General features: G+C 48.3%; 3 protein-coding genes across 5 annotated transcripts; 2 read left to right on the forward strand and 1 right to left on the reverse strand.

Annotated features, from left to right (window-relative positions):
- Positions 1–20,959: 20,959 nt before the first annotated feature.
- On the forward strand, positions 20,960–24,120 carry LOC127325903 (protein PIN-LIKES 7). 2 transcript variants are annotated; one of them, XM_051352732.2, is made up of 10 exons: positions 20,996–21,109; positions 21,314–21,402; positions 21,680–21,932; positions 22,046–22,125; positions 22,342–22,466; positions 22,560–22,684; positions 22,778–22,996; positions 23,086–23,202; positions 23,308–23,408; positions 23,540–24,120. In XM_051352732.2, exons 3-10 carry the CDS (start codon positions 21,798–21,800, stop codon positions 23,901–23,903), a joined length of 1,266 nt encoding a protein of 421 aa, XP_051208692.1. In that variant the 5' UTR covers positions 20,996–21,109; positions 21,314–21,402; positions 21,680–21,797; the 3' UTR covers positions 23,904–24,120. The 2 variants fall into 2 exon arrangements, with proteins under 2 accessions (XP_051208691.1, XP_051208692.1); XM_051352731.2 differs by lacking the exon at positions 21,314–21,402 and having other exon boundaries at positions 20,960–21,109.
- A 1,323-nt stretch (positions 24,121–25,443) lies between these two features.
- LOC127325902 (uncharacterized) lies at positions 25,444–28,255 on the forward strand. The gene has a single exon (XM_051352730.2). It carries the CDS (start codon positions 25,589–25,591, stop codon positions 27,833–27,835), a length of 2,247 nt encoding a protein of 748 aa, XP_051208690.2. The 5' UTR covers positions 25,444–25,588; the 3' UTR covers positions 27,836–28,255.
- A 7,275-nt stretch (positions 28,256–35,530) lies between these two features.
- LOC127325916 (mediator of RNA polymerase II transcription subunit 13) lies at positions 35,531–50,608 on the reverse strand. Of its 2 annotated transcripts, none has more exons than XM_051352746.2 (23): positions 50,326–50,608; positions 50,059–50,158; positions 49,157–49,230; positions 48,913–49,052; positions 48,726–48,812; positions 48,548–48,635; positions 48,368–48,451; positions 47,635–47,712; positions 47,462–47,541; positions 46,378–46,456; positions 45,852–46,160; positions 45,698–45,784; positions 44,214–44,451; positions 43,201–43,407; positions 41,193–42,491; positions 40,851–41,100; positions 40,642–40,726; positions 40,468–40,555; positions 40,122–40,200; positions 38,754–39,049; positions 37,141–38,185; positions 36,678–37,046; positions 35,531–36,429 (listed from the first exon to the last, which is right to left on the reverse strand). In XM_051352746.2, the coding sequence occupies exons 2-23, from the start codon at positions 50,080–50,082 to the stop codon at positions 35,819–35,821; spliced, it is 5,697 nt and encodes a 1,898-aa protein (XP_051208706.1). In that variant the 5' UTR covers positions 50,083–50,158; positions 50,326–50,608; the 3' UTR covers positions 35,531–35,818. The 2 variants fall into 2 exon arrangements, with proteins under 2 accessions (XP_051208706.1, XP_051208705.1); XM_051352745.2 differs by having other exon boundaries at positions 50,059–50,161.
- Between the last annotated feature and the right edge of the window lie 20,675 nt (positions 50,609–71,283).

Below are 71,283 nucleotides of genomic sequence, written 5' to 3' on the forward strand. Positions count from 1 at the left end.
TACATGCGGCATAGAGGTACCCCTTTGTGACACTTGGTTAAAACATATGCATTGCGATGATAATCCAGGTAATCCGAGCTAATTAGGACAAGGTGCGGGCACTATTAGTATACTATGCATGAGGCTTGCAACTTGTAGGATATAATTTACATGACACATATGCTTTATTACTACCATTGACAAAATTGTTTCTTGTTTTCAAAATCAAAGCTCTAGCACAAATATAGCAATCGATGCTTTCCTCTTTGAAGGACCTTTCTTTTACTTTTATGTTGAGTCAGTTCACCTATCTCTCTCCATCTCAAGAAGCAAACACTTGCGTGAACTTTGCATTGATTCCTACATACTTGTATATTGCACTTGTTATATTACTCTATGTTGACAATATCCATGAGATATACATGTTATAAGTTGAAAGCAACCGCTGAAACTTAATCTTCCTTTGTGTTGCTTCAATGCCTCTACTATGAATTATTGATTTATGAGTTAACTCTTATGCAAGACTTATTGATGCTTATCTTGAAGTACTATTCATGAAAAGTCTTTGCTTTATGATTCATTTGTTTACTCATGTCATTTACATTGTTTTGATCGCTGCATTCATTACATATGCTTACAGTAGTATGATCAAGGTTATGATGGCATGTAACTCCAGAAATTATCTTTGTTATCGTTTACCTGCTCGGGACGAGCAGAAACTAAGCTTGGGGATGCTGATACGTCTCCGACGTATCGATAATTTCTTATGTTCCATGCCACATTATTGATGATATCTACATGTTTTATGCATACTTTATGTCATATTTATGCATTTTCCGGCACTAACCTATTAACGAGATGCCAAAGAGCCGATTCTTTGTTTTTTGTTTTTAGTTTTAGAAATCCTAGTAAGGAAATATTCTCGGAATTGGACGAAATCAACGCCCAGGGGCCTATTTTCACACGAAGCTTCCAGAAGACCGAAGAGAAGACGAGGTGGGGCCACGAGGCGGCGCCACAGTAGGGCGGCGCGGCCCAAGCCCTGGCCGCGCCACCCTAGCGTGTGGGCCCTCGTGGCTCTCCCGACTCTGCCCTTCCGCCTACAAATAGCCTTCGTCGCGAAACCCCCAGTACCGAGAGCCACGATACGGAAAACCTTCCAGAGACGCCGCCGCCGCCAATCCCATCTCGGGGGATTCAGGAGATCGCCTCCGGCACCCTGCCGGAGAGGGGATTCATCTCCCGGAGGACTCTTCACCGCCATGGTCACTTCCGGAGTGATGAGTGAGTAGTTCACCCCTGGACTATGGGTCCATAGCAGTAGCTAGATGGTTGTCTTCTCCTTATGTGCTTCATTGTCGGATCTTGTGAGCTGCTTAACATGATCAAGATCATCTATCTGTAATGCTATATGTTGTGTTTGTTGGGATCTGATGAATAGTGAATACTATGTTATGTTGATTATCAATCTATGTGTTGTTTATGATCTTGCATGCTCTCCGTTACTAGTAGATGCTTTGGCCAAGTTGATGCTTGTAACTCCAAGAGGGAGTATTTATGCTCGATAGTGGGTTCATGTCTCCGTGAATCTGGGGGAGTGAGAGAAACCTCTAAGGTTATGGATGTGCTGTTGCCACTAGGGATAAAACATTGATGCTATGTTCGAGGATGTAGTTATTGATTACATTACGCACCATACTTAATGCAATTGTCTGTTGTTTGCAACTTAATACCGGAAGGGGTTCGGATGATAACCTGAAGGTGGACTTTTTAGGCATAGATGCATGCTGGATAGCGGTCTATGTACTTTGTCGTAATGCCCAATTAAATCTCACAATACTCATCATATCATGTATGTGCATGGTCATGCCCTCTCTATTTGTCAATTGCCCAACTGTAATTTGTTCACCCAACATGCTATTTATCTTATGGGAGAGACACCACTAGTGAACTGTGGACCCTGATCCATTCTTTTAATCGAATACAATCTACTGCAATACTTGTTCTACTGTTCTCTGCAAACAATCATCATCCACATTATACATCTAATCCTTTGTTACAGCAAGCCGGTGAGATTGACAACCTCGCTGTTTCGTTGGGGCAAAGTACTTTGGTTGTGTTGTGCAGGTTCCACGTTGGCGCCGGAATCCCTGGTGTTGCGCCGCACTACATCTCGTCGCCATCAACCTTCAACGTGTTTCTTGGCTCCTACTGGTTCGATAAACCTTGGTTTCTTACTGAGGGAAAACTTGCCGCTGTACGCATCACACCTTCCTCTTGGGGTTCCCAACGGATGCGTGCTGTACGCGTATCAGGACGCTGTCTCTAACAACGACTCTGCATTGGTTGATGAACTTGGTGTACGCCTCTTCGGGCTCCAGCGGCTTGCCTTTTGGACTGATAACATCAATGGTATATATTACTCCTTGTTTCAGCGTCTTGGTTTTGCCACACTTTGTCTTCACCGATTTTTTTGACGATCCGCTGGCTGAGGGCTAAAATAAGAAAGAGAGTCGAGTTAATACACATATTTATTGAAATCGGTAAATTTGTATCACCAGAGGCTCAATGTATATATATATGTTATCACCAGATTTTGGCCAAATCAGGAAGTGGGCCGTAAGAGAGATGGGCTTGGAAGATCACACGTGGAAGATCTCTGAAGCGGTCTTGCACGAAGAGTTTGGGCTAGATTGCCCGTGTATCTTTAATTATGGTAGATTGTATCTTAGATTAAAAGTTAGAGTCTGTATCGTGCACGGTGGGGATTATTCCCACGTTAGAAAGTCCCCTGGACTATAAATATGTATCTAGGGTTTATGGAATAAACAACAACCAACGTTCAACCAACAAATCAATCTCGGCGCATCGCCAACTCCTTCGTCTCGAGGGTTTCTACCGGTAAGCAACATGCTGCCTAGATCGCATCTTGCGATCTAGGCAGCACAAGCTCCACGTTGTTCATGCGTTGCTCGTACTGAAGCCTTGTTGATGGCGAGCAACGTAGTTATCATAGATGTGTTAGGGTTAGCATAGTTCTTCGCGTAACATGCTATCGTAGTGCAACCCTTGCATGTCTAGCCGCCCTCACACCTATCTTAGGTGTGGGGGCGGCACCCCGCTTGATCATTATTTAGTAGATCTGATCCGTTACGGTTGCTCCTTGTTCATCAAGGATTAGTTTAATATCTGCAATAGTTAGGCCTTACAAGGGGCTGGAGGATCCAGCGGCATGTAGGGTGTCGTTTGCTAGTCCTAGACAGGATGTTCCGGGGATCAACCTCGTGTTGGTTTTTAGGCCTTGTCTAGGATCGGCTTACGATCACCGTGCGTGGCCGCGAGGCCCAATCCTGAGTAGGATGATCCGATTATGCGGTGAAAACCCTAAATCGTCGTAGATCTCATTAGCTTTATCTTGATCAAGCAGGACCACCATATATTCGTGCACCCCGTACGAATCATGGGTGGATCGGCTCCTTGAGCCGATTCACAGGATAACTCGAGAGCCGATCGAGGCTCGTATTTAATGTTTACGTGTATGCCATGCAGGAAACTAAGCGAGGCATCTCCATCACCTTCACGACCAGGTATAGGTCAGGTGGCACGCCCTTGCAATCAGCATCGGACGTGTGACCGTAAGGCTTTGCGCGCCGTCGCTCGGAGGGACCTAGGCCAGCCGCAGCCCTAGGTTGTTCGCGGCACTACGGTCTTGACCGTCGCTGCCCGCCGGTGGGTTTCGGACGTCAACACATTCTGGCACGCCCGGTGGGACAAGCTTCTACATCAACCACATCGCCATCTACATCTGAGATGGCGGACGGCACGCCAGTCACGTACGAGGATCTGACCGACGAGCTCAAGAAGAAGTATGACGAGATCAAAGTCATCCTCGAAGCCGACCTCATCGGCTCTTTCCACAGAACCCGTTCACATGGCATCAGGTGGAAGGGGTTCTCGCCTAATGGTGCACTAGATGGGATAGACCTCTCTGCCCCGTCGGAAGAACGCACCAGGTCCCTGCGGCAGGAGATCAACTACTTGGTGGCTCACTCGCTACACCGCCACTCTGAGAACCTGGTCAACACGTTGGAGCGTGTCGCTCTTCGCGTGATCCGAGGAGATCATGAGGCACCGATACTCGCCGTCGGGACCAGCTCTCGGGACGCATCAAGGAGAGTTGCCACTCCAGTCCCGTCCACCGCTGCCATTTGCGTTGGCAGCACCAGAGGTGCCGGCTTCACCGGCATTCGTCGTCTACAAGATAGGTGGTGACCCTAGTGACTACCAGTTCTTGCCGGAGGCGCCTAAGGAGATCCCTCACGGGTACACGTGCACATATGTGCCAGATTGCGTGGCGGGCGCTCACAAACCAGGCCACAACATCGGGGACTTCTGGGAAAGCGGGAGGGACGTCGGCAACAGATCTTGAGAAGCGTACGTGGCTAACTAAGTACGCCACCCCGACGAACCTCCGGAGCTCAGCTCCTGCAGTTGGCTCGAGCTGGAAAAGCAAACATGGCTGGCTAAGTACGCCACCCCGGCGAATCTTCGAGTTCAACTCCTGCAGCCGGCACGGCGGATCAGATCAGTACCATGCGAGAGATCAGTTCGGCATGGTGCCGAAAAGGAGGGCAATCGGCTATTCCAAGCCGTACCCCGACGACTACGAGATGATCCCGCTACCACCTAAATATCGGCTCCCTGATTTCTCCAAATTCAGTGGATCAGATGGTTCCAGCTCCATCGAGCACGTAGGCCGATATTTGGCGCAACTAGGACCGGCCTCAGTGTCGGATCAACTACGCGTGAGGCTCTTCTCACAGTCCCTCACGGGATCGGCTTTCGGGTGGTACACTTCGTTGCCACCAGACTCGATCCGGACGTGGAAGCAGTTGGAAGAACAGTTCCATATGCAGTACCATTCAGAAGCTTCCGAGTCCGGCATTGCCGATCTAGCACAATTACGTCAGAAGCGTGGAGAAACTGTGACAGAATACATCCAGCGCTTCAGGAATCTTAGGAACCGATGTTATTCGGTTCGTATAACTGAAAAGGAAACAGTCGAGTTGGCAGTAGCGGGCCTCGCCACACCGCTCAAGGACATGGCCTCCCAAGCAGACTATCCCTCACTGGCGCACATGGTTCAGAAACTGTCGGCATATGAACAGCGCCACCCGGACCTGTACCAGGACAAATTCAAGCGTGCAGTAGTCCTGGTCGATGCAGAGGAAGACGAAGTTTCTGCGGGAGATCAAGAGGTAGCAGTGGCTGAATGGACTCGGGGAGGAAACCCCGTGTCCTGCAAATGGGTAAAGCCACCAGGCCCGCCCCGGGGGTTTGATTTTGACGTGACCAAAACTGAGCAAATCTTCGACCTCCTGCTCAAGGAGAAGCAGTTGACGATTCCCGAAGGTCTCAAATTCCCCACGGTGCAAGAGCTGAATGGAAAGCCATACTGCAAATGGCATAACTCGCTCTCCCATGCCACCAACGACTGCATGGTATGGCGTCAGCACATCCAAGCGGCGATAGAAAAAGGGCGTCTGATTTTCAACCAGTACGCCATGAAGGTCGACACCCAGCCCTTCCCCGCCGTTAACATGGTGGAATGCACTTACCCTGAAGGTTGCCAGCCAGGATCCTCATTCAGCATCAACATGGTAGGACCTGGGCACCACTCTGGCAAAGATGGAGACGAGGGCAGCTGCTCTCGTAGCAAGGACACGGAGGAGGCCGCTCCACGCGATCGGCTCCGTCATGATGGCAAGCGCTACGTCACAGAGGGAGAAGTAAAGAACATGAGATATCAGCGACCCCTCTCTGATCACCTCCTCAACAAATATGTGGGTCAGTATGACCAACGCCGACGATCCAGCGATGATGATGAAAGAGATCGTCTGGCTAGGGAAGCCAGAAGATATCGTCGGCATGATCGCGATGAGGAGGAGCACGAGCGCCGTGCCAAAGAAAAATCAAGGGAGCAAGATGACAACGACAGACACTGGGACTACCCCTTCTTCAGACACTGCTGGGATTCAGGAATGAGCCGATTGCCCACAATCGGCAATAGCCCAGAATGCAACCAGAAGAAGAAGGAGGTAGCCAATGTGTCCGTGTTCAAGCGCTTAGGGCCTCTCCCGCCACAAAGCAAACGCGCTGAGTCCCCTCGGTGGGCAGATCTCGAGGATTCAGAAGACGAGGGACAAGACGAAGAAGACAGGTACCACCGGCCAAGGTGGTTCCCTGATGGACTCAGCCGTTCACAAAAGCGCAGGGTTCAGCGTTTGCGCGGTCTGGAGGAAGCCGAAAGGGTATACTTGCATACGCTAAGGAAGGCACGACCTGATCTGGCTGCGAAAGTTCAGCGAACCCTGGACGAAGAGGGTCGTCCACGGAAAATGGAGTGGCGTCCCAAGCAAAGGAAAGCTGATGATGAAACATCGGCTGGTACAAACATGGTGCTCGTCCTTCCGACGGAGCTTAGTGCTCCACGATTATGCGATGCACTCAAGGTGGACGACAGCAAGCGCATCAACATGATAAAGTCAGAGGTTGGGTTGGTTCTGTCCAGCCTGATCGAGTAGCAAGAACAAACCAATGAGCAAACGTGGCGAGGCTGATCCTTGTGATCGGCCCCAAAAAAATTAGGAAGGGACATTACAGAACCTTCAGTCAGCGCTTCAATCGATATGGAGGCCGATTCCAGCAATCGGCCAAAATTATCTTCGCCACATGTTTTGCTTATGTTCAACATCGATCTACTGGGCAGCGGTCACGTCGGCGGATGAAAGTCAACACGAATCCTCGCGGAGCCGACGTGCAAGTACAGTGCCCTGACTAACCACAAAGCCGATATCTGCAGTCACCTGGCAGATTCGGCTCGGGGGGCATATAGTCAGATGAACATGTGCAGATAAACATGTGTAAGCATGTGTGTAGTGAAACATTGGGGGCCGATGGGAAAAATCGGCCAGTAAAAAAAAATATATATATACACTCGCAGTGGGTATACAGCTGTTATGAGCAGAAGTCTGGTGGAACAGTTGTTGAGTTACAAGAAGATTTCTTACTGGATAAATTCCTTCTCAAGACTCCCAACTCCTTCTGCAAGTCTCCAAGTTCGGCAGTACCAGTCAAGCATGGACCAAGGAGGCGGCTGTGATGTTTAGCCTAGCATGGACCAAGTTTGCCAGAGATGATGAGCCGATCTGATCAGCAAGGCGCGAGTAAGGAGTTGAGAAGCCATTGTGTTTGAGGCTTCTTAGTTTGAGGAACAGATTTGCTGATCTGTCCAAGGCTTTTCAGTGCGACTGTTTTTCCGAAAATCAAAGGCTCGGGGGGCAGCTCGCCCTGAAATATCTTTGCTCTAGAGAGCCGATTTTGTTGGAATCGGCTGTTTCTGCATTATAACTTGGAAACCAATGGCGACGCATTTGGCTCGCTTTGGATGAGGCTCGGAGGGCAACTCGCCCGAGAGGTTCTTGGCTTTGGGAGCCGATTTTGTTGGAATCAGCTGGCTCTGCATTGCAACTGTTCTGAAGAATGATGCTTTGTTACAGAGTTATCAGTTTCAGCATCCAAGCTGATTCAGCAACAGTTCTGGGGCTCTCTTGGGAACGTCCGCTCAAAATCAAAGGAAGCCGGTCTGCTGCGATCGGCTGCACCCAGTGCTATCGTCATCGGCAGAGCTAGTTAACTTGGAAGGATGACTGAATTGGCCTGTCTCGCGGATTATCGTGAGAGACCAAGGCGTGGCCCCATCTGGTCATTGAGCATTGGTTAGGCTAACAATCGGCAAAGTCAGATGAGGAAAAATCGGCTAAATCAGCATGAAGAGCATCGGCAAAATCAAAAGAAATTTTTCATTGATAATAAGATTTCTTACAAAGAGGAGCCGATTGTTCAGCAAAAGGGACAGGTTGCTGCTGCTAATCCTATACTAGTAGGTCCCTATTCTAAGGGCTGTTGCCGTCTTCGCCGTCGCTGGGGTAGCTGCCTTCATTGCTGCTGTCGACGAATCCCTCTGTGCTGCTACTGTGACCTTCAGCAGAGGCTTCTTCCTCGTCATCATCATCGTCCTCGTCTGACCAAGCCCAGCCCCGGATGCGCTTTGGCGGTGGTTCGTCGGAGGAGGTGTCGTCCTCCTGTTCTTTCTTCAGGTCGGAGGAGACATCTTCTTCTTCGTCTTCCTCTTCTTCTTTGGTGACGGAGGTGAATTTGCCCCGGAAGAGAGGGTCGTCGTCATCACTCTCCACCTCCAGTGCTCCGTCAACCAGGTACCGGAGGTCATCTTCCCCGTCGGTTAGGGGCATGGCCCCATCTGACCAGACGAGGTCTTCACCCTCCGGCACGAAGTCGAAGTCCCACTCCTGCTTGTCCCAATGTTTGGGAGCCCGGCGGTTGTACGCCTCCATCTTGTCGTGCTCTGGGATCAACTCGCTTGAGGAAGAGGATTGGAGGGAGACGGAAGAGGAGGAAGAAGACGACATCGCTACAGAGGAAGAGGGTTTTTTGGTGCTGATGGCTGGAACAGAGGAAGGGGATGAAGAGGGCTAATCAATCGGCACGGTTAAATAATGAGAAGCCTGGTGAGATTTAATGCCGTTGCAGTTTCCGAGGGGATGGAGCCAGAATTGTCAAATCATACAGAGAAGCTGAAAAGACAGGGCATCATGATGAAGTATACTGCGACAGGTCTGCTCTGCCACGACATGACCCTTCGAAGGAAAAACAGAGTGGTTTTGAAATTATCATTGCCAAAACCAGGGGGGCATGTGTTATCACCAGATTTTGGCCAAATCAGGAAGTGGGCCGTAAGAGAGATGGGCTTGGAAGATCACACGTGGAAGATCTCTGAAGCGGCCTTGCACGAAGAGTTTGGGCTAGATTGCCCGTGTATCTTTAATTATGGTAGATTGTATCTTAGATTAAAAGTTAGAGTCTGTATCGTGCACGGTGGGGATTATTCCCACGTTAGAAAGTCCCCTGGACTATAAATATGTATCTAGGGTTTATGGAATAAACAACAACCAACGTTCAACCAACAAATCAATCTCGGCGTATCGCCAACTCCTTCGTCTCGAGGGTTTCTACCGGTAAGCAACATGCTGCCTAGATCGCATCTTGCGATCTAGGCAGCACAAGCTCCACGTTGTTCATGCGTTGCTCGTACTGAAGCCTTGTTGATGGCGAGCAACGTAGTTATCATAGATGTGTTAGGGTTAGCATAGTTCTTCGCGTAACATGCTATCGTAGTGCAACCCTTGCATGTCTAGCCGCCCTCACACCTATCTTAGGTGTGGGGGCGGCACCCCGCTTGATCATTATTTAGTAGATCTGATCCGTTACGGTTGCTCCTTGTTCATCAAGGATTAGTTTAATATCTGCAATAGTTAGGCCTTACAAGGGGCTGGAGGATCCAGCGGCATGTAGGGTGTCGTTTGCTAGTCCTAGACAGGATGTTCCGGGGATCAACCTCGTGTTGGTTTTTAGGCCTTGTCTAGGATCGGCTTACGATCACCGTGCATGGCCGCGAGGCCCAATCCTGAGTAGGATGATCCGATTATGCGGTGAAAACCCTAAATCGTCGTAGATCTCATTAGCTTTATCTTGATCAAGCAGGACCACCATATATTCGTGCACCCCGTACGAATCATGGGTGGATCGGCTCCTTGAGCCGATTCACAGGATAACCTGAGAGCCGATCGAGGCTCGTATTTAATGTTTACGTGTATGCCATGCAGGAAACTAAGCGAGGCATCTCCATCACCTTCCTGACCAGGTATAGGTCAGGTGGCACGCCCTTGCAATCAGCATCGGACGTGTGACCAGAAGGCTTTGCGGGCCGTCGCTCGGAGGGACCTCGGCCAGCCGCAGCCCTAGGTTGTTCCCGGCTCTACGGTGTTGCCCGTCGCTGCCCGCCGGTGGGTTTCGGACGTCAACAATATACCTCGCCGGAGGTGGTGATTGCTAATTGCTTATCAACATCGCCTGAGGTGTTTGTTGATGGTTGACCTCCATCAACAGTGCCCGTTCCTTCGTCATCCCCTCGCTGACGACCTTCATCTTCACCGCCAAGGTTCAGATAAGAAGAGATATCCTCTTCTTCATCTTCTTGGGGCGGCACATAAATAATGTCGCCGTTTATGATGCCGAAAAGATGTGCCTCGGCTTCCGGATTATAGTTATCCCTAATCGGGTCGGCTCTATCGTCCGCCATATGTGTCACTCCTGAAAACATGTAGTAAAAACTAATTAATTGTGTATATGCCAGCATTATCACATCTCTTCTACATATAAAGAGAGAGGGCGACGAGGGAGGCGAGAGGGGGGACGCGTATTAGATGTGTATAAGCGGACGATCGACCTCGCCTCGCAGTGACCGCGTGACCGAGAGACCGGTGGCGGTGGCGAAAGGGCAGTGGCGAAAGGGCAGTGGTGGTGCCGAGGACAACACACATAACCCTCACCGCCCCCTCTCGATCCCAAAAAAAAACACCGCGCGTATACGGAGGGGGCGACGAGGGGCTCGCTGCCCCCTCCGTATACGCGCGGTGGTTAAGTCAAATTTTGGTTAAGTCAAATTTGAGTTCTTTATTAAGTGAAATTTTAGTTCATTTTTTAGACAAACTTTTAAGTGAAATTTTAGTTTTTTTTACAGAATCTTTTTAAGTCAAATTGTAGTTCTTTTTGAGACAAAATTTTTAAGTCAATTTTTAGTTTTTTTAAGTCAAATTTTAGATTTTTTTTACACAATCTTTTTTAAGTCAAATTGTAGTTCTTTTTGAGACAAAATTTTTAAGTCAATTATTTGTTTTTTTAAGTCAAATTGTAGTTCTTTTTTTACACAAACTTTTAACTCAAATTTTAGTTATTTTTTGTTTTAAAATTAACAAGAACAAAAACTAAAAAAGAAAGAAAAAAATAGGCCGGGGCAGTCTCGGGGGCTGCTCCTCTCCCTCTCTCTCTCTCTCACCGCGCGGCCACACGGCGGCCGCCGGCCTCTCTCCTCTCTCTCTCTCAGGCGAGCAGAGCGGCGCCGGCGAGCAGCGGCGCGCGCGGCCACGGCGCTGCGCTCTCTCCCTCTCCTCTCTCTCACCGCTAGCGGCGGAAGCGCCGGCGGCGACGAGGGGCGTACGGGACGGGCGCGCGCGCGCTGCACACGATGTGGGCGGGGCGGTGACGTACGGGACGGGCGCGCCGAAAGGGCGGAGGCGACGGCGAGTGCGGCGACGGCGACGGCGAGGCGCGGCAGCCTGACGGCGAGGTCTGCGGCGATCGGCAACGGAGCGAGCGAGGGGAGAAGAAGAACTGATGCGCCCGCGGGGCGGCGCGGGAATTTATAGGGAGGGGCTTTAGTCGCGATTGGTGTGGCCAACCGCGACTAAAGCCTTTTTTTCGCCCGTTTTTGCGGTTCCCGCGGAAATGACCTTTAGTCGCGGTTGGCCAGGCCAACCGCGACTCAAGGCCTTTTTCGAAATTCTTTCCATTTACAAAATAATATATCATTTCAATATGTGAAAAATAAAACTAATTCATTTCTAAATGTGAAAAATACAAATAATATATCAAAAAATTCAGAAAAATAAAACTAATTCATTTCAAAATCTTAAAAATACAAATTATATATCAAAAAAATCATAAAAATAAAACTAAATCATTTCAATATGTGAAAAATACAAATAATATATCAAAAAATGAAGAAAAATAAAACTAATTCATTTCAATATGTTAAAAATACAAATAATATATCAAAAAATTCAGAAAAATAGAACTAATTCATTTCAAAATCTTAAAATACAAATAATATATCAAAAAATTAAGAAAAATAAAACTAATTCATTTCAATATGTTAAAAATATAAATAATATATCAAAAAATTCAGAAAAATAGAACTAATTCATTTCACAATCTTAAAAATATAAATAATATATCAAAAAATTCAGAGAAGTTCTTCCCGGCCGCCTCTGTCTTCCCACAAGTTATTCCCGGCCCGTCTTCCCGCCTATGTCTTCCCGCCATTTCTTCATGCCTCTATCTTCCCGCGTATCGATGCTCGTTTTATAGGCACGACGCCGCTTCTGCTTTGTCTTGTTCATCCGACAGGGCGTCGTGAGCTACCCACGCGTCCTTATCCTGCCGACAGCTTTAGTTACGGTTTCACCCTCCAGCCGGGACTAAAGCTTACCCAAACGTCCTTATCCCACCGACAGTTTTGTTAGATGACACAAAAACCACATTTAGTCCCGGTTGCACCCACCAGCGGGACTATAGGTTAGATGACCAGCTCTGGATTCCTCCTCTTCTTCCCGCCATTTCTTCCCTGTCTCCCCGCCACTTTCTTCCCGCCTCCTGTCTTCCCGCTCCCATTTTTCCGCCATTTCTCACTACATATATGTAGCCCGGCTTGGCCAGCATTATCACATCTTTACAATCTCTCATCACTCTCTCATGGCTTCCACCGCACCCACTCTAACCTACCAGCAGGTGGAGGAGCTTTGCGCCTCGAACTACCCTTGCCCACCAGGCTACCGCGTCCCCGCCGGCTGGAGCCTAAGCGCCGGAGGCGTGCCGGTCCCTCCCGTCCCTCAGGGTACTGCGCGTCGGGCGGCCATCACGAACCACTACTACCTCGATCTCACGCCGGAACAGCGGATGAATCCCCGCTGGCATCCCGATAACCAGCATACTTGGGACGCCTTCTTCATCAATCGGCGTGACAGGGCGCTCGCCAGGTATGAGGAGGACGGTCTGCCTCCTGGGGAACTTCCACGAGGCCGACCGTCGGCTATGGTGGTACGGCCGGACTCTACAGATCGTCATGGACTACATCACGGCCGGCGATATCCCCCGCCTGCGCTACCCTCAGTTCGAGCCACGAGCGCCGCCCGACGACAGCGACGACGACAGCAGCGACGACAACGGTGGCAACTTAGAAGGCGACGACTACCAGTACAACGGCGGCGACTATGAAGACTCCGAGTATGCATATTATACGCCTAGGCAAGAGTATGACTAAGTCACTCCAAATTTCATGTATCATCAGTGGTATTTATGGCATGGCCAATCAATTTTGGCAATGCTAGATCCACCAAATCCCATGCAATTACGGCTCCTCTAGTCCTTTTCCCATTATACGCCTAGGCAGGAGTATGACTTAGTCACTCCAAATTTCATGTATCATCAGTGGTATCTTGAATCAATCGAATCATTCGAAAATGGACACCAAACACATCACAGATAATATAATTCACATGATCCATTCAACAAAGTTTGGTACAATAAATTATTACACATCATTTCTTCCCTTGTGTCCCTGCTTGCTTACGATTGGGCCGTATCCATGGAGCATCCTCATCATTTAACTTAATGCTTGGGTCGGTGTTCACTTTGAAGGGCGGAATTTCACCAAACATATTATAATCTTCTGACATGTCTGTCTTGCCCTCCACTCCCACGATGTTTCTTTTCCCTGAAAGAACAATGTGGCGTTTTGGATCATCGCATGATGTACTGATCGTTTTCTTATCTTTCCGTTTCCTCGGTTTGCTACTCATGTCCTTCACATAGAAAACCTGAGCGACATCTTTCGCTAGGACGAATGGTTCATCAAGGTAACCAAGATTGATGAAATCCACCATTGTCATTCCATATTGCTGGTCCACCTTTACCCCACCTCCTGTTAGCTTGAACCATTTGCACCGGAACAAAGGGACCTTAAAGGAGGGTCCATAGTCAAGTTCCCATATCTCCTCTATGTAACCATAATATGTGACCTTTTACCCATTCTCGGTTAATGCATCAAAGCGGACACCACTGTTTTTGTTGGTGCTCTTTTTATCTTGGGCGATCGTGTAAAATGTATTCCCATTTATCTCGTACCCTTGGAATGTCGTTAGCTGATCTACAACATGATCATCATTCATTAAATGTTTTCTCAACCAACTGCCGAAAGTCTCCATGTGGGCCTTCGTAATCCAGGATTCAGGCTTCCCCGGGTTGTCCTCGCGTAAAATATTCTTGTGTTTCTCAAAGTACGGAGCCACCAAGCTGGAATTGGTCAGAACTGTGTGGTGTGCTTCAGTCATAGAATGGCCGTCCATACATATCGTTGATTTCCTGCCAATCGTGCCTTTTCCACTTAGTCTCCCCTCGTGCCGCGATCGAGGAAGACCAATCGGCTTATGGTCAGGAACAAAGTCAACACAGAACTCAATTACCTCCTCATTTCCATAGCCCTTGGCAATGCTTCCTTCTGGCCTAGCACGGTTACGAACATATTTCTTTAATACTCCCATGAACCTCTCAAAGGGGAACATATTGTGTAGAAATACCGGACCGAGGATGGAAATCTCTTCGACTAGGTGAACCAGGAGGTGCGTCATAATATTGAAGAAGGATGGCGGGAACACCAACTCGAAACTGACAAGACATTGGACCACATCGTTCTGTAGCCGTGGTAGATCTTCTGGATTGATTACCTTCTGAGAGATTGCATTGAGGAATGCACATAGCTTCACAATGGCTACTCGAACATTTTCCGGTAGGAGCCCCCTCAAAGCAATCGGAAGCAATTACGTCATAATCACGTGGCAGTCGTGAGACTTCAGGTTTTGGAACTTTTTGTCCGCCATGTTTATTATTCCCTTTATATTCGACGAGAATCCAGATGGGACCTTCATACTGCTCAGGCATTCAAAAAAGATGACCTTCTCTTCTTTGGTCAGAGCGTAGCTGGCACGACCTTGAAACCATTCCGGATGCTGGTCATTAGGGTCTTTCAAACGTTGTTGGTCCTGCCGTGCTTCCTTTGTATCATTTGTCTTCCTATACACGCCCAAGAAGCTTAGGAGGTTCACGCAAATATTCTTCGTAACATGCATCACGTCGATTGCAGAGCGGACATCTAGGACTTTCCAATATTCTAGCTCCCAGAATATAGATTTCTTCTTCCACATGGGTGCGTGCCCGTCAGCTCCCTGCGGAACTGATTGTCCGCCAGGACCCTTTCCAAAGATGACTTTCAAATCCTTGACCATATCAAATACCTCAGTACCAGTACGTTCCGCAGGCTTCGGCCAGTGATCTGCCTTGCCGTTGTAATGCTTGCCTTTCTTTCTTACTGGATGAATTTTCGGAAGAAATCGACGATGCCCAAGGTACACGTTCTTCTTACAATTTGGCAAATATACACAGTCTCATGTAAGCAGTGCGTGCATGCATTGTATCCCTTATTTGACAGTCCGGAAAGGTTACTAAGAGCAGGCCAATCGTTGATGGTTACGAAAAGCAACGCTCGTAGGTCAAATTCCTCTTCTTTGTGCTCATCCCACACACGTACACCAGGTCTGCCCCACAACTGTAAAAGTTCATCAACTAATGGCCTTAGGTACACATCGATGTCGTTGCCGGGTTGCTTCGGACCTTGGATGAGCACTGGCATCATAATGAACTTCCGCTTCATGCACAACCAAGGAGGAAGGTTGTAGATGCATAGAGTCACGGGCCAGGTGCTATGGCTGGAGCTCTGCTCGCCAAAAGGATTCATGTCATCTGTACTTAGACCAAATCTTATGTTCCTTGCGTCAGCTGCAAAATCTTTGAACTCTCTGTCGATCTTTTTCCATTGCGTGCCATCTGCGGGGTGTCTCAACTGCCCGTCCGAGTTACGGTCCTCTTTGTGCCATCGCAACAACTTGGCATGCTCTTTGTTCCTGAACAGACGTTTCAACCGTGGTATTATAGGAGCATACCACATCACCTTGGCGGGAACCCTCTTCCTGGTTTCTGGCCCTCAACATCGTCACCAGGGTCATCGCCTCTGATCTTATAACGCAATGCAGTGCATACCGGGCATTCATTCAAATTCTCGTATTCACCGCGGTAGAGGATGCAGTCGTTGATGCATGCATGTATCTTCAGAACCTCTAAACCTAGAGGGAAAATAACCTTCTTTGCTTCGTACGTACTGGCGAGCAACTCGTTATTCTTTGGAAACATATTCTTCAACATTTTCAGCAAGTTTTCAAATCCTGAGTCAGCTACACCTTCATGTGCCTTCCATTTCAGCAAATCCAGTGTGCAGCCCAACTTTTTCAGACCATTATCGCATCCGGGGTACATCGACTTTTTGTGATCCTCTAACATGCGATCCAAATTCTCCCTCTCCTTTTCAGTTTCGCAGCTTCTTCGTGCATCAGCAATGGTGCGACCAAGATCATCAACGGGCTCATCACGTGCCTCTTCTTCACCTTCCCCTTTACCTTCCCCTTCACCTTCCCCACCTTCAGCACCCTCCATGAAAGTATCACCGAAATGATCAAGATAGTTGTCATCGATGAAATCATCCCCTTCTTCATCTTCTTCCATTATAACCCCTCTTTCTCCATGCTTGGTCCAACAATTATAGCTTGGCATGAAACCCTGCCGAAGCAGGTGCATGTGAACATCTCTTGAGGAAGAGTAACCCTTTTGATTCTTACAGGCAACACATGGACAGATAACAAAACCCCCCTGCTTGTTCGCATTAGCCACTACGAGGAAATCTTTCAAACCCGTAGTGAACTCGCCGGAGAGTCGGTTACCGTACATCCATTGCCGATTCATCTGCATTATTATAATATAAAATATATAATTAACCATCATGCATTTGTTAAACTAACTAGCTACAAATAATAGAAATTAAACAATGAACTACACACATGCATATTTTATCAATGACACATGAAAGGTTCAAGTTGCTAACCGCGATCGAGGAGGAAAAAATAAATGAGGAAGCTCAAGTGTGGCTCCGACACTTCATATCATGTTTGTTTCATGCTCTTGGGGCATTTCATCAAACACCTTGTGTGCATAAGAGGAACCAAAAGCAAACCTAACACCCACTTGTGAAGTTTGTGAAGAGAATGGCTCCAAATGGCTAAGTGTTGGCTGCTGGATGAGTATATATAGGGTAGGGGCTTTAGTCGCGGTTGGCCTGGCCAACCGCGACTAAAGCCCCTCACGTGCACCAGCTGGCCAGCGAGCGCCCTGGGCCCAGGCCTTTGGTCGCGGTTCGCCTCCCGAACCGCGACTAAAGGTCCCATTAGTCACGGTTCAAAATATTTCGGGACTAATGAGGCTGGATGGAAGACCCTTTTTCCACCAGTGATAACACCTGAGATCTATCATGGGACCACTGCATGTAGGTGTATATGGCATCTGTATAACCGGCAGTGTAGAGGTCGTATTTACCGTGACTTGTGCGGGTCCTGGCTATTAAAGATCCGTCCGCCCAACTATAACCGGCAGTGTAGAGGCTAACTATAACCTGAGATCTATCAGGAGACTCACTTCTCAACGGTCTGGCCTAGGCCAATTTCATCTGCGTGATTTTCATCTGGCTAAAGGCCTATATGGTCCAAAAATTCGTTGGTCTATTCATAATCTTCAACACCAATACATGGAATCACAAAACTAATAAAAATTATAATTAAGTCTTTGGACCACCTAGCGACTAAGAGAACTTGAACGAGCCGAAGGCAAGCCGCTGTCCTCGCCCCTCCCTCATTTGAGTCAGGCAAAGCTTGTCGTAGTACATCTCACTGTAGCAAACAGATAGAAAGTCGTCATGCTAAGGTTCCAAAGAACCAGCGCAGGAGATCAGCAACCATCGCCGATATAGAGAAAACGTAGATCAGAAGTAACACCGTCCAAATCCGGCAATATCTGTTGTGAACAAACCTCCACACGCGAAACAACAATGCTAGAAGCGCCACCAGGATGGAGGCTAGGCGGCAAGAACTTTATTCCATCTTCAGAGAGTCACTCAAAGATGTAATTAACCCTGACGAGGCTCAGCAATACCATCTCTTGGAAATTCTACCAACATCCAATACCTGCAACATTGAGTGCTAGACCACCAAACGTGCAGAAACCAAAATGAGGTGCTTGTCATAGACGTCATCAACGATTATTATTTGTTTGTGTAGTGATCATCTAATAAAGTACTCATATCCATGTTACAAGTGTTGAACTATGTAGTCTTCTATGCTGTGCATGTGAGCTATATTGAAATTTAGATTGTTGATGAACAATATGTTAAGTCCTCTATATGTGAACTATGCTAAGATTTTTGAATTGCATTTTGTTGTCAATTTCAATGATAGCATCTTTTTTTTTAATTTCAGATAATTATGTTAGCGGCGTGGCTTACTACCGCACACACCACTAGACCATATGACACCATGTCCCTAGCATGCCACAAGTATGTAAAATACCAGTGGCGTGGCTAAGACACGTCATATATATTAAATACCATTGACACGACACCACTGGAGTGTCCAATCCACGCCACTAAAGATGATTTTGGCCACACCACTCCTAGGGTTTTCTGCAATTGTGTAATATGCTCCCTAGCATATTACACAACTATATAAGTGTGATAACTATGGTAGTAGGTGCGTTACAACATCTAACTTCCACGAGACCTGATATTTCGTGTACGGTTAATAAGGTCCATCAACATTTTCATGCTCATGCCACTACACGTTGTACTGGTACAAAACGTATTGCCAGACATACATACGCTGAGCATTGGATCGATATTTGCGAAGCCCAGCTCTACGCTAGTCAGCGCCTTTTCAGAAGCACACTTCTTCGAATTAGGCTTTCGCCCCGCTTTATAAATAAAGCCACACACGGCCAAACCGATACAAGGTAGAGGGGGAGACCTCTTTACAAAGCAGATCAAAGATAAAAAACAGAGAATAGAAAGGAGATGTCACACCCTCCAAGGTACAACCGACACTCCTAACTAAAGATGCACCCCGCCTCCTTGTGAAACCACCGGACAACGTCATCTCGTACCCACCAAGTTATTTGCCGGGAAGGGCCGCCTGCCCTCCCGCTCCGGGCCGTGGAGCGCCGATCCTGCCCGCAGACAACAAGTACCAGGAACCAAGACCCCAATGTCACGTGTAAAAGATAGGAAGCCGCCAAGTCCACCCTTCGCCGGGATCGAAGCACCGAGAGAGGATCTAAGCATGCCCGCCGATGACAACGAGAACCGCCCACGGGAATCCAAGCTCCACGACGATGCCCCCAAGAGGGTGACGACACAAGGTGCCGCCGTCGCCGAGACCAAGAACGGTCAAAGGTTTTCACCCGGAGCTCAAGCACAGGGGAGCAACCACAACGGTGCCCCCAAGAGGGACACGACACCCGCGGGCGCCGTCACCGTTGGCGCCAAAGCGCTGGGCTTTCGCCCGAAATCGACTCCCACCGCACGACGGACCGATGTGCAGCCCGCCGTCATCAAACAGAGCCTCCGAGACCAGATCTGGGAGCCGCCACTGCCGAAGCACCACCGACGCCAGGAATCCCCGCTGCCCACTCCACGCCATCCCCATGTCCCAGGAGATAAGCCACCACCACCGCAACGTCGCTCGCCGTAGAGCCAAACGTGCGGCTTCCGGGCCGCCGCCCGCATCCACGCCCAACCCATCGGCGGCCGCCACCACCATACGGACCGGCGGCGGGGGCAAGGGGCGTGAGAGGTCGAGCCGAGGAATGAGCGGACACCGATCTAGCACGCGGTGGCTGCCAACCGAAGGCCCGCCTGGCCCCGGACTGGTCGCGGCCAACGTGCGCAGAGGCCCGCCGAGCCCGGATCGGGCCCGGATCGGGCCCGCCCGGCCCGGATCGGGCCCAGATCTCGCGCCGGCGCCGCCACCCGCGCGCCGCGCCGCCCACCGTGCCGCCAATGGTTGCCGCCGTCGTCCCCCGCCCGGACCCTCGCGCCTCGGCCGCCGCCGTTGAACCGCAGCCCCCGCCGCCGGAGATGGAGTCGAGCCCGCGCCGCCGAGACCGGCCGCCGCCGCCAGCGCGGCGAAGACGCCGCCCGAGCACGCCGACACCACCACGAGGTCACCACGCCGCCGGAGGACCGACCGCGCCGCCGCACCCTCGCCAAGTACGTGCCCTCGACGGCCGCCACGGCCCGCGCCGTTTCTCCGTGCGAGGGGGAAGGAGGGCCCCGCCGCCGCCAGCGCCCAGGCTTTGCCCGGCGACGCCGTCCGGCGGCGGCGAGGAGGGGGAGGAGGAGAGGTAGGGGCGGGAAGGAGGCGGCTAGGGTTCCCTCCCTGTCGCCCACGGGAGCGACGAGAGAGGGCACGGACTTTCACCAGAGGTGAATGCTCACGAGGACTGAACCGAACCTTTCAGAAGCACACTTGCTGGTAGTGTACGTAAATGACCGTACACTAGATCTCTCATGAAGTGGTAAGAAGCAAGCTACCGCTTCCGGATTCTAGCACCAAAGCAGAATACAAATTTCGTGGCCAACGTAAAGAGGAGAGGTAATTGGTTACAGTCTTTGTTGGAAGAACTATGAGTCAACTTGACTCAAACGCCGTGTTTATGGTGAGATAATCTATGAGCGGCATATTTATCGGCCAATCCAATGCGAAATCCAAATATAATTTGATGGAATTTCACTTGGCCGATCTTTTTTTTTTTTTTCCCGTCACGCGCGCACGTACTTAGGCGGTCGAGACGTAGTGAAATGATTCATGTCCTGGCACGCTCCAGACACCATACTCCAGATGGGGTTGGGCTATCATCTATCGCAATCACCGGTGAACAGCAGCTAGCAAGTTGCAGAGCACGATCCTGAGTTGGATTGCAACTCACCCTATTCCAGGAGAGCAGGAGGAGAGGAGGAGGAGGCCAGCTAGTTGGAGCTCTTGGCTGGTGGAGTGCAAGAATTTCATTTGGCTTGCGCGCGTGAGTAATGGTCAAAGCGATCAAGACGGCAGCGGCAGATTGCCATGTGTTTATTCAACTCCACGCGCGGCTGCCAAGGGATGATTAGCAGCAGCTGGGAGGAAGGAAGGAAGGAGCGAAACTGGCTTGTGGCGAGATGGCAGCGACAGGTAGAGGGAGGGATTGGATGGCGGCTGTGCTTGCTGGCTGCCGTCGCTGTTGTCGCGGGCGGGTGGACGCGGTGCAGGCGCCATCTCCCCCTATTTAAACCGCTATCTCCGCCGGGCTCGCCGACGCCTCCCTCATCCTACCCAGCATCTCATTTCGGCCACAATTCTTTCCGGCGTGCCGCCGCCCTACTGCGCTTGCCTGCACATTCCTCATTCAGGTAACCAGGCAGACTCTCCTGCTATCGAATATCCGAATTTTCTGTTTTGATCCCCTTCTACATGCCGTTCTCGGGAACGCCCTGCCATTTGTGTTTACGGCTAATCTCGAGAAACGAACGTGATCACTGATCGCCTTCTTTTGTTTTTACCCATTCAAATAATTCCTCCCTCGGGTTTATCCTGTCCAACTGCGAAATTACCAGTCATCCCGGGAGCTTTGGAGAATTTGTTGCCAGGCCGTTTGCATCACCACTACTTGGACTTGTCTTCTCCTACATAGCCGCTAAGCTAGGTAGGTGCTTTATTACGCCTTCACCACGTGTATGCTGACTAATTGCCTGCTGAAGCTACCCTACCCAGCGAGGAACCAGCTGCTGTCTCTTTCAGACAACACCAACAACACGGCAATCCAGCTGCCAAAGATTTCAAACAACTAGACCAATGCCATCCATCGAGCTAATTAATAATACTACAATTGTTCCATAAATCATTCAGACAACAAGAGTGAAATATTTTCATGTCAAATTAACCCTACTCTCTACTAACTATTTCTCTCTCTTCTCTGTCAGGTTCCTCTAATTTGCCAGGATAGATATCTGAACATCATCATCATCCTGCACACCATACAGATATTAAGCGGATCAACAGGGAACTAAGTCTTGATCGGTCCTACATCGGTGATCAAAGATGGGGTTCTTGTCGATGCTCCTGGTGGCTTCCATGCCCATCATCCAGGTGCTGCTCATCGGCGTCATCGGGGCGTTCCTCGCCTCCGGCTACAGCAAAGTCCTCACGGCCAGCGCCCGCAGGGACATGAACAAGGTGTGAGCTTGCTTCTATTTCAACACTAGTACATTTCTGTCTAAACCTTGGCTAAATACTTCCGTCGCAACTGCATAATTAACCACACGTGTTCTTCATTTTTGTGAGGACAGGTTGTCTTCACGGTCTTCACCCCTTCTCTGATTTTCGCGAGCCTCGCCAAGACAGTCACGCTGTCGGACGTCATCTCTTGGTGAGCACCATCATCGGATTTCTGAGTTTACAACGAACTCACAAGTTCAGATATCGTTGCTCCAATTCGGCGCAAATGTGAACGAAATGCCACAGTTTCAATCAAGGAACTCGCTCAATGTTTAGGAAACACAACATTCAGTAAAGATGCTTGCAGAGGATCCTGTGCAAATGTTCAGTTCAACTGGGCTGACACAAGCTTTGTATTGTCATACAGGTGGTTCATGCCAGTGAACATAGCAATCACATTCCTCCTCGGCAGCGCTTTGGGATGGATAGCGTGCAAGATCCTGAAGCCGCCGCCGCATTTGCGAGGCCTGATCATCGCCTTCTGTTCATCAGGTAGAGTAGTTTCAGGCTTCCAGTTACCACATACTGCTTATGCTGATAATGTACTAACAGTGTCCGGCCACCGGCCTCGACCAAAAATTGCAGGAAATCTCGGGAACCTGCTGCTGATCGTTGTCCCGGCCGTCTGCGACGAAGATGGCAACCCGTTTGGGAACGATCGTAGCCAGTGCCGCTCCCGTGGGCTTTCCTACTCCTCACTATCCATGGCTGTAAGCAGAATCTGCTACCATTTTCCCCAACGATCAAGCTAGCTAGTGCTAGTTACCTGTTCTCTGAACTTGGTTGGTTGTGTCTATCCGCAGCTTGGTGGGCTCTTCATATGGACGTACACCTACAGCCTGATGCAGAAGTCCGGCAAGCTGTACCACAAGATGCAGTCCAAGAGCATCCAGTGCCCGGCCGACAGCGACGAGGAGCACCTGGAGCAATTCAAGGAGCATGCTGAGTCCGCCCACAACGACGAGGAAGCGGCTCTCCCGGCGTCAGCTGGACCTGACGAGCACGATGACGGGAACCATATGGTGAGTGTTCATGATCGTCCATGTTGGTTGGGTGGGTGGGTGTTGTTCATCCTCAGAGTTCAGAAAAACTGACTTGGCTAGGAATGCAGGAGGCTCCGCTTCTGTCGTGTGAGAGCGAGGTCACCGACAAGGGCTTCTGGACGAAGCTCAAGGAGGCCGTGCACCAGCTCGCCGAGGAGCTCATGGCGCCGCCGACCATATCTGCGGTACGCGCCTGCTTTTCTAACAATTCACCATTTGAGGAGAACATTAATGTGTTAAAACTGTCACGATCTTTTTCTTACTGAATTTGGTGTCTCGCATCGTGCCAGATAATCGGATTCGTCGTTGGCCTAGTTCCATGGCTGAAATCGCTGCTCATCGGCGACGGTGCCCCTCTCAGAGTCGTCCAGGATTCTCTCGAATTGATGGGGTACGTTAAGCTATGGGTGAATAGATGATGCCTGCCGACCACAACTTTTGGTGTCTCTGTCCTGGAGAAATTCAACTTCAGTGTTGATGTAGCCTCGCTCAAACTCAATGCCTGCTTATTTCTCTTTGCAGCAACGGGACCATACCTTGCATCACCCTCATCCTCGGCGGAAACCTGACGCAAGGGCTGCGGAAGTCGGTGCTGAAGCGCTCGGTGATCGTGGCGATCGTGTGCATACGCTACGTGGCGCTGCCGGTGATCGGAATCGCCGTTGTCCACGCCGCGCGCGGCGTCGGGTTCCTGCCCCACGACCCGCTGTACCGGTACGTGCTGATGATGCAGTTCGCGCTGCCCCCCGCCATGAACATCGGGACCATGGCGCAGCTCTTCGACGTGGGGCAGGAGGAGTGCTCCGTGATCTTCCTCTGGACGTACCTCGTCGCCGCCGTCGCGCTCACCACCTGGTCCACCGTCTTCTTGTCCATCCTCTCCTGATTACCCAAGGCTGCAGGCGACGCGAGGCCGGCTGAGGCCTGAGGGTGAGACATGTGAGCGCGAGCAAGGGTTTTTCGTGTGTACTGCAGCCTGCAGGCCGTGTCCGGGACAGTTTTGCAAACATGGCACACGTCTGTACAAAGGAAAGGATCATACGAGTATGTAGAGGAGATACGTATGCCCATTCTTTATGAAGGAACATGAAATTCTTTGTCAATTTGGCTTGAACTGTTTTTGGAGGAGATTGCCGTCGCTAGGTAGATCAAAGACCTATTCCTAAACAAACGAAATTATATCCTCAATCATTAAGTAAATTTAGTTCAACCTCAAGTTGAATAACACTATCGGATGCTCATCATGAAAACCTAACACAAATACACGCACCAATTAAGTGTCGAGACATCCAAACACCTTGAATCCATTGTTATAAGAAATCATGAAGAGTTAAAGGATCTTAATAATACAAAAAATACTACTATATTTTGTCAACAAATACTTATTCTTGAATTTATTTTTGCGAATAGAACATTGGCATTAAAAGAAACATCGAACAGTACAAATCAGCTCAAGAAAAACGAAAATTACAACGAGATCCTTAAGAAACCCTTCATCTTCAACCTCTAGACCGTGTCGACGGTGCGCTGCCGCTGCTGCTCCTCCCTGAGTCGGCCTAACGTTGTTGGTTGCGGACCGGAAGTCACCTAACGGGTCGAAAAGACCACATCCGTCCCGAAGACGAAGAAATAGGATGAACTACCGGTGAAGCTCCTTGACAATCCGAAGATCCCCACAACCAGAAAAAAGTTCTCGAAGACCACACCACACCCACAAGCTTCTCGACGTCGCTGTCGAGATGGGGTTGAAGTCGGGGAAACATTATTGCACGAGGCGTCGCCACCACCACCTGAGCGCCGCCCCTACAAACAAAAACCCTAAAGATGGGGAACGAAACACCCAAAACTGGGAAGCGGAGCCCTCCCGTCAACGAGAGCCGCGATCCGCCGCACCTTCATGGCCCGAAGGCCACACCACCGTCGAACCAGTCATGTGCGGGTGTTGCCGCCAGCGCGAGACTCGTGCCCGCGCCGAGTCGCAGTCGAGGAAGTCCGCCGTCGCGCCACTGGCGCAGCACCACCGCGCGGGGCTAGGATTGCGAGGGGTTATGTATGGTCACAGATGTAGATAGAAAATAAGTTCCTCCATGATATACACACCTCATCCAGTCATCCTTATCACCACTCTATGTGCAATGCTCTTCTTCACATGCACATATTCCTATGTGTGGAAGCGATGCTCTCGATACAGTCTCACTGCCACGCGGGCCCGATGGAGAAGCAAGTGGTCACTTAGGGCATCCGTGCAGTGTCCGCCGCGACGCATTTCAGGCGCAAATATGCGTCGGGTTTGCGTCGCTGCAGACAGCCCGGTCACGATGCGTCGCCCCACTGGAGGTGGTACCAGACACATTTTCGGTCCGGCCACTTTGCGTCGCCCCGTTAGAGATACCCTCACAATCACATATTCCTAGGGTATGTCCATGCCCCTGTGGAGTGCAAGTGGAAACCCAACTGGACTGGGCCTTGTGTGTCAACCAACCTGAACAAATAAAGGGTTCGATAGACAGTTTTGAGAGCAGCGGTTGGCCGCACCGCAGGCGAAGCACATCGCCGAAGCAAAATTTCCCCATGGCGATGGCGCACGGCGAACCAGCGCAAGCCCTCCTCCACCACCTCCGGCGCTCCTCCTCCACCTCGCTGCTCACACACCGGCCTCCCCACGTCGCCCTTGCCGCCGCCACGGCGCGCGTCCGCTCCGGGACGCTCAACCCTGAGGACGCGCACAACCTGTTCGACGAATTGCTGCTGCAGGCCACTCCAGTCCCCGAGTGCTCCCTCAACGGCTTTCTCGCCGCTCTCGTCCGCGCGCCGGCCTCCGCCGCCTGCAGCGACGGCCTCTCGCTCGCCGTCGCCCTCTTCAGCGGCATGTCCCGAGGCCATGGCCCGCCTGTGCTGTCGCCCACAGTCCACACCTACGGCATCTTGCTCGACTGCTGCTGCCGCGCGCAGCAGCCACACTTAGCGCTCGCCTTCTTCGGCCGCTTCCTCAGGGCGGGCCTCAAGCCAAATAACATTATCGTCAACACCCTCCTCAAGGTCCTCTGCCAGGCAAAGCGGACAGATGAGGCTGCGGACGTGCTGCTTCACAGGATGCCGCATCTGGGCTGCGTGCCTAATGCCATCTCATACAACATGGTTTTCAAGGGTTTATGCGATGATAGCAGGAGCCAGCATGCACTCGACCTGCTCCGGATGATGGCAAAACAAGAAGCTGGCTGCTCCCCTAACGTGGTGTCATATACCACGGTTATCCATGGATTCTTAAAGGAGGGTAAATTCAGCACAGCAAGCAACCTATTCCGTGAAATGGTGCAGCAGGGCGTTTTTCCTAATGTCGTGACATATAACTCGATGATTGATGCGTTGTGCAAGCGTGGAAGAAGCAGAGAAGCTAGACAAATTCTGGATTGTGGGATTCTCAAGGGCCTCAAACCTAATATCGTGACATACTCTACAATGCTTCATGGGTACGCTAAAGAAGGACGCCTTGTTGATATGAATAACCTCTACAACTTGATGATAGGACAAGGTATTGTACCTAACCAATATGTGTTCAGCATATTGATCAGTGCACATGCTAAGTGTGGATTGGTGGATGAGGCCTTTCTTATCTTTCAAGACATGCAGAAACAGGGAGTGAAACCGAATGTTGTAACCTACTCAGCCATGATAGATGCGTTTTGCAGAAAGGGTAGGATGAATGATGCTATTGAACAATTCAACCAGATGATTGATATGGGGGTACGGCCAGATGTACAGACTTATGGGTGCCTGATTCAGGGTTATTGTACACATGGTGATTTAGTGAGAGCTAAAGAATTGGTTCATGAAATGAAGGAAAAAGGCATCCGTTATCCTGCCATTATGTTCTTTAACTCAATTATAAACAGCCTATGCAAAGAAGGAAGGGTGACAGATGCACAAGATATCTTTGACTTTATGAAACATATAGGTGAGAAGCCTGATGTTATCACATTCAGTTCACTGATTGATGGATACTGCTTGGTTGGCGAGATGCAGAAAGCACGCAGGGTACATGATGATATGGTATCAGTTGCCATTCAGCCGGATGCAATTACGTACAATACACTTATTTATGGATACTTTAAAGCTGGAATGGTGGATGCAGCGTTGACTCTATTCCAAGAAATGTCAGGTATGGCAGCTAAACCGGATACTCTTACTCATGACATCGTATTGGATGGGTTGTTTAAGGTTGGTAGAACTGTTGCTGCAAAGGAAATGTTCCATGAGATGATCAAAAATGAAGTGAGATTTTCCATTGGTACATACAATGTAATTCTTGGCGGGCTTTGCAAAAATGGTTGTGCAGATGAAGCAATCATGCTGTTCGACAAGTTGCGAGCAATGAACCTTAAGTTTGATATTAGAACTCTCACCATTATAATTGATGCAATGTTTAAAGTTGGAAGAATAGAGCAAGCTCAGAATTTGTTTGCTGCAATACCAGCCAAGGGATTGGTACCTACTGTTATAACGTACACTACGATGATGTCAAACCTTATAGAAAAAGGATTGGTAGAAGAAGCTGACAATATATTTTCATCAATGGAGAGGAGTGGTTGTGCTCCCAACTCTCGTATGCTAAATATTATTATCAGAAAGTTATTGAAAAAAGGTAAAATAGTCAGGGCCATCAATTATATGTCCCGAGTTGATGGGAAAAGCATGTCGCTTGAAGCTTCAACTATTTCTCTGTTGATATCTCTCTTTTCAAGGAAAGGGATATACCATAAACACAAAGATTTGCTCCCAGAAAGGTATCAATTTTTGGAAGGAGACATCCGCAGTTGACATGATACATTCTATCTGAACTTAAACCCTCAAAAGGCACACTTTGAGATTTTCCTTGCAATGAGGCATTTCTGCTGGTACAAGAAATGCCTGTGAACCTCTTCAGAGCCGAGCTCTCGGTGCCCGTGGCGCTGCAAGAGTGGCACCTGGTTTCACGGGCAAGTCAGCCTGGTTACCTGAGTATCTCGTACAGTATCCATGTTAGACTTACGCTTATTTACTCAGAGTGGCTCACAGAATTCAGAAGACTGGGGATGAGGTAACCACCCTACTTATGTACATGCAGAAGTGATGTCTTAAATGTAAAGCTTGCAAATCTGCAAGTCCTACTGTTTCTACTCCATGTAAGACATCACTTCGATAGCCTGGCATGATAGAAACAGTTTACATCACAGTGAATTTGCAGTTTCCTTTTGTTTTTCTTTCCTTTTCTGTTTTTCTGAGATTCAGACTATTCAGTGGACTTGCAGATTTGCAAGCTTTACTTTTTTTTTATGCGCATGTGCAAGAGGTGTGAGGCATTGAAAATAATTAGAAGCAAATAACAAGTGGTGCCTAAGTGAATCCACCTTTTATAGCCCACACATATAGTGTCACAAACTAATTGAAATTATGTTGCAGAAATTGATCAGTAGGCAGAACAGAACTATAAATTAGGTTTAGTACAATACGCATTCCTAATAGGAAGAAAAATATGCAGAAATAGACAGGTGGACTTTGTGATGAGTCATAGTGTACCAGTCAATGACCAGTTGATGATACAAAATAAATTATATACGAGTAACATATTATTCTAAATATCATTTTTATAAACCTCGATTTTACATTGTTCATGTAAAGCAGCTTAGGTTTCAGGTTCTAAACTAGCTCCCACTGCAGTAAGACTGCAGGAGATTATAACTATGCATACTGAAAGACTATATTAGAGGATTTAAAATGTCAGAATCATAGATAGCTGTCAAAGTTAACAAGAAACTCCGAGCTCCCTACATGGTCTGTGCTCATCATGGAAATGATAGTGCGGATAACCAAGTTGAAGAGAGCAAAACGTGAATGACAAAAGTCAGTAGAGAGGGCATGTAAGGAGACAAGTGTATTTAAAATCATAAGCAAGTTTTGAGATGGACTGAGTTGATGAGAACACACGGACCAATAAGTGCATTTAGCTGATCGGATAATATTATAGTTGGAGCAAGAAAAGTATGCCGCCATAACTGTGTGCCAGTCAGCGCTAACCAAAACCTACATAACCCTCTACAGTATCAATCAAAATGTGCCACAGAATTGTAATGGTACCTAGCAAAGACACAATCGAGCGGTGTGTTTTGGCAAACGTCAGAAAATAACGGTGTCCTGTAGCAAATTTTCCCCAATCAAAATGATCAGCTGTCAATCATTGTACCAGTTTTCTTACAAATTATACCCTACATAATTGCTAAACAGTTTGGCACCTCTATTAGAGATTGGAGCACTGTAGATCGATAATTTTTACGTATCCTTTCTTGCCATCTGTCCCTCGTAGAACTCATGGACAGAAACTACAATATGTAAATGTTGGCTAACGGGGGACGGATCCTTCCCTTGGCTATATACATCATTAGATGGATGAAATCTCTCCAGTGATTTTTTTTCACGCGGATAGCACCCCATTTAGTCCGAGCGCTTCACCTGCAACTTGAGTCCAGGTGGGTTGACTCACATCCTAAGCTCTAGCCACCAAGCCAGCGTTTGGCTCTCGAAACTACAATATGTTGTTGGTTGCATGCTCAAGAAGTTCAGTACAGGTTTTGTTTGGTGCCTACAGGAGTACAGAGCCATGCAGGAAGGTATAACTAACGTAAACTAGTTGAATTGGGAAACGCAACTTGAAAAATCAGAAAGTCATTCTGTGCATTTAGCGCTGACTATTTTGTTGGACCTGATATAAGAGCATCTCCACTCGTCTCCCCACAGAGCCCCCCACGGCCACTTTTTTTCATCCGGACGGCGAAAAACGGCCCAGTCAGGCCCCCGGTTCCTCGTTTTGATCTGGATTTGAGCCTATTTTCGTCCGGACTCCCCATGCCATCCCCGGCCCCCCGGGGAGCGCTCGGGGACTCCGGATGAAGCTAAACCAACCGCCCACGCCCACGTGTCTCCTCTTTCGTCCGGATTCCCCGAGCCGTCCTCTTTTTCCCCGAGAAACGCCGCTTGGGGAGCACACGACTGGAAATATACTGCCCCTCACGCCAAATCTTCCTCCAATCCGAACAAAAATTTCGCCGGATTTGGGCGTGGGGAGCGCCAACGAGTGGGGATGCTCTAAGTGAATAATTGTTGTTCCCACTTGATATATGGAACAAATCTTCATAGTGGTCATGTGCCAACCTTCCATAGCCTTTTGGAAGGACATATTCTATGCATGGATCAAACTATGTCCTTTAAGGGAACACAAGAGGGAACATGTTTCAGAGGATGTTACATTTCACATGTTTTTAGATAAGGTGTGTAAGGTCAAAATAAAGTAACTGGTCCCTGCGTGATTTGGAGAATATATACCTGACATGGTCAGGATAAGATTCGAAAGGAAAATGCGCTGATGTGCCATCACGATAACTATGAATGGCGTTGGTTTTATGATTTTTTTGTGGTTATATATTTTTGCTTGTGCCATATCTATTTCTTCAGTAAACATAATCTCATGTGTCAGTCCAGACTCCAGAGGACTGGACGAAATCTCGCATGGTGCAAGGCCTCTTTGCTGGCCAAGGACGACTTGCCCATTTCATATTCAAAGCAGAAAACCGTACCTTGTCCTTACAATGAGAAGTCTATCATAATAGCTTTCAAAAAAAAAAGTCTATCATAATAGGCAGCTTCGAGGCTGTAACACTGGCCCATTTGCTGCGAATATATGGGCACAACCACTGCAACGGGCGAGGTGGATATCACGCCCATCCATGGCTGCGCTACGATTAGCATCTAATATAGCAATTAGTTTATACCTACTTTCCTTTGATTAGATACACATGATTATACATGGAAGGCAATGAATGCGTTTGCATGTATACTGGTTCATTGTCTTTAATATTTGTTGCTGAAAGCTTCAGTCTGTGAAACAATCAGGTTCGTACTCTGCAAACACGCATAATAATTAGCACGATAGGAACGGATATTTTTGCATCGGAAGAACTCTAAGAACAAAATTGTCCCATTGCTTACTCCATTTGGAAGCAATTTAGATTTTTAAGATTAAATTTTAACTCATAGAATATTAATCCAAAATGGACATTATTTTGCGTTGTAAAAAAAAATTGAAACATTATTTTGAAAATACGGAAAAATCCATTTGTATTTCTCCCAATTAATAATTGATGAAAATAGTCAAAATCAACAAAATTGTCACATCTCCATTTGGAAGCAATTTGGATTTGTAAGATTAAATTTTAACTCATAGAATATTAATCCAAAATGGACATTATTTTGCGTTGTAAAAAATATTTTTGAAACATTATTTTTAAAATATGGAAAAATCCATTTGTAGTTCTCCTGATTAATCATTGATAAAAAATAGTCAAAATATACAAATTGGGGATGCAGATTTGGAAAGATTCGTCGTGGAACACAAAATTTTAAACACATTCGCCATGGTGGTGGTGGGTCTTGTTGGCGGAGCAGTTCTACCAGTCGGTCGTGAGGGAGCTTACGCACGGGCAGGTGCTGACGGGGCAGCTCCAGGCGGAGGCGCTGTGGGCGCTGCGTGGGCAGGGCGGCTAGGCCAAGGCCGCCACCGTGTTCATTCTGCAGGAGGTGCCAGCATGGGCGGCTCTGCCCCGACCGCCGTCTGGCCGTCCCACGTGACTATTGCCGCCGTCGGGGGCGGGCGCCGGTGTAGGGATGATGCCGCGCCAAGAAGGTGTCCTCTCGGCGGACAAAGACGGAGCCCCACCGCGGCCAAGCGCCGCCTCGACTCGGCAAGTGCGCCCAGCCGGAGCCCTTCGCCCGAGCTAGCCCGCAGGGCCGCACTACCGCTGTGGTGGGCATCACCGGGGCCCCCCCCCCCCCCCCCCCCAATGCTCCCTGGTACTCCTGAGGTGAGGAGGACGTTGGTGACCTCAGGCCCTGCAGAGAACGGGATCTGGTGGGGGCTCCCTTGCCTGCGCAAGGATGGCGACTGCTTCCCGAGGGCCAGCGAGGAGGATGCCGGCGACCACGGGTTCCCAAGCGTTGAGGAAGGCGGAGGAGGTCGCTGCCGGCAGGAAGCTATCTAGGCAGCTCGGCCATGACTGAAATGGTGAGTACTAGTTGTGGACTTGGGGGAGACGAAGATGATAAAGAGACCTGCTGCCTCAGTGCCTTCTGGAAGTTAATGCGGACGGTGAAGGTGAATACGCTTCATTACTTGTTGGAAGTTAATGCGGATAGTTGTTGCTCGCTCCTCGCGTCGCTCCCCAGGCGACGCCGGGAGCCAAACCTAGCCGCGCCGCCAGCAGCCAGACTGCACCGCCCCCTGCCGCCGCTGCCGCCGGCCCTTGCCGCGGTGGCGGCGGGCCTCATCTCCAAAGGGGTGAGGGGTCCCGTGCTCCTTCGTCGGAGAGGCCGGCCCGTGTGGGGCGTCGCCGGGCTGGGAGAGGAAGCCGTGGCGGCGGCCCTGGAGCTTCGTCGGCTGCCGCGGGCGGAGAGAGATGGATGGGCACCGCGGGCCGCGGCGGCGCGGTCGTGGGCGGCTGCGGGGTGGCAGGGGGCGGGCGGGCCGACCCGGGCCCGATCTGGGCCGCGGCGGGCGTCGCACGTGCTGTGTTGCGGCGGAGGATGGGTGCTGTGCCCAGCGGGGCGTGGCCTAGCGAGGAGCTGCTGGGTTGCTGCGGAGGTGCTCTCCTCCTCCCTGGGCGTGCGTGGTTGCCAGGGAGGGCGAGGAGCGGCGCGGAGGTGATGGGAGACGGGTTTGCTAGTCCGGGGAGCACCTCCTCCTCCGGCCGGCGTGCCTCTGGTGCGGAGTGGATGCCGGGGCGGCGGCCCCGGGGTGGCGGCTGCCAGCTGCGTCTTGGGCGCGGCCTGGCATGGCGTTTGCTGGGGCATGAGGTGCTGCGGTGGATGTGTCGTGTGGTGAAGCTCGGTGGGCGGCAACATGGGCTGGCTGCCTCCTTGCGGCAGCGGCGGAGTGTTGGTTGGTGAGGTGGTCGTCGACGATGGTATGCGGGCTGGCCTATGGCTGCCCTGCTGGTGTAGGAGGCCTCGACGGGAGGGGGCTTGCTCCGGGTGAATGCTCAGCCCGAAATGTTCGGTGCCGGCGATGGCGACGCCCCGAGGCGCCGTTCCCCTTCTTGAAGGCATCGTCGTGGAGCTTCAACCTCTCCTAGCTTCAAGGCTTCGTGCTCTCCGGGTGAAAACCCAAGCTCTTGCCTCGACTGGAGCGGGCGACGGCGGCGATCTCGCCGCTTCCCTTCTTGGAGGCGTCGTCTTTGGAGGGCATGACCTTCACTCGGCGAGGGTGGCTTGGTTGTCGGGCTGCGTTGCCTTGTTGTCTGCTTTGGAGGATGCCGAGGCGGCGGCCTCGGGTAGGTGGGTGTGAGCCGGGGCGGCGGCCCCGGAAGGCGGTGCAACAACATCTCTATGGTGCGGGGATGTGGCTTGCCACGGCTTGGGTGGCGACACTGGCCGTGTGGGCGGCAGGGTGGTCGGCTCGGTCGGACGCGTCCTGGTGGGGACGGTCGGATGTTATGTCGGGACGGCGGCCCCGGATGAGTTGGTGTGATGTCCGTGGTCTGCGGTCGTTTGCCCTGTGCAGGTTGGGTTGCGGGTGGACGGTTCGTGCGGCGTTGCAGCTCGAGAGCGAGCGGTGGTACGTCGGGGCGGCGGCCTCGGAAGGTGGTGGTCTTGGTGGACGCGTAGGGCACGACGGAGCAGCGGTATGTCGGAGCGGCGGCTCCGAATGTTCGTCATCTTGACAGTGTTGAGGACATCGACTTTGTGTCGCGAGGGCGACAAGGTCGTTTTGGCGCAGTTCTCTGAGAGGTTCGACTTCTTCAGCTATGTTAGAGGATCCCGTGTCTGCTCCTCCCATAGTAGGCACGGCGTCTTCTCTCCGGCTTGGTTGGATGGCAAGCTGTTCTTGGCGAGTGTGTCGTCTGCTTGTATCAGCGGTGGGTTTGAGTGGGTTTCTCTTTGTGGCGTGGCGAGTGTGGGCTTGGCCCCATTGTGTCTTGTTGTATGGTTTTCGCGCAGTTTTCTCCTAAAAACGGTGCACTTTCTACTTAATTAATGGATGAGGCAAAGCTTTTGCCTCCGTTTCAAAAAAAAAAATTACTTGTTGGACAATGTCAGATACCTTACAAATACTACATAACGTATACATCCACGTGTTCCTCTCTCATTGGCCGCGTTTTCATCCTCGCGCGTTGCCAGGTTCCGATCGACATTTTCGCACAACCACTTCTCTTGCTACATTGACATGGAAACCTGGTTTCGCCTGAAAACTGTTGAACTAACTATTACCTTACACTAGGGAAGGAATATTGACAGTGTACATTGCAGCAATAGCTCTGATCACTGGTAAGCTTTTTTTTTTTTTTTTGAAACGGAAACTGGTAAGCTTGTTAAGTTTGCCTTCCCAGCCCAGATGATAAATTGGCCAGACCTGTATTCTAGAAAAAGTAAATTGGCCGGACCACCAAGTAATCCAGCCCTTTCCGCAGCTACTCTTTTTTTTTTTTTTTGAGACCCCTCGATCTGTGTTACAGTTGTAGTATCTGAACTTATGCACTAACTCAACACCACACTCACACCACACACACGCACACCACTAGTGCACAAGTTAGACCCTAGAACTATACACACAGCACACATAATTTGAGTGTCCCTAGGAGCTAGTAGTTGTGGCACATATGTGTGGAGGGGATTTTATTCTGGAGCAAAGCCCCGGTGAGACACCTGAAAATCGTCCCCTGCGGGGATCGATCCCAGGCGGGCTGGCTGGCCACTGCCAAGCCAAGCCACTGCGCTGACATGTGCTCAAGATTACACACCAGACATGTGCTCAAAGCAAACAAGACTGTACACCAGACATGTGCTCGCCCGAATCCATGAGAACCACTGCATCATCCACGTATACTCGGATTGAACAAAGTTGATGATTCTTTCAGGCTCTGGAAAGTATCCACCTGTTTGCCCCCCTTGAACTGAGGACATGTTCCACTGAACAAATTTAGAATCAGACTTCTTAGGTATCATTGTGATGCAGGATGTGGAATGCTGGTTGTAATTTCTGAGATATTTCCATCTGCGATTGCCTTCATCCTTCATCTCATCTTCATGTCTTGTACTCTCCGGCAGCTGTAACAGTATCTGAACTTGGCGTCTCACATTTGAAGAAAACATTCAAAATCTAATGCATGAAAACAAACGTTTCGATTTCCTTATGGGGTGATGACATGCTGTCTTGTCTTTTCAGTCCAGAGCAAAAGTTTGCCAAATAGCCCATACCAAAAGGGTGGCATATAAAGGGTATAAAACTCCAAAACAAAGTCACCAGCGGCTCAAACAAAAAAAAAATGTACATTCTGCCTGAGTAGACAATTGTTATAAGAAAATATCAGGAAAAAAAAGACTAGTATTCCTGTGCACGATGCATACCAAAATTTCTGAACACCCATGGAACCTGACTAGCCACTTACAAGCAGAAGAAACACGGCTGTTTTGATATGTGCTAGTTCCTGGTAAACAGAAGGCATAGCATCTGATTGAAAAAACAGTTCTACAATGTTATTACAACTAACACAGGGAGAGGCATCGGTGCACGCTTACTTACAACCTCAACCCCAAGTTGCTAAAATCGGGCTAGAGAGCTCAACAACATGCCCTCCACCTACCTATCTACCTACATACATACACACGGTCAGGCACGGAGGTTCAAGCTGTTACATCGATCTACCCTTGTTTTTTCTCTTCCTGTGTAAAAACAGCTAAAATCTTATCATGTGAAGAATTAGTTCATTCCTCTCTAAGCTACGTCTCTCCTTTTACTGTTGGTTGAGAGAGATGTCGGTCGGCGTAATGGAGGAGCCTCCTCAGCCTCAGGACCATGTCACAGTGGAAGGGCAAGGCGCTGCGCCGTTCCGCATACACCGGGCTCACCGTCATCCATGAAAGCGCATGGAGCTCAGCCGCTACGGATTCCAGCACGTTATGCATATCCGTCTCATAATCACGGGCTGACATCTCATGAGCCATGTTCCTCGCTTGCTTGCTGCCTCTGCTCATCTTGTCTTGAACAGTGGCAGTGCTGCCTCCATAATAGTCCACGATGCTGACAGAGAGAACAGAGTGTTTGTCCTCTTTGGTGAGTTGCGCAGAGTTCTTTCTAACTGGCGGGATGGCTTTGGAGACGACGTAACCCATTGCCAAGGGAGTCGCTGTCCCTTTGCTGTGCAATAGGTGGGCGAGTGGTGGGGACTCTGATGTGAGGCACGTTGGAAGCTGTAATGTCGTAGGAGAAAGGTATCGCATGCTTGGTGATGGAACCAGAAGATACGATGCAGACATTGACCCGATGGACTTGACTGGAGAGAACCCTTCCAAGTAACTAGAAGGCTGATTGCTGCTTTGAATTCCGTCACCTGTAAGGGATGGGAAAAGGACAACATTAGTGCTTATGATTCTGATGCTCAACTACCGATTTCCTTACAAGCAAGATCCTTTACTTGATTGGTACACTTAAGACAATCCAGATTTTAAGCAAACAACCGTATGATGTATCCGTATATGATGGAAGTAACAAACTGATTGTTTGCATTTTCATAGAGTAATAAAGACTCACACTGTAGATGCATATATAATAATAACAATATATTAAGATTGTATTTACCAGTAGCAGGTCTGGCCAACAGATCCGCTTGGCAGGCAAGATGCAATGAATTATCTTGGGAAACTGCAACTAAACTAATGCTACGAACCAAGTGCAATGACCCCCTTGAATTATCCATTCCAGTTTGCTCCACTAGGATCTGTTTTTTGCTGCCTGGTTGCCCTTTCGTGAAGCTAGATTTTGAATGAGGGTTGTACAACGTATTTGGTGAGGAAGGCATGTTTCTGTCCTGGATTAAGCCCATATCTTGTTGCTGGAGTGTTGGTCCATTAGAATTCGATGGAATGCCATCAGGTATAGATCGCCGTAGATGAACAGGCCACTTTTTGACCTCATTGCCACCAAAAGAGTATATTGCTTTTTGCCATTCTGCATAAACAATGTACATAAATTACAAAAACATAAACCAAAACACATTATGCTCTATCAAACAAAAAGTAAGTCAATGACAGGTGATTAGTACCCTGGATTTCAAGTTCGAGGAAACCTCCAATACGGGTTATTGTTACATCTCTTGGTCTCGTATTGCTTGCCTCTGGTGAAGACGACATTATTTGACAAGCTTGCTGCAGAATTTGAATGAAAAGGCTTTGGAGAACTTTAGTGTCTTGGCGGCTACTAATACCACCAAAAGGAAATATTAAGCTGTCTAATAACTCTCCTCTAGAATCTGTCCAGATGCATACTAACCATCGCCAGTCCTCGGTCCAACCATAACAGCAATGAAGACTTGTAGCACCGTCATTCTCAGACCCTTCAGGTAGCGGGCTAGCTCCACTATCAGTGCCACCTGAAATGGAGCTGTAAACCCTGTTGCTACTTGCATCAACTCCAGACCTTGAAGATTCCATATCGTTACAATCAACAGACCCAGGCTCTGCCAGAATGAAAAGCGGCTCAAAGGCATACTTCCTGTCATCCTGAGCACATAGATCTGGGATTTTGCTTGGGTCCGGCAATCCTACAGCAGCACGACCAGGTTGCCATGAGTTATCCCAAGACACTGACCTCATGGATGCATCAAACTCTGCTTCCCTAGAGAGAGTTGGTGCAGACATCCGAGGAGGAACCAAACATTCTTTCCAAAGGGTACGACCGGGAGATGTAGTGTGCATCATTGTGGACTGAGGCCTACCCATATAAGTAGGTGACTGAAACATGTCATTTGTGGAAACAAACCGTGGAATTCGTCGAGCCTTATTGTACACAGTGAATGCTATGTCCTTGAAAGCAGTAAGCTCATTTGGTTTATGGAGTCTCAATAAAGTTTCAACAGTAACAATCTGCAAGACAAGCTTTGGCATACTGAATCCAGAGAGCATTACAACATTGGATGCTGATGCTTCATCCGCAGAAGCATTGCAGTTTAGGGCTTTGGCAACCTCAGCATATAAGAATGATTTCCTTTCTCTATCTGGCGATAAAATAGACCCAAGGGCAACAGAACATTCTACCAGTGTCTGTAGGACTGCAGATGGTTCAGGAAATGGGCAGACCACATAGACTACCTGCATGCATAATGAGCCATGGGTGTTAAAAAAGATTCACCATTGTGATTATTGGGGGAACACCATCTTAAAGTGTTCTTTTGTGGCACATCACTTTTCCAGGCAAAGCATGCATGCTTAGAAGTCCGAGCATGGGATTTTTCTTTTTGTAAAAATAAGTGACTAGAAACCAACAGTTGAGTCATTTCTGTGTGCAAAAAACCTTGATAACTAGGTTAAGATATATCTTTAAAAAAATGGTAATTCTATCAAGTGTACTGCAATTATGGCATTTATTAGTAACAAATGCACAAACCTAGTGGCATCCTAAAAGTCAGCATAGGAGGAAACAAATCATGACAAGGGCCTTTGTTGCATCAAGATAACAAGAAAGCCCCATCTGTGATTAAATTATCATATAGACATGTCTAACAGAAAGACATGTCTAAAGTAACAAATCATACAACATAACAACGATGGTACATAAATTATCATATGTGATTAAATAAACACGACAAGCGAGACATGCAGCTATTGTTTTGTGAAGTCCCTTGGATCAAACCAGTGGAAAAGGAAGAAAAGGCCTTACCGTGCAAGGTATGTTACTGCTCTCTTTTTGGTTCGTTGAAAAGCTTGATGTAAGCTGTATATCTTTGATTATCCTTGCCAGAGATGTTACAAAGCTTTTCACGCTCCAACTTTTCGAAAGAGCTTGAAGGTATTCAGTTACTGAGCTGACAGAAATTGTGTGGCTGCCACTAGTCTTCACTTCATCAGGACACTCAACTAGAACAAGTCCTGAAGGCAGATATTTTCCAGGAGATTGTTCCATTTGCCCCCCATTGTGTTGTGGCGAATGAGTACCCAGTTTGCAAACTTCATAAACTATAACAGTGCAAAATAGATGAAGTAAGGAACAGTTTGCAAATGAATTAGAATAATTATATGGAGATTACGGGACTTATACTGTGACAAGCCGCTTCACTACCAACAAAAGATTGTTACACTTTTTATTTCTTAATCTATTACTACGTATTATATTGTCAAAGAGAACAGACACAATAATGCTACATATTAATAGAATAATGAGTCATAGGCCTCAAACTTCACCTGGAGGCTGGAGCTAGTTAGAACTAGTGTATTTTCGTTATGCAAGATGTGATAGCACGACAAGTGGAATCAAACTGTAGGAATATCTCTTGCAATGCTTAATGGCAATACTAAGATTTGCTTGCCGAATCAGCTTGTGGAACATCAGTTGATTGAGCCTTGATACTGCCTCGTTAGTGTTTATGATAATTTTGTGGGTTAATCATTAGCAACAATTAGCCATTATTAACTAGCTAGCACTGGCCATTGTTAATTGGTGACAACTAGTGATGATTTAATTGTTCAACAATAATCAAGGAAATATGATAGAACACACAAACACAAGAAAATGCCATTACACTTTCAACTTTGCCCCAAATAGAAGTTTTAAAATTTAATTTAGGGGTTTAACTGCATTTGGATCTCAAAACAGCAATCTGGGGCTTTGACCATCTTGAGTCACCCTTCCTCTCCTGAGCCATGCTTGGGCTCAATCCTCAACTTTGGCAGGGCGAAAAGTTGAGAGTTCAGAAACCCTACTTGGTCAAGAGTATTGGACACTCCCCTCCAATTTATCCGAAACAGCTGGTTATTTTCCAGCCTTCTTTTATAGTTTCCCTATATTTCTTCGATTGTATATGTTTTGATATTTTCTCAGCGCTGGGCTATAATTCACAGCCAAATGAAGGAATACAACTATTGCCACAAAAACAGAACAACTCAGAAGCTGTTGGGAAATATCTGATTAACACAACAAATCCTAAGTCTTTGTAACATAATAATAATAATAATAATAATAATTGTACGAGTAGGATCAAAGCTTATATAGCCAAAGAAAGACTGAAGAAGCAACGTTATAGACACTTACTTGTTCCAAGCTGCATGAAAAAATCAGTGGCTGCAGAAGTAAGCATATCAATATCTGGGCAGAGTGCATAGTAAGTGACCTGAAAGAGCAAAGAAATGAGAAATTTATGAATCCCCAAGCTGTAGAGCTCTTTCCCGAGCAACCAACGCAAAACAGTACTAATTTATAATGGCTTGTGCTGCGCTATGGTATGTGATGAAAACATTTACCTATTCTATTAATAGTTGCTATATCAAAAGGTAATAATAAAAATATTAAGAAGATACTTTCAAGTAGTTGCTATATCAAAAGGTCGTGATAATTTATTACGGGCTATAATCCATGACAGTGCCAAACTATGCCTTACAGGCTTGGGCGAAGCGTACGGTTCCAAAGGAGCTTTTTCCCACAATTTGAGGCAATTAGGAGAGGTTTTTAACCAATCATCCTGGTAACTGCAAATTCAATGCATATATCAGTAACTCATGCAGAATAAATTTAGTGGAGGCTATAAGTATTTCATGGAAAACAAGCATGTTACCCAACAAGAAGAGATGGCGAAGGGAGGACAGCGATGGTTGGTCTAACGCGGTGATATCCCTTATGATGCTCCAAGTCTGAAGTGCCTGCATTGACATTCAATCTCCTCTAAGATGAATCATGACTTGCTCATTCTGGCAATGTTATATATGTAGCATGAAATGAAGAACCTGAGGACAAGTCATGATATATATATGGCAACAGGAGTACCTCGGTCACTGCTAGATTGGGCTGGGCTCGTTGCATCTCCACCAATGGGTATAGAACTTGAACTCTCTCGAGTATCACCAGGTGTGTACTGGAAAGTGTACGCATCTCCCATGGCAGCAGATTCGGCTATATTACTTCGACCCCTGCACCAATCAATCACTGATAATGGGCCATCCATGTTTGCAAAGGCAGTTTTAAGGGCTACTTTTATATCCGACTGCAACAACCCAATCATAGATGATTCTGAAACCTGCATCACAAGAAGACATTTAGCATTGGAATAAGGAGAGATGATGTGATGGATAAGTAGAAGTGGCAGTAAAATCAGAGCACCAGATTTACCTCTGCAGAAAGTGGATCAACTAAATCAACACCGGCACAATCCTTTGAATGACATGTTCCCAATAGTCCACCACAGCCAGCATGAACCATAGAAGGATCACAAGAGAATCCACGTCTCCTCTGCTCATCCAAGGAAAGCCAGAAAAAAGAGCCATCCCCATCATCCATATCAAGTGCAATATCAACAAATGAAGTAGATTGCTGAACTAGCAGAGCCATGGCACTGAGAAGATCCACAATAGGCTGTCTTTGTCCAGACGAACTTGGGCTTGCACCAGTAAATGTTTTAGCAGATAAAGACTCAAGAGCTTTTGCCCCTTTAGGTGCCACAGGCCTCCAAACTCCCACGTTTTCTATTACGGACCTATCATACATTTCATGGTCAGCATCACCAGATAGCCTAGCTGGTATATTTTCTTTCCTTTTCATCTCATATTTGGGGACGAGATCCAACTTACTGCTGCTCTCTGTTTGCGTAACACTGGACAAGGCACCTTTTAACTCAGCAGATGCTTTGGTTCTTAGAGACAGTAGTGTGTGCCTTATTCTGCACATGGCAGCCTGGAATGTGATGCATTCCATTTCAGTTGCAAGGGCAGTCTTCATAGATAGTAGGAAAAAACCAACATTAATCATGCTGTCACTCTTCTTTTGAGAAGTCAGAGAAGAACTAAATGAAGTCTCACTAGAAACAGGTACTGATGTCTCTCCCTTGCATGATTGTTCCTCCATATTGTTTAGTCTCTTCTCACTCACTTTTTTACTACCTTGGACAAGTGTGTATAAGTTTGATAGACCAACATCCCGTGAAAGATTAGCTGGTGCTACTTTACCGGACTTGTCTCCTGCAGGCTCAGTTTGAGAACTTTGTGCAACATTATATGAATAAACTCTTGAGCTAAAACCACAACTCCCTCGTTTTTTTGACCCAGGTAAGTAGGGATTTGTGAACAGAGTTGTAGTCATCTCGCCACCAGAAACGTCAACGGCTGCATATTCTGGTGCAAATGTGAGCGTCGCCTCAGCTCGGGTGAGATAATCAAATTTACCAGATGATAGTACTAAGGACTGGGACCCTGCAGGTGATGCAATTTCTTTCAGAGGCTCTTGAACTTTAGAAGCAACATCCTGAATAGGTGACATCGTTGGGTGGTTAAATGCCTCCAGAGATGTGAAACCAACTGGAGAAAGTCTTTGTTCGGGTATATCCATAGCTGTGGATGGACTATCTGTGAATGTCACATCTCCATAGTCCGAAGCAGGGGTTACTAAAGCATGTGATTCAGCGGTACCTGGAGGCTGTATAAAATGGAACATTAGGGTTATAAATTAACATTGAAGAAGGGTGCCGTTGTACTCGTTGTTTAGAAACAACAAGACAAGAATTCCAAGTTATTTCATGACTACTAGACAAAGTACAAGGCAAAAAGGACAACATTACACGGTATAAAAGACATGATCCTAAAACACAGCAATATAATCGATTAATCGTCACAGTTCTCTACTTCCCATTAGGAAATGTAATGTTACCCTTCAAAGAAGGGTTCTACCCTACGTTCTGCTCGGTGTTTAGATCCAACAAGCAGAGAACTCCCAAGAGTCATTTCATGACTACCAGATGAAGTACAAGCCAAAGTACGCAATAGGAGAAAATCCTTTCACAAGCTTCTGGTGGTACCATGAGCAACATGTTTCAAGTCATGAAATATGTGAGGAATTCAGTATATTGTCTCTAACTACAATCTGGAAACTCGACAAAGCAGCAGTAAAAGTCATTGCTACAATCTAGAAACATAAACAAGCAGTGGTGACAGTAGCAACCTTAGTTTAAAAAATATTAAGTGTTGCATACTGCAGGAACACTGAATGCAACTGAAAGAGTCAATCCAATATAGTATACTTATCCGAAACTTCTCCTACCTTACTTTCACTGACCAAGCACAATCACTATCTAAATATTGTATTCCTTGTTTGATCTGTAAATATGAGAAGATTATAGGGTGCCTACCTCACCAAAATCTAACTCGTCCTCTTGAAAGAAGTCGCTAAAATCTCCAAACTCCGAGAGAAGTATATTAATGTCCATCACAACCCCCTCTTCATCCCAGCCCCAAGAACGCCCCCCCTGACCGTTTGAGCCCTGAATGTTTTCTGCAACTTCTTTCCCAGTATGAGAAGAAACTTCTGTTATTTCTGACCGAGACCGCTTGGATACCTGATTGAACGAACACAAAACATCAAGAATTCTTCAGTTGAACGTTCATGTAGGTACAACAATAGTGTAATCTGTAGTGTCACTTTCAAGAATCAATATTGCCAACAGCATAACATATATAATGGAGTTTATTCACCAGAACGGAACTGCATGCACAGGTTAATGTGGCCAGAAATGTTTGGTGTTGTGGAAGTTTTAGCATCGATGACTTGACATTTGCTCGCAAATTGAACACAACTACCGCAACTAAGCACAAGAAGGTAGGAATGAATGAAATAGCATGTCTTCTGCCATTTACTGAAATTTCTGCCACTATGCAATCATCTGTTTCTATCCAGATTTTTGTTCCATTTTATTCATCAAATCAAAATGTATATCATTTGTACATAGTGTTATACATTTCTTAAACAAAATTATTCACATATTTATCGAGTAAGTCGCATTTATCTAGCCTTTATTTAACATATAAGCATCGATGAAAATGACAAAATATTTCTGTGCACCAGCACATACTTAGTTTTCTATATAGGAAAAGGAATACAGCTACTCATTGTCACAGATGTCCATTGTTTTGCTTAAAGCATCACACGTGTAGCTATTTAGAGATGAGTCGATAAACATTGATTCTCTATTGATCACAAAATGATGTAGCAAAGCATGGTATGGTACTATCACTTTACGTTAGTTATTGACAAGAGGAAATAAGTGTTCTACTAACAGAACATGGAATCAAATGTAATTCTTGCAATAAAAATAGTTCGATGTGGCACAAGTATTGCATATTAACAAGGAATTCAGGACAGTACCATCTTGCTACCAGCAACATCATTGTTCAATGGCAGATCAGAATGATGGCGTGCTGTAGAGTCAGCATCTGCTAAAAGATCACCGCCTTTAGCAACAATAGCATGCCCACTTCCATTGGAAGTGCTACTGACACTACTGATACTACTAGCCATGCCATCGCTATTGCTATTCCGTTTTCTTCTTAGTCTTAGAAAATTAGAGTTCACACCAAGGCCACGTGAAGATCCAAGGAAAGAGCTGAAAACATATCACAACAATTAATGCGAGAGAAGTCGTAGACAAAACAAGTTTGCAAATTGCAATCATGACATAGTCAAAGAGGTACAGGAAAAACATTAAGTATTATACGTATCCTTTAGTTGCACCCAAAGATTATGATCCATGGGCACAGTTGAATATATGTTATTCTTGCATGTAGATTTTGCATATAATGAACATGGGACAAAACACAAGTTATACTGCATAGATATTCCATATGTGCTTTGTGGATAGTTTTCCTTGCACAAAAGAGTTATCCATAGTAACACATATGAAATGAAGCGGTGGATAGCCTTGATTACAAAACTAACGCCAAAGTTTGCAACAATGTGCCACATTTTTCTTCACCAAATTAGACAAATGACTCATAGCCACAGCTTAGGCATGCCAAAAAATAGTGATATGCATGGGAGGCCCTAATGCTAATCTAGGGTGTCAAGCAAGCCCTAATTTTACAGAAATGCACATCTAGGAACTGAAAGGCAGTAAGTGATTTCACTGAGGGTCCTATCCAGCCCAGCTCACCTCTGACACACTTGCCTCTATCCTTCTCACGTGGCATTTAGACTACAACCATGTCACTCTAGTGGCAGCAGAATTTCAGCCATTGGTTGTTGGGGATTTTTGCAAGGAGGCCCTTCATAAAAGGTTTGCCTCTGCCTCCCGCGCGGCGATCTCCTCTTCTACTCCCCTCTGACACCACTCCACGATGTCTGATGTTCGCTAGCTCATCGGTTGCAAAGCGGGGCAAGAAGGGACCACCATCACTGGCACAGCCTAAACTAAAGAAATCTCAAACATGGCGGTGGTCAACACGCCATGCGAGCCGGTAAGAGGTGAGCTGGGCTAGGAGCCACAGTGAATCATTTTAAAGCATTTTTGGGACCCAGATGTGCACTTCTGTAAAATTAGGACTAGCTTCATATCCCCTAAATAGTATCAGGACCTCCCATGCATTTCACTCCAAAAATATCAGCTAGGTCCCATACATAACACATGGAGCTGTGAAATGGTAGGCTAGGTTGTGGCTCCATTTTTCTTGGCCACATGTTAGCCAAAGTTAGGCAAAAATATTTGGCATCCTAGGAAACTCTTACGCATCAACTAAAAAGGCCCTTAGTGTCCTTGTTCCTAATATAAGAGAAGTTTGGGTCTTAAAATGAGAGCGAGACGGAAAGTAGTAACTGTAAGGAACATGGGTTGAGAAAAAACATCCAATACTAACCTGTTTCGAAAGTAAGAAGATGGAGAAAAGTTCCAGAATGGCCATGCCTCCCATGATGAACTTCCCATCCAGCTCTGTGACCACATTCTGCGGATAACATAATTAAACCATGCCCTCTCCAAATACAACATGATAATCAGTGTGAAACTATTACCTTTTACTAGAAAAGCGAACAAATGCCTGATGGATCATAGGTACCATAACAGCCTCGGGTGGGAAAATAAATGTCTTTTCAAGAACTGGAAGGCTATCAGCAGATTCTAGCCTTTGCTGCCCATCCACGCCCAAATGAGGATCCTTAACTGAATCTAATTCTTTTTTAATCTGATTATTTTCCGGTTCAGAAATCTTGTCAGTTGAGGTTGCTGGAAAGCCAAGGGCAACTTCAACATAGTAACTTTGACCTCTCAGCTGGCAGATGGTGGGTTGAGTAAAACCTGGTAAATTCGGAGCCGATAATTTGCTGAAATTTGGCAGAAAGTTAACATGAGAACTGAGTATAAAAATGGAACTGCTCTGCATATGGATATCCTTAGAAGAATACACAAGTGTTCACTGACAAGTTAGCTAACACCCAACAGGTGCAAGCAGGTCTAACTCATCAGTAGGAGATCGTATCAACATGAATATAATGAAAAAAGAACAGCATAGCAGACAAGTCGCTTTGAGTTTTGAGATACCTTGAATATACTTGTCTCGCAAGGTCACTCGGGCAACAGCCAACAAGCCTACCCAGCATTCCACTAGGAGCGACAATAACTGCAGTATTTAATTAAATAAGTCATGAAGTAAGCACAATGCAAAGACTAACTTTTACCCCAAAAGAGCATAATTTACATAAACACTGAGAATTTTGACAAAAGCAAAGTTACGAATCAAAAGTATCACGTGCTTGGTCAAAGATATAGAAAGTGCAGTGAATTTAGTTGAATTATATAGAGGGGGACTATTATATTTTATGTTCAAGTGGCATGATTCAAGACACAACTCCCAGTATATAAAGCACTATCTGGCTATGCTTCTGCCCATAGACTGATTTTATCATTTTGTCAACTTCATAGTTTACAGGCCAAGAAAAATACAGAATTATCATTAGTAGCAGCTCATTACTTGAGAGGGTCTAATTGTCAAACTAACCAATGCAGTTGTGTTTTAAGGAAACTTCCAGTAATGTGATTTCTTCAATAACAATACGAACACAAATACAGCACCAATGAAGTTGAACAGTGAAAACTAAATAAAAGAATGTATGCTTTAACATGTAAGCACGGCTGGTGGACTGTAGGAGAGAGGGAGATTCAGAGCCACATTGGTGGGGCAGGACTTGGGAGGAAGAGGAAAGAAAAGGTAAACGGGAAAGAGGAACTCGGTCGAGTCTGGCTCAGGATAGAGGACATCTTTTATACTCCGTACTATTTATTTGAATTGTTTAAGCAGATATACTCCGTACTATTTATTAATGAGTGGCTCTTTTCTCACTACGCCTTCGATAATTCCCTACCGTAAATGAGACTCGCTTGTTATCTTCTGATCCACCTTATAAAGAACTAGAAACTAAACATGGGCAGCCCGATTTTTGTAAATCAGACATCCTAAGGACTTCTCAATTTCACGTATCACAAGAGAATCATGTCGAACCTCAATTGTGAATAGTATAAAGAAGTGTCACTTTTCCAACAAAAAAGAGAGTAGATTTTATGTACACACTATAAGGCTGCCAATACAGCGAGACATGTAAGGATAGTATTGGTGAATGAAAGGTACCTGGAAGACCTTCAGCAACAGAACGGGGAGAATGTGTGAGAACTTTCTCTATATCATCACTAGAAAGGTTCCGCATATGTCTAATAGAATAAACTATTTAAAGTAAGGCTGCTGACACATAAATAAACTGAAGAAGGCCATCAACATAATGGAAAATTAAGTTAAAAACTGACCTCGCAGATATTACAACATGCACAAAAATTGCTTCCTCAGTGGCAGCAAAGACAAACTCTACTGTAGGTTGTGCTCGCCTAAACACAATGATAAGATGAATAAATGAAAAGGAAATCAAGAAAAGTTGTCCTTCGAAGAAGAAAAGGGGGAAACATATGAAACTAACTTAATCTTGACTTTTGATTCATCATCCAACGTCTAGAAGTAAAGAAATGCCAGCCTACTAATTCATCTCAACAAGTATTTATGCAATGTCACGCACTGTCACAGGATACGGATCACTGCACGCCGTATTCCCATGGTCATTTACAAGACAAATAACCAACAAATATCCTAATATTACCATTACATTCTCGTCATCAATAAAGGTTGGCAAGAAGGCATGCAGTTACCATGAAAAACACTATAGCGGAAGGAGAAAAGAAAAAATTAAGTTGAAACCCATCTGGTAAACTAAATTGCAATTGTTTAAGCAGAGTTTCATTTCACTAGTTGATCGGGAAACTCTTCGAGCAAGAAAAAATGGTGAAATTCACTATATCTCATATCACATATAGTATCTATTGTAGGGCACAGTTTTGGACCACAAGCCTATCTCATATGTCCAGGAAAGTTATGTGAAACTTGAACAGTTTCATTTCATTAGTTGCTGAGCAAAGGTTGTAAAAGACTAGCTAACAAAGAATACAGAATGAATAAACAGATAAAGAAATAGCAACCGTAATCACAAACCTAAAGCTGTTCTCATTTCTTGTAGGAGGGTTGTATTTTGTAAATACATCGCCAAATCTTGCATATGAAAGCCCTTTTAATGCTCTGGACAAGAGAAGTAGTCAACTTCGAAATTCATACTTCAATGAGCCAGACAAATTAGAAATTACATCTTCGAACTATAACAGGAAAACAAATGACCTCTCCAAAGAATTTCTTAAGGCCTGACACAGTGCAGCTGCAACCTCTTCTGAGTTGCCTGGAGCCACCCATAAACCACTTGAAATAACTGTGAAACAGTATAAGCAGTGGAAACAAGCAAATGAATAAGCACTCAGTCTAAGACTCCATGCAACAAAATATATCAACTAGAATCAACCTCTTAATTTGGCTACCGCGGGGTGGGTCATTTCAGGTACTGACGAGTGACGGCCAGAAAGGAACAACCAGAGCTTAATCTTCTCATCTGTCATTATTACAAGATTTTGTTATAATAACAAGCTTAGGCTAGACTTAGGTGAAAAGGAAGATGGATGCAGCCAGTACACACTGCACACAACTATTACCAGGGTTATGCTCTCCTTGAGATGGATCCCACGGACCAACAAAGGAATTCGTCCATGTACTTAGGAGACCTTCACTCTGTAAGTGAAGATATGCTGATAGCACAGTGCTATTAAGGGCATCTTTCTGCTCGGCTTTTGAACTGATCACAAAAAGAACAAATGCATTAGAGAACAAACATAACGAGTGACAAGAAGCAACTGTAATTCATCATAAGAAAAGACATATTGAGGGTATGGCGAGCACCTTCTCTCAGAAGTGGCACTATAATCTGGTTCAACAGGAAGAAACTGATACCATGATACAGTCTGAAGCTCCCCCTGCAAGCACAAAACACAGAGATAAGATTAAACCGAAAGAAAGCATGCCTCTAGAACTTGGAAATTAATTCCCTAGCAGGTTGTGCCAGACCATGCATGTCAAACATGTCTAACCCGCCACAATCTTAAAAAATCTAGCAGAAACCTAGAGTATAGCACATCCTGGACTGCATCCTTTCGTAGTACAGAAGTGTGGCATGTAGTGATTCTCTCTGCTTTAATTTGTGACGAGTGACGAGGATTGTTCACTGGTTCTCCTGACTTTTAAGCTTAACGAGCAATAACACATTTTATTTCTACTTCATTGGCATGCTCACAGTCCATTACAAGAACTGAAGGGCAACAAATGAGAGTTGTAAGTAACAAACGTAGAGGGGTGAAGAACAGGACAGGTGTAGAAGAAAATCCGCAGAATGATCCAAGACAGGCGCCCCATGCACAACTACGCTTGAGCTTTTATTGGACATAGGTGAAAGCATACACAGTCCATAAGCATACCCTCCGATACTCTGTTGAGGATTGGTATTTATTATTACATGCTTCTACATACCGACTGCTAAAATTAAATGGATCAGAGATATAAACCGGGTACTACATTAATAAATTTATTGAACATTCTATCGCCGTGTCTAGTGTAGAACAGAACTCATTTGCGAAGAACTTGTAATAGCAGAAACACTAGGAAGTTTGTACTATTACTCAATAGGATGAAACACAACAAAAGCAAGTTACCAGGTAATTATGTCGTAAATTGGGGCACAGCAAGAATTGAACAGAACACGGAGGGAGGGAGGGGAGTGGAGGGGATGCGTGGCAGATCTGACTCACGATTTTGAAAATGTTGGTCCACATATCCGGCGCGGGAGACGGGGATGCTGCTTCACGAAATCACGGCCTGTACAGCACGAGTTGAGCCCCGCAACATGGCCTGCTGCCCGCGGCACAGAGCAAAAAAAAAATCTCGAGTGAGTCCGTCTGCAGTAGAACAACTGAGCAAACAGAGGAACTGCGAGCAGCGTAGCCGGACGGGATCATACGAATGTCGAGCGCGGACGGTGGGATCTAGCTAGCCGCTGGACCGGGACGAGCTCGTACCTCGGAACCCCAATGGGCGGAGACGGCGGGCGCGCTGGGCGGAGGCGGCGCGAACGCGATGCCCCCGGCGAGGAAGAGCGGGGACGGCGATTGGCGGCGGCGTGCGTGGGAGGCCGCGGCGCAGGGGGGGGGAGTGGAGCGGGGATCTGGGGTCGGACTGAGGCGCCGGCGCCGGCGGTGGCGGTGGCGGTGGCTAGGGCACGGCGGGCGGGTGGACTGTAGGAGAGAGAGAGAGGAGGAGATTGAGAGGCGCGTTGGTGGGGCAGGCGCAGGACTTTGGAGGAAGAGGAAAGAAAAGGTAAACGGGAAAGAGCAACTCAGTCGAGTCTGGCTCCGGATACAGGACACCTATCATTATCTTTTTTATATTTAAGAAAATTCAGGTTAATATGAATGTACAAAGATAGGCTAGGTTAACGTTTGTCATAATTATCAACTTGATACCTATGGAGCGAAAGCATTTTGCAAATAACAACATAGTAACCATTAATATGTACCCCATCCGTTCAAGTTATTTTGAGACGGAGGGAGTATCAAATTCGCATGTAACCATAACGGTAATATCTGGACTTGAATGAACCGTTACATATTGGTGGGCACCTGCTCACTCGCTTACACGTGAACTTGATATTTCCTTTGTTGCCAAATCTAGTAACAAGTGTTCACGTGCAACTGTTATTAGTCATTCATGTGTAACCATCGCCAACTTACTATTAATAACAAGTATTCGTTAATGTCAAGTGAAACCCACGCTAAACTAGATATTTTTATTTTTCTAACTTTCATATTGTAATGGGATATGTCGTGTTCCAAGTAATTGAAAACCAAGTTCGTCATGGGTTACATGTTGGCAAGGGAGTTAGCTGTCATAATGCTTGTATCATTAAGAGATCACAACATGTGGTCATCTATTTGTGCATGGTGTATCAAGTCGAACTCACTCGACAATATTGTTTAGACATGCCTAGGATTCCGATATTATTTTTGTAAGAAGCGAGGGTTGTGCTATAATTTATATTTCTCTTAGGGTTATCTTTGTAATTATATACCCACCGCTCTAAGAAATGCAGTGTTCGCGTCCTTCCGGGTCCTTCCCTGTTCAAAAAGGGACCTAGGAGCCTTCGTTTCACAACCTTGAAGTAGAGTTTCTGGGAGTGGGTTGCTTGGAGTGGAGAGGCGTGGTGGGGCGGTGGCTCGGGCTAGGGAAGTGTTGAAAGAACATCTCTCTAACTTTATGGTTTTGTGTGTTTGATGACAACATGTGTGATACATTGATGTGCGTTGAAATGATGCAGAGCTTAACCGTGTTCGAATTTATGTTGAAAAGCAAGAGAAGGGGAGCAGAAAATCAGCCCCAGGCCGGATAATTGATACGTCTCCAACGTATCTATAATTTCTTATGTTCCATGCTAGTTTTATGACAATACCTACATGTCTTATTCACACTTTATAATGTTTTTATGCATTTTCTGGGACTAACCTATTAACAAGATGCCACGGTGCCAGTTCCTGTTTTCTGCTGTTTTTTATTTCAGAAAAGTTGTTTTACAAATATTCTCGGAATTGGACGAAACAAAAGCTCACGGCCCTATTTTCCACGGAGTGTTCCAGAAGACCGAAGAGGAGTCGAGGAAGGCCAGCAGGGGGCCCTCCCCATATGGCGGCGCGGGGGGGCACAGCCGCGCCATGACGTGGGGAGGGAGCCCCCTGGCTCCCCCGACGCTGCCCCTTCGCCTATTTATTCCTTCGTCCCCGAAAACCCTAGTACCGAGAGCCAAAACACCAGAACAGTTCCAGAGACGCCGCCGCCGTCAACCCTAACTTGGGGGTTCAGAAGATCTCCTCCGGCACACTACCGGAGAGGGGAATCATCACCGGAGGGCTCTACATCACCATGCCCGCCTCCGGACTGATGCGTGAGTAGTTCATCCTTGGACTACGGGTCCATAGCAGTAGCTAGATGGTTGTCTTCTCCTATTGTGCCATCATGTTTAGATCTTGTGAGCTGCCTATCATGATCAAGATCATCTATTTGTAATGCTACATGTTGTGTTTGTTGGGATCCGATGAATATGGAATAATATGTCAAGTTGATTATTGATCTATCATATATGTGTTGTTTATGATCTTGCATGCTCTCCGTTGCTAGTAGAGGCTCTGGCCAAGTTGATACTTGTAACTCCAAGAGGGAGTATTTATACTAGATAGTGGGTTCATGTCTCCGTTGAATCTGGGGGAGTGACAGCAACCCCTAAGGTTGTGGATGTGCTGTTGCCACTAGGGATAAAACATCAATGCTTTGCCTAAGGATATTTGTATTGTTTACATTACGCACAGTGTTTAATGCAATTGTCTGTTGCTTGCAACTTAATACTGGAAGGGGTGCGGATGCTAACCCGAAGGTGGACTTTTTAGGCATAGATGCATGTTGGATGGCGGTCTATGTTCTTTGTCGTAATGCCCTAAATAAATCTCATAGTAGTCATCATGATATGTATGTGCATTGTTATGCCCTCTCTATTTGTCAATTCAACTGTAATTTGTTTACCCAACATGTTATTTATCTTATTGGAGAGACACCACTAGTGAATTGTGGACCACGGTCCATTCTTTTACATCTGAAATACAACCTACTGCAATCATTGTTCACTTTTGTTTTCTGCAAGCAAACATCATTTTCCACACCATACGTTTAATCCTTTGTTTTCAGCAAGCCGGTGAGATTGACAACCTCACTGTTAAGTTGGGGCAAAGTAGTTTGATTGTGTTGTGCAGGTTCCACGTTGGTGGTACGTCTGATACGTCTCCAACGTATCTATAATTTCTGATGTTCCATGCTTGTTTTATGACAATACCTACATGTTTTGCTCTCACTTTATAATGTTTTTATGCGTTTTCAGGAACTAACCTATTAACAAGATGCCGAAGTGCCAGTTCCTGTTTTCTGCTGTTTTTGGTTCCAGAAAGGTTATTCGGGCAATATTCTCGGAATTCGACGAAACAAAGACCCAATATCTTATTTTTCCCGGAAGATTCCAGAACACCGAAGGAGAGTCGGAGGCGGGCAGCAGGGGGCCCACACCATAAGGCGGCGCGGGTGGCCCCCTGGCCGCGCCAGCCTATGGTGAGGGGGCCCCAGGCGCCCTCCTACGCCGCCTCTTCGCCTATAAGACCCCTTTCGACCTAGAAACGCGATACGAATTGACGAAACTCCAGAAAGACTCCAGGGGCGCCGCCGCCATCGCAAAACTCCAATTCGGGGGATAGAATCTCTGTTCCGGCACGCCGCCGGGACGGGGAAGTGCCCCCGGAAGCCATCTCCATCGACGCCACCGCCTCCATCATGCTCCGTGAGTAGTTCCCCCATGGACTACGGGTTCTAGCAGTAGCTAGTTGGTACTCTCTCTCATGTACTTCAATACAATGATCTCATGAGCTGCCTTACATGATTGAGATCCATCTGATGTAATCGGTGTTGTGTTTGTTGGGATCCGATGGATGATACATTATGATTAGTCTATCTATAAAGTTTGTGAAGTTATTGTTGCTGCAATCTTGTTATGCTTAATGCTTGTCACTAGGGCCCGAGTGGCATGATCTTAGATTTAAGCTCTATAATTATTGCTTAGATTGTATCTACAAGTTGTTTGCACATATTGCTGTCCGGAACCCGAGGCCCCAAAGTGACAGAAATTGGGACAACTGGAGGGGAAGACTGTGATATGAGGATCACATGTTTTCACCAAGTGTTAATGCTTTGCTCCGGTGCTCTATTAAAAGGAGTACCTTAATAGCCAGTAGATTCCCTTGAGGCCCGGCTGCCACCGGCTCGTAGGACAAAAGATGGCATGCAAGTTTCTCATTGCGAGCACGTATGACTATATATGGAAAACATGCCTACATGATTAATAATATTGATGTTCTGTCTTAATGCTATTTCAATCCTATCAATTGCCCAACTGTAATTTGTTCGCCCAATACTTGTCACTTGTTATTGGAGAGTTACCACTAGTGTAGATCGCTGGGAACCTCGGTCCATCTCTCATCATCATATACTCGTTCAATATGTCATTGGAAGTAGTATCAACTATTTTCTGGTGCCATTGTCTCTGTGCTACTGCTACTGTTGCTGTGTTACTATTAATATTGCTCTCATATTACTGCTGCTTTCACATCACCCCTGTTACTAGTGTTTTTCCAGGTGCAGCTGAATTGACAACTCAGTTGTTAAGGCTTATAAGTATTCTTTACCTCCCCTTGTGTCGAATCAATAAATTTGGGTTTTACTTCCCTCGAAGACTGTTGCGATCCCCTATACTTGTGGGTTATCAAGACTATTTTCTGGCGCCGTTGCCGGGGAGGCATAGCTCTACTCATAGGTTCACCTGGGGAGTACACTCTACCTCTCTCTCTGTTTTTATTTTATTTTATTTTGTTTTGCTTAGTTTACTTTTGCTTAGTTTCTTTTTGTCTTGTTTTATTTTTCTCATATACCCAAAAATCCATAAAAATTTGAAAAATCAAAAATTAAAAACTGTTGTTATGGGAGAACCCACAACCTATTTGGAGCTTATTGAAATATATAATAATTATAGAGAATCAAGAACGGGTAAAGTCATGAGTGTTGTGATAGAAAAATTGAATACAATTGCTAAAATCTTGCTTAAACGCCATGATATAAACTGTTGCTCTCAACAGGATACTAAACATCTGAAATTCCAATGTGGCTTTAGTGAAGAAGTTTTAATTATGAACTACAATTGGAATAACTATATTCATCTTGGGTTCGAAGAGGTAGAACAATTTGTCATATTTATGGGAGCTTCTGAGATTGAATCCTTCATGTCTAAAAATTATGAAACTTGTGTTGTTTGTAAGGACCTTAAAGATTATGTCTCCTCTATCCTTAATTTTTGCGTAGAAAGTTACAGCGATAATCCTTATATCATTGATTATAAAGAGAGACTCATTAATGCACAAAATTGCACTCACAATTTGCAGAAACCTGTGGAAGAAGAAATTGATGAACCTGAAAGCACATTGGATGAAAAAGAGGAGGAAATTGATGAACCTGAAAGCTCATTGGATGAAAAGGAAGAGGAGAGTGATGAACAAAAGGAGGAAGAATGGATTAGCTACCCATGCCAACCTTCTAATGAGAGTAACTCTTTATCTCTTACACTATTTGATTGTCCTCCGTGCTTACCAAAAGAGACTGAATGTTATGTTCATGTGGATTCTCTTGAAATATTACCTATGAGTAAAACTTGTGAGAATAATTATGCTACTGTTATCTATGATAATCCATGCTATTTTGATAAATCTTATGATAAAGCTCTAGATGATGGTCCTATGTTACTTGATAATATTAATTGTTTCGAGGGAATGTGCTTCAGATGCTTGGCCGTTGAAATCGCTCAGTGTAACGTTAGTCTTGATCAGATCCGAGCTAGAGCGCCCCAACCGACGTAGCATGGAGTATGGCATGATGTTGACTGCCGCTCCGGTGTCCACCAGCATCCTGTTGACAGGCTGCCCATTGATATAACCTCGTAAGTACAGGGCCTTCAGTTGTCTGTAGCTTCTTTCTCGTGGCTTCTCGAAGATAACTGGCCGTGGGCCGCAGTCAAGTTGTGCCACAGGTGCTTCGTCTACTCCTGGAGCACAAAACTCCGCTGGAAGGATGAACACCATGTTTGTGCCAGCCGATGTCTCATCATCGGCTTTCCTTTGTTTGGGGCGCCACTCCTTCTTTTGTGGTCGACCCTCTTCGTCCAGAGTTCGCTGAATTTTCGCGGCCAGATCAGGCCGCGCCTTCCTTAACGTGTGCAGGTATAACCTTTCGGCTTCCTCCAAGCCACGTAATCGCTGAACCCTACACTTTTGGGAACGGCTGAGTCCATCGGGGCACCACCTTGGCCGGTGGTACTTATCTTCTTCTTCTTCATCGTCATCTTCTAACTCCTCGAGATCTTCTACCCGAGAGGGCTCAGCTTGCTTGCTCCGAGATGGGAGAGGCCCTAGACGTTTGAACACTGACCCGTCTCATGCACTCTTCTTCTTTTGTCTACATTCTGGGCAGTTGCCGATTGTAGGCAATCGGCTCATTCCTGAATACCAGCAGTGTTTGAAGAAGGGACAGTCCCAGTGCTTGTCCATGTCGTCTTGCTTTCTTGACCTTTCCTTGGCACGGCGCTCATATCTCTCCTCGTCTCGATCATGCCGACGGTGTTTTCTAGCGTCTCTGCTAGCCAGACGATCTCTTTCGTCATCGTCGTTGTATCGCCGGCACTGGTCGTACTGACTCACATACTTGTTGAGGAGATGATCAGAGAGAGGTCGTTGATATCGCACATTCTTCACTTCTCCCTCTGTGATGTAGCGCTTGCCATCGTGCCGGAGCCGATCGCGTGGAACGGCTTCCTCTTTGTCCTTGCTACGAGAGCGGCTGCCCTCGCCTCTGTCCTTACCAGAGTGGTGCCCAGACTCGACCATGTTGATGCTGAACGAGAAACCTGGCTGGCACCCCTCGGGGTAAGCGTACTCCACCATGTTAACGGCGGGGAAGGGGTGTGTGTCGACTTTCATGGCGTACTGGTTGAAAATTAGACGACCTTGTTCTATCGCCATTTGGATCTGCTGACGCCACACCCTGCAGTCGTTGGTGGTATGGGTGAACGTGTTATGCCACTTGCAGTATGGCTTTCCGTTCAGCTCCTGTGCCGTGGGGAATTTGAGACCTTCGGGTACCTTTAGCTGCTTCTCCTTCAGTAAGAGGTCGAAAATTTGCTCAGCTTTGGTCACGTCGAAGTCAAACCCTCTGGGAGGACCTTGTGGCTTAACCCATTTGCAGGACACGGGGGTTGCCCCCCGAGTCCATTCAGCCACTGCTACCTCTTGATCTCCCGCAGACCCTTCATCTTCATCTGCCTCAACCAGGACTACCGCACGCTTGAATTTGTCCTGGTACAAGTCTGGGTGGCGCTGTTCATATAATGACAGTTTCTGAACCATATGCGCCCGGTGAAGGGTAGTACGCAGGAAGCCATATCCTTGATCGGCGATGCGAGACCCACTACCGCCAACTCGACTGCCTCTTTCTCAGTCAAACGAGCCGAATAGCATCGGTTCCTGATGGTCCTGAAGCGCTGCATGTACTCTGACACTGTTTCTCCGCGCTTCTGACGTACTTGTGCTAGATCGGCAATGCCAGCCTCGGAAGCCTCTGAGTGATACTGCATGTGGAACTGTTCTTCCAACTGCTTCCAAGTCCGGATGGAGTCTGGTGGCAGCGATGTGTACCACCCGAAAGCCGATCCTGTGAGGGACTGTGCGAAGAACCTCACACGTAGTTCATCTGATGCTGAGATCGTGCCCAGCTGCGCCAAATATCGGCTCACATGCTCGATTGAGATAGAGCCATCTGACCCACTAAACTTGGAGAATTCAGGGAGCCGATATTTGGGTGGTAATGGGATCGCACATGATCGAGACGAAAACATGCCTCTTCCTCCTCATACAAGGCCGTTCGCGCTGGCAGCACCAGAAGTGCCGAGTTCACCGGCATTCATCGTCTACAAGATCGGTGGTGATCCTAGTGATTACCAATTCTTGTATGAAGCACCCAAGGAGATCCCACACGGATACACGTGCACATACGTGCGGCTGCGATCGGGCACTCACAAACCCATCGCAACAGCAGGGACTTCTGGAACAGCAGGAGGAGCTTCTGGATCAGATCTTGAGAAGCAGACGTGGCTAACTAAGTATGCCACTCTGACGAACCTTCAGAGCTCAACTCCTGCAGCTGGCTCAGATCGTGAGAAGCAGGCGTGGCTAGCTAAGTATGCCACTCCAACAAACATCCAAAGGTCAGCTCCTGCAGCTAACTCAGAGCTTGAGAAGCAAGCGTGGCTGGCTAAGTACGCCACTCCAGCAAATCTTCAGAGCTCGACTCCTGCAGCCAGCACCGCGGATCAGATCAGTACAATTTTGAGAGACCAGTTCGGCATGATGCCGAAAAGGAGGGCAATCGGCTATTTCAAGCCGTACCCCAACGAGTACGATTTGATCCCATTACCACCCAAATATCGGCTCCCTGAATTCTCCAAGTTTAGTGGGTCAGATGGCTCCAGCTCAATCGAGCATGTGAGCCGATATTTGGTGCAGCTGGGCACGATCTCAGCATCAGATGAACTACGCGTGAGGTTCTTCGCACAGTCCCTCATAGGATCGGCTTTCGGGTGGTACACATCGCTGCCACCAGACTCAATCCGGACTTGGAAGCAGTTGGAAGAACAGTTCCACATGCAGTATCACTCAGAGGCTTCCGAGGCTGGCATTGCCGATCTAGCACAAGTACGTCAGAAGCGCGGAGAAACAGTGTCAGAATACATCCAGCGCTTCAGGACCATTAGGAACCGATGCTATTCGGCTCGTTTGACAGAAAAGGAAGCAGTCGAGTTGGCGGTGGTGGGTCTCGCATTGCCGATCAAGGATATGGCTTCCCAAGCAGACTACCCTTCACTGGCGCATATGGTTCAGAAACTGTCATTATATGAACAGCGCCACCCAGACTTGTACCAGGACAAATTCAAGCGTGCGGTAGTCCTGGTTGAGGCAGATGAAGATGAAGGGTCTGCGGGAGATGAAGAGGTAGCAGTGGCTGAATGGACTCGGGGGGCAACCCCCGTGTCCTGCAAATGGGTTAAGCCACAAGGTCCTCCCAGAGGGTTTGACTTCGACGTGACCAAAGCTGAGCAAATTTTCGACCTCTTACTGAAGGAGAAGCAGCTAAAGGTACCCGAAGGTCTCAAATTCCCCACGGCACAGGAGCTGAACGGAAAGCCATACTGCAAGTGGCATAACACGTTCACCCATACCACCAACGACTGCAGGGTGTGGCGTCAGCAGATCCAAATGGCGATAGAACAAGGTCGTCTAATTTTCAACCAGTACGCCATGAAAGTCGACACACACCCCTTCCCCGCCGTTAACATGGTGGAGTACGCTTACCCCGAGGGGTGCCAGCCAGGTTTCTCGTTCAGCATCAACATGGTCGAGTCTGGGCACCACTCTGGTAAGGACAGAGGCGAGGGCAGCCGCTCTCGTAGCAAGGACAAAGAGGAAGCCGTTCCACGCGATCGGCTCCGGCACGATGGCAAGCGCTACATCACAGAGGGAGAAGTGAAGAATGTGCGATATCAACGACCTCTCTCTGATCATCTCCTCAACAAGTATGTGAGTCAGTACGACCAGCGCCGGCGATACAACGACGATGACGAAAGAGATCGTCTGGCTAGCAGAGACGCCAGAAAACACCGTCAGCATGATCGAGACGAGGAGAGATATGAGCGCCGTGCCAAGGAAAGGTCAAGAAAGCAAGACGACGTGGACAAGCACTGGGACTATCCCTTCTTCAAACACTGCTGGGATTCAGGAATGAGCCGATTGCCTACAATCGGCAACTGCCCAGAATGTAGACAAAAGAAGAAGAGTGCAGGAGACGGGTCAGTGTTCAAACGTCTAGGGCCTCTCCCATCTCGGAGCAAGCAAGCTGAGCCCTCTCGGGTAGAAGATCTCGAGGAGTTAGAAGATGACGATGAAGAAGAAGAAGATAAGTACCACCAGCCAAGGTGGTGCCCCGATGGACTCAGCCGTTCCCAAAAGCGTAGGGTTCAGCGATTACGTGGCTTGGAGGAAGCCGAAAGGTTACACGTTAAAGAAGGCGCGGCCTGATCTGGCCGCGAAAATTCAGCGGACTCTGGACGAAGAGGGTCGACCACAAAAGAAGGAGTGGCGCCCCAAACAAAGGAAAGCCGATGATGAGACATCGGCTGGCACAAACATGAAGAAGAAGAAGATAAGTACCACCGGCCAAGGTGGTGCCCTGATGGACTCAGCCGTTCCCAAAAGCGTAGAGTGCAGCGACTACGTGGCTTGGAGGAACCCGAAAGGTTATACCTGCACACGTTGAGGAAGGCGCGGCCTGATCTGGCCGCGAAAATTCAGCGAACTCTGGACGAAGAGGGTCGACCACAAAAGAAGGGGTGGCGCCCCAAACAAAGGAAAGCCGATGATGAGACATCGGCTGGCACAAACATGGTGTTCATCCTTCCAGCGGAGTTTTGTGCTCCAGGAGTAGACGAAGCACCTGTGGCACAACTTGACTGCGGCCCACGGCCAGTTATCTTCGAGAAGCCACGAGAAAGAAGCTACAGACACCTGAAGGCCCTGTACTTACGAGGTTATATCAATGGGCAGCCTGTCAACAGGATGCTGGTGGACACCGGAGCGGCAGTCAACATCATGCCATACTCCATGCTACGTCGGTTGGGGCGCTCTAGCTCGGATCTGATCAAGACTAACGTTACACTGAGCGATTTCAACGGCCAAGCATCTGAAGCACAAGGTGTTCTGAACGTGGATCTTACCGTAGGGAGGAAAACCATCCCTACGACATTCTTCATCGTCGACAGCAAGAGCACCTACGCTGTTCTGCTAGGGAGAGATTGGATCCACGCCAACTGTTGCATTCCATCCACGATGCACCAATGTTTAATACAGTGGGATGGAGATGAAGTAGAAGTCGTACACGCAGATGACTCCGTCGAGATTTCAACGGCTGGCATGAACGTTTGGGAGGCGGCAGGCCAAGAGCCACTCTCAGGCATCACTTTGGACGACTGCGAGTACATCGACGTGACAAAAAACGGGGTGAGGCTGGTCTTATCCACCGGCCTGACCGTGTAACAAGAACAAAGTCTATGGACGTACATGGGAAGGCCGATCCTTGTGATCGGCCCCAAAAAATAGAAAGTAATGATCTTGTCTCAAGCATGTCATGTAATTATAGTAAAGCGAGACCAAGATGTAAACCTCTTTTGAGCAATACAATCAAGATGGGGGCCGATTCCAGCAATCGGCCCATATTATCCTCGCCATACGTTTTGCCTGTGTTCAGTGTCGATCTAACAGGTGACGGAAAGCTAGGGTATGGGTTTACATCGGCTGATGAGCTAGAAGAAGTTGACATTGGTCCTGGGGATAAGCCACGACCAACTTTTATCAGCAAGAAGTTAGATCCACATCTCAGGAGCCAGATGATAGCTCTGTTAAAAGAGTACCCAGATTGCTTTGCATGGGATTACACAGAGATGCCTGGGTTAGACAGGAGCATCATTGAACATCGGCTCCCTCTCAAGAAAGGATTTCGGCCATTCCAACAACGAGCACATCAGATGAAGGCCGAAATTCTCGAAGAAGTCAAGAAAGAGATCGAGAAAATGCTGGCCGCCGGGTTCATCAGGCCATGTAGGTATGCTGAATGGATCTCCAGTATCGTACATGTGGAGAAAAAGGACGGCCGATGGCGTGTGGCCATAGATTTCCGAGATCTCAACAGAGCCACTCCAAAGGACGAATACCCAATGCATGTGGCAGAAACATTGATCAATGCAGCTGCTGGCCACAAGGTGTTGAGTTTCATGGATGGCAATGCCGGCTACAACCAGATTTTCATGGCCCCAGAAGATATACACAAGACTGCATTCAGAGTACCAGGATCAGTAGGCTTGTTTGAATATGTGGTCATGACTTTTGGGTTGAAGAATGCCGGTGCAACGTACCAAAGAGCCATGAATTATATTTTTCATGATCTAATTGGCAAGTTGGTGGAGATCTACATCGATGACGTGGTGGTCTAGTCTGTCTCCATGGAAGGACACTTGGATGATTTGTGACGCATCCTAGACCGAACTCGGAAGTTCGGACTTAGAATGAATCCAAAGAAGTGTGCCTTTGGTGTGACGGCCGGTCAGTTCCTAGGTTTTCTTGTTCATGAACGAGGAATTGAGATCGGCCTGAAAAGTCAGGAGGCAGTGCGTACCATGCAACCACCTACCACGAAGAAGGAACTCCAACGTCTCATCGGCAAGATCAACTTCGTCCGGCGGTTCATCTCCAATCTCTCAGGGCGAATTGAGCCGTTCATGGCGTTGGTGAAGATTAAATCTGACGACGAGTTTCACTGGGGCGAGAACGAGCGAGCGTTTGACGAGATTAAGCGGTATCTAACAACACCGCCTGTGCTAGTTCCACCCCAGCAGGACAGGCCGTTCTACATCTACCTATCAGTAGCTGACACGTCCATCGCTTCAGTAGTGGTGCAACTCTACGAGGGTGTTGAGAAGGTGGTATTCTACCTCAGCAGAAGGATGTTGGATGCAGAGACAAGATATCCTGAGGTCGAGAAGTTATGCCTCTGCCTGTTCTTCACCTGCACCAAGCTTCATCACATCCTTTTGACGGCAGAGATCATCGTCATATGCAAGTCAGACGTTGTCAAGCACATGCTGTCGGCTCCTGTTTTGAAAGGCCGACTTGGTAAGTGGATGTTTGCGTTATCGGAGTTTGATCTTCGGTATCAGCCCGCGAAAGCAGTCAAGGGACAAGCTTTGGCCGATCTCATAGCTGAACGGATCAATACTAATATAGCGGCACTATCTATACGTGCATGGGCTATGTTCTTCGATGGATCGGCTTGTGACGATGGTTGTGGCATCGTCATTCTGCTCGTGTCGCCTCGGGGGGCAACATATTCCTTCTCCATCAGGCTGTCTACACCTTGTACAAACAATGTCGCTGAGTATAAGGCAGTGCGCAAGGGAATGGAGTTGCTTTTGGAAGCCGGGGCAGAGGCGGTGGAGCTCTTTGGAGACTCGAAGTTGGTGATTTCCCAGCTCACGGACGAATACAAGTGCGAGAGTGAGTCACTCTTCCCATATTGGATGGAATGTCGTGAGCTGATGACACATTTTCGGTACATCAATTTCAATTGGGTCCCAAGATCTCAGAACACCGACGCCAATGATCTCGCACAGATGGCGTCAGGATATAAGGACATACCAGACGGGTCAGAAGTTCAGGTGCAGTTCCTGGAACAGGGTGACTGGAGAGCCGATATCTTCAATTACTTGAAGGATTCGGCTCGGGGGGCACCTAAACGGATAAGATACAAGGCTATGAAATATGTCCTTATAGGAGATGACATGTTCTACAGGACGTTGGGAGGGTTACTACTCAAATGTCTGGGACCAACTGAGTCTAATCGGCTCTTACATGAGGTGCATGAAGGCGCCTGTGGAACTCACCAATCGGCTCATAAGATGAAGTGGCTGATGTCGTGGTTTTGACCACGGCAGATGCTACGGGGTAGCACATGAGAGGTATGGAGCAAGGCGGCGTTGGAGATTCCGGAAACGAGTCGGCACACGATGTACCCAGGTTCACGTCCCCTCGGTGGAGGATCGCTACGTCCTGCTAGAAATCTACTATGATCATAGTGTCGCCAGCGTTAGGCGACTTGCTTGGTGGTAGCCGCCGGAGGCGGAGGGGGAGATTGTATCTAAGGAGAGATTACATGTATGATGAGATGCCCCTGGTGGCTTTATATAGGCAGCCAGCTAGGGTTTACAGGTATAAGGCTACTTGGGCCGCTACGCTTCATGGGCCTTCTGTAGATCTAGTCGCTCCGGGCTTCAGTCGCTAGGGCGTATGGCCCAGTCGCCCGCCGACTGGAGCTGTCTTGGGCTCTCTTCATCTGGCGAGTGAGCTGGGTGATGGGCCCCCTAGGGCGTATCCCCATCAGTAGTCCCCGAGCGCGTCGTGGATTTGGCGCGGGCTTGAGGCAAGGAGCGAAGAGGCTTGGCGATGGGTCGAGGTGAATCGGCGACGGGCTCCTGAAATAGAGGAAATAATCGTGAAATAGGCGGCAGTCGGAACGAGCCAGTCGACGTAGACCAATCAGCGTGAACCAGTCGATGAAGCCATCAGCTGCGGCGAGTCACTCAATCAGAGCAATGACAGGCGAGCCACCAAATGTGGTGAGTTGGGGTAGAAGCTCCCAGGTTGTTGGTGAAGAAGCCGCCATGTAGCAAACTCAGCGATTGCCAAGTCAAAGTAGAGGCTGTAGACCAGCGAGTCGCAGGCGCGGAGGTCAGAAAGTGGCGGTCAAAGAGGCCGCGAGTACATGTCATGGCGGTCGCCTGGGTGCCGATCGACTAGACGTCGCGACACAACCACAAACGAGAGCAAAGTTTTTGTCGAGCCCCCGATCGTTAGTATTGTACCATTGTCATGGTCGAGGCGGCAGCCCAGCTGAGCCATGTTGACGAAGAGGCACCAGCTGAGACAAACGTATTTGGTGAAGATGCACCAATCGGAGCACATGATGGCATTCGTGGATGTACGCCGGACTCGGCAAGAGCAGCAGTCAGCAACACAAGCCAATTCCAGTAAGGTTTAGAGCATCCCCACTCGTTGGCGCTCCCCACATCCAAATCCGGCGAAATTTTCGTCCGGATTGGAGGAAGATTTGGCGTGGGGAGGAGTAGTTTCCCAGTCGTGTGCTCCCCAAGCGGCGTTTCTCGGGGAAAAAGAGGATGGCTCGGGGAATCCGGACGAAAGAGGAGACACGTGGGCGTGGACGGTTGGTTTAGCTTCATCCGGAGTCCCCGGGAGACCCCCGGGAAACCGAGGATGGCATGGGGAGTCCGGACGAAAATAGGCTCAAATCCGGACCAAAACGAGGAACCGGGGGTCTGACTGGGCCGTTTTTCGCCGTCCGGATGAAAAAAAGTGGCCGTGGGGGGTCTGTGGGGAGACGAGTGGAGATGCTCTTATAGCTGGAAGAAATAATAGAGCGGTAGCTTCACGTAAGGAGTTTTCTCATTGGGACTTGATCAATATGTAGTTGGCCTTTGTGCTGAACTTCTACCGACCGACATGTTTGATTCGGCTGTTGTACGCGAAGGTATTGATGTAGCCGTTGACGCATCTGAGAGCTTCAGAATAAAGTGTTGATCACTTCAATCTGTCCTGATGAATATGATATGGCGCCAGAATATGCCTAGTACCAGTCCCCGAGGCTCGAGTCGTCTTGTAAAGGCGGCTTGAGGCTCCATAGCCGCATGTTCGAATGGTGCGCCATGAAATCGGCAAACATGGAGGTCGAATGGCTGAAGCGGGGGCTGCCGCACAGCTGACATCCAACGCCGTTTGGAGAGCGGCGAGCCCGATGCGTGCGAGTGGCGCTGTCTGGAGCGCGCCGAGTCCCCTAGCGCGGCGAGGGGCGAGGTCAGGCGACCGGCAAGAGGCGCTGTCTGGAGTGCGCCGAGTCCCCGAGCGTCCCAAGTGGCGAGGTTGGGCGACCGGCGAGTAGCGCTGTCTGTAGCGCCGAGTCCCCGAGCGATGCCGGAGCGATGTTGTTGTCGAGCCCCGAAGTGTCGACTTTGCAGTAGGAACCCAGAAGCGATGTCGGTGTCGAGCTCGTGAGCGCCTGCTTGACGTCACTCAGCAGGATGATGGAGAAGCGACCGGCCGATTGAGATAATGTCGAGGTAGATGGCCGAGTTGTTGGCGTAGTCATACCAGAGATGCCGCCGGGCCACCGTACAGCTACTCCGTTTGCGCACATGCTGGAAAGTTAAAGCCAGGCTGCGAAAAGCGGGCGGATATGGCTGGGCGGCCATCCCGGCCAAGTCATGAAGACACCCGCCTCCATATCTCTTGCACACAATAATTCCCTCTTTTCTGAACATGAACAATGTGTGGCGTCTGTACTGGCGTCGGCCACGCCTGCAATCTGCCGCTGCCATTGATTTATTATGCTGACCGGCTGACCCGCATAATTTCTTTGATTGTATTCTGATTGAAGCTATTGGCGATGCTGATTTCTTTGCACGCAGGAGCCAGCGTTGATGTCGAGCTCCTGGCGTGTGGTGGTGGAGAAGGCTTCCATGGCCGAAAGTGATGACGAAGATGTTAATGCAGATACGATATGCCGCACCACAGAGCGAGCATCGATGTCAAGCCTCTAGCGCAGCTGATGCAGTTTAAGACGAGCTGTTGTTGATGAAGATTGATCCCATTCAGATGTCAATCCGCTTGAAGTGCGTTCCGTCTATCCAGTAGGTGTAGTCCCCAAGGCTCGAGTCGACTTGTTAATATTGACTTGAGTCTTATTTTGCTTGACATCTCCAAAAGATCCTCGTAGTACAGCCCCGAGGGTTGAGTGAGCATTCCCGCATGTGTGCGAGTGTCGATGATGTTGCTGGCGATGACGAGCCCGGGAGGCCGATGATGACGAGCCCGGGAGACTGGTGACTAGCGAGTCCCCGAGCGCGGCGAATAGCGAGCACTGGAGGCTGGCGAGTGGCGAGCCGCGGAGGCTGACGACTGGCGAGTCCCCGAGCGTGGCGAGGACGAATCCCGGAGACCGGCTTCCGGCCAGTCCCCGAGCGTGGCGAAGATGAATCCTGGAGACCGGCGTCCGGCCAGTCCCCGAGCGTGGCGAGGATGAATCCTGGAGACCGACGTCCGGCCAGTCCCCGAGCGTGGCGAGGACGAATCCCGGAGACCGGCGTCCGGCCAGTCCCCGAGCGTTGCTGATGGCAAGGATGGCAAGTAGGTCACCACTGTTGGTGTTGTTCCTGCGGCAGGAAAATAAAACAATTGTTTTGTATAAGCCAGTGTTAGGGCCTTGAATTTGTAAGAAATGCAATGAGCAATGTCGTTGTGGCGACTAAGTAATGTCGCTATGTTTCCCAGTCGCTTAGGCGATCCCGATGAAGGCTACCGCTTGACTGTTTTCCTTGCCGAGCCGGGCGTCCCCAGTCGTAGTACGTAGTCATATTGCGCGAGTAGCAGCCTCATGGGTGGCGTTTATTTGACGCTGTTTCTTATAGCGTGCCTCTCGTCGTGGCCCGTGGGGCCAGTCGCGTGGCGACTCCAAAGGGGTTCTTGATTTGGCGTGTTTTCCTTGGCGAGCCGGGGGTCCGTTTTGCGGGGTCCCTGGTCGAAGTACTTAGCCGTTCAAGTCACCTGCCTAAGGTAGAGGAGGGCGATTAGTTTGCCTGATGACTGCGGAGGCGAGTCGCGTCTCGTGGCCCGGGAGGCCAGTCGCTTAGCGACCCCAAGGAGGGCTCCGTACTCGGCGTTTTTCCTGGACGCGTTGGGTCGCTGTGGCGACCTCGCTAGCGCAGTACTTAGCTTTTCAGGTCGCTCTGTCCAAGGTAGAGAGGGACATGGGTGCCCGGAGGCAGAGCCGAGCCGGTCATCTTGGCCCGTAAGGCCAGTCGAGCGTGCGACTCCGATGGAGGTCCTTCCCCTGGCGTCGCAGTGGTCGAGCCGGAGCTCGCACTACTTAGCCAGTTCGGGCTTCTCTGCCAAAGGTTGATGACGGCAATTGAAATTTCATCCCGAAGGAAGAGGACACCCAGTGGTGAGGTGCGCGGCATGGCGCAGAGCTCTCTTTGGCGACTCGGAGTTGGCGAAGTCGACGCAGCGGACATGGTCTACGCGGCGGACTGGGCGCGCTGTGGCGCAGTGGCGAGGTCGGGCGACCGGCGATTGGCGCTGGCGGGAGCGCGCCGAGTCCCCGAGCGTGGCGAGTGGCGAGCTCGGGCGACCGGCGAGTGGCGCTGCTGGAGCGCGCCGAGTCCCCCGAGCGTGGCGAGATGGAGAGCTCGCGACCGGTGAGCGGCGTTGTCAAGAGCGCGCCGAGTCCCCGAGCGTGGCGGATGGCGAGCTCGGGCGACCGGCGAGCGGCGCTGTCAAGAGCGCGCCGAGTCCCCGAGCGTGGCGGATGGCGAGCTCGGGCGACCGGCGAGTGGCGCTGTGTGGAGCGCGCCGAGTCCCCGAGCGTGGTGGATGGCGAGCTCGGGCGACCGGCGAGTGGCGCTGTGTGGAGCGCGCCGAGTCCCCGAGCGTGGCGGATGGCGAGCTCGGGCGACCGGCGAGTGGCGCTGTCAAGAGCGCGCCGAGTCCCGAAGCGTGGCGGATGGCGAGCTCGGGCGACCGGCGAGTGGCGCTGTGTGGAGCGCGCCGAGTCCCCGAGCGTGGCGGATGGCGAGCTCGGACGACCGGCGAGTGGCGCTATCTGGAGCGCGCCGAGTCCCCGAGCGTGGCGGATGGCGAGCTAGGGCGACCAGCGAGTGGCGCTGTCTGGAGCGCGCCGAGTCCCCGAGCGTGGCGAGTGACGAGCTCGGGCGACCGGCGAGCGGCGCTGTCTGCAGCGCGCCGAATCCCCGAGCGTGGCGGGTGGCAAGAAAGACACCAGCCCGTTTTGCGGTGGCGACGAATCCACGACGAATGAGGCCCTGAGCCTGGCGAGTAGGTGGTGCTGCGGCGACATGGCGAGCCGAGGCCGCCACAGGCGAGTCTACAGCGGGCGAGTCCATGGCGGGCAAGCACGCGACGGCTGGTTCGCCGATGAGTCCGCGCTGGGCGAGTACATGCGTATTGATAGCATCATGCAAAAGATCAGTATGAATAAATTAATTATTTAACAGAATAATTACTGAAATTGAGAAAGTAGACGGATGTCAGATCCATCATCACCGCCCCTATGCAAAGCATGAAGGGCCGGTTCATTGCTACATCGGGTCGATGGCTTGCATGCACACGATCTAGCCAACTCAACTTTCTCTTCCTTGCTGGACAAGATCACGTGGGCTTAATTTTCTTGGGACATGATCCGTATGATGCCAAGATGATCAACCTTCTGCTGCAGCTCCTGTCGTGAAACAACAGGCTATTGCCGGCCAACGATCAAGTGATTACATGAATAAAGAGAAACAAGTACAACTGCAACAAGGTGTATTTATGAAATATATTGAACATTATTTGTAAAGACGTGTGACTTGTAGATAAAATGCGCATTGTTAAATGGATCGGTTAGCAGTATGAAGGTTTATGCGTATCTTTTCATGAGTAGGCAGACCTCCAGCATCAAACGCTTGCCGGGTAACAGGGATGCGATGCCAGCCGTTGAACCCAGAGACAAGGTCGGCCTTTGGTACCCAGCCTCACTACTTCGACGGACGCGAATAAACAGCAGACAAAATCGAAACCGATCCTAATTATTGTTATGTAGTCCCCGTGAGGGTTGTTTGCGACTGCGTGGTCATCTTTAGGGATCGAACCAATAGGTGAATATGTTTTGAACTTATATAAGGTACCAATATAAATAAACTTAGCTGGCAAATGTTGGCAGAGTCGACATGGCGGGTGAACCGGTGGCGACGAGTCCGAGGCCGGCGAGTCTCCGAGCGCGGCGAATATGCGGCGGGTGAGTCGCCAATCATGGCGAGTCGGTGATGATAATTCCGTGACGGGTGGGTCCCAAGCACAGCGAATACGCGGTAGGCGAGTCGCCGTGCGCGGCGATTCCACGCAGGACGAGTACGGCGACGGCGGGTCCGCGCTGGTCTGAGTCCGCCACGGGCGAATCCACCACAGCGCGCGCGGGCGCCGAGGTCGATGTGTTGGCGTCGCTTTCTTTCCTGGTAGCCATGGCGTACGTGCTGCGTTGAAGTAAATGACACAGCTCGACATAACTGCTCTTGATCGACTGATGCGCGTTCAATACTTCGAACGGAACATGTGAACTGGTGCATCACATGATCAACTCGCTGCACGCATGGACAGAGCAAAGTGTGTAGATTAAATAGGTTACTGAAGGTAATCAAATAGAATTTAATCAGTAATAAAGATGGCCTGATCATGTAGCACGCGTGTGTACGACGCGCTCCGTTGCATGGATCAATCGATCGTTCTCCTCTTATCGGAACTTGGACAGCAGCTGCCGCTACTTGTTACGATCCTTTTTGATGGATCCGTGGAATTCGATCCCATCTTGTAGCTGGCCAATTCTCCATAGATGCGTATCTGACACATAAACATTGCACAGATGGTCAGATCCAAATAAACTCCACCGGATGCCAAGTAATCAAAGAGAAAGAGGATTGATGGACACAAATTCTACGCATCACGGCCGGCGTACGGGCGTATCGCCACAGTCGCGGACGAGCCGCCGCTGGCCAGATGCAATCTGGCGATTGAAGACGATGGGTCTCGCCCGGATCACCACTCCAAGCGCCGCATGCCCCACGGTGGGCGCCACTGTCGTGGTTTTGACCACGGCAGATGCTACGGGGTAGCACATGAGAGGTATGGAGCAAGGCGGCGTTGGAGATTCCGGAAACGAGTCGGCACACGATGTACCCAGGTTCACGTCCCCTCGGTGGAGGATCGCTACGTCCTGCTAGAAATCTACTATGATCATAATGTCGCCAGCGTTAGGCGACTTGCTTGGTGGTAGCCGCCGGAGGCGGAGGGGGAGATTGTATCTAAGGAGAGATTACATGTATGATGAGATGCCCCTGGTGGCTTTATATAGGCAGCCAGCTAGGGTTTACAGGTATAAGGCTACTTGGACCGCTACGCTTCATGGGCCTTCTGTAGATCTAGTCGCTCCGGGCTTCAGTCGCTAGGGCGTATGGCCTAGTCGCCCGCCGACTGGAGCTGTCTTGGGCTCTCTTCATCTGGCGAGTGAGCTGGGTGATGGGCCCCCTAGGGCGTATCCCCATCAGCTGATTAGGCGATCAGGGTTTTATTGGCCCACTATGCTTGAGGACTGCTTCAAGTATTACAAGGGATGCCAAGCGTGTCAGATGTTCGGGAAGATTCAGATGGTACCCGCATCAGCGATGAACCCTATCATCAAGCCTTGGCCATTTCGAGGTTGGGGCATGGATATGATCGACAAAATCCATCCTGCGTCGAGCAAAGGCCACGAGTGGATTCTGGCCATTACAGATTACTTCACCAAGTGGGTGGAGGCCGTTCCTATGAAGAAGGTAAAATCAGAAGATGTTATCAAATTTGTCAAAGAACACGTCATTCATAGGTTCGGGATTCCCCAAACAATCACGACCGATGGAGGTTCGGTCTTTATTTCTAAAGAATTCAGAAAATTCTGCGATGACATGGGGATTAAGCTGATCCGATCATCTCCTTACTATGCTCAAGCCAACGGGCAAGCTGAAGCGTCCAATCAAAGCTTGATCAAGCTGATTAAGAAGAAGATTGACGAGAACCCTAGGGTGTGGCATGAGA

Source organism: Lolium perenne, chromosome 5 (genome assembly GCF_019359855.2).
Source record: "Lolium perenne isolate Kyuss_39 chromosome 5, Kyuss_2.0, whole genome shotgun sequence".
Taxonomy (NCBI): Eukaryota; Viridiplantae; Streptophyta; class Magnoliopsida; order Poales; family Poaceae; genus Lolium; species Lolium perenne.

What these genes read in the sequence shown, in the direction of transcription:
- LOC127325903 (XM_051352731.2), top strand. Translation starts at nt 21,798, where the DNA reads ATGGGGTTCTTGTCGATGCTCCTGGTGGCTTCCATGCCCATCATCCAG. An exon ending in CATCGCCTTCTGTTCATCAG is followed by an intron (nt 22,467 to 22,559) that starts GTAGAGTAGTTT and finishes CAAAAATTGCAG; the next exon opens with GAAATCTCGGGAACCTGCTG. An exon ending in GATTCTCTCGAATTGATGGG is followed by an intron (nt 23,409 to 23,539) that starts GTACGTTAAGCT and finishes TTCTCTTTGCAG; the next exon opens with CAACGGGACCATACCTTGCA.
- LOC127325902 (XM_051352730.2), top strand. Translation starts at nt 25,589, where the DNA reads ATGGCGATGGCGCACGGCGAACCAGCGCAAGCCCTCCTCCACCACCTC.
- LOC127325916 (XM_051352746.2), bottom strand. Translation starts at nt 50,082, where the DNA reads ATGTGGACCAACATTTTCAAAATC. An exon ending in TCTTCTTACTTTCGAAACAG is followed by an intron (nt 44,452 to 45,697) that starts GTTAGTATTGGA and finishes ATATGTTTTCAG; the next exon opens with CTCTTTCCTTGGATCTTCAC. An exon ending in GCAGTAACATACCTTGCACG is followed by an intron (nt 38,186 to 38,753) that starts GTAAGGCCTTTT and finishes TTATGCATGCAG; the next exon opens with GTAGTCTATGTGGTCTGCCC.